The sequence below is a fragment of the Pleurodeles waltl genome, chromosome 9, assembly GCF_031143425.1.
Source record: "Pleurodeles waltl isolate 20211129_DDA chromosome 9, aPleWal1.hap1.20221129, whole genome shotgun sequence".
Lineage (NCBI taxonomy): Eukaryota > Metazoa > Chordata > Amphibia > Caudata > Salamandridae > Pleurodeles > Pleurodeles waltl.
In genome coordinates, this window is record NC_090448.1 from 1,124,626,904 (window position 1) to 1,124,698,992 (window position 72,089).

A 72,089-nucleotide genomic window follows, 5' to 3' on the forward strand; every position below is an offset into this window, starting at 1 on the left:
CATCTGAAAGGACTGTGCCTGCCTCTGACAATGCTGTCTCCAGCCCCCTGGTGTGTGTCTGAGGCCTTGCCTGGGCAAGGCAGGATTTCACAAGAAGGTGTGAGTCCCCTTTGAAGAAAGGTGACTTCAAAGACTAAAATGGGTATAAGAAGGGCACCCAAACTTACAAACTTTAGAAACACTTCTGGAATCAAGAGGAACCTCTGCCTGGAGAAGAGCTGATCGCTGAGGAACAAGTGCTGCCCTGCCTGTGACTGTGCTTTGTGGAGCTTTCCTGCAGTGCTGCTTCTGCCAGAGTAAGAGGGCAAAGACTGGACTTTGTGTGCCTTCCATCTTGAAGAAGAAATCTCCAAGGGCTTGATGTAGAGCTTGCCTCCTGTTGTTGAAGTCTCAGGGATAGCAAAGACTTCTTCCTGCCAGCACCTGGAGTCTCTGGAGAGACCCCTACTCTGCTCTGTGGTGCCCTTCCAGTTCCTGGGACCCTGAAAGGAGAGGCTGGCAGCCTAAGGACAAAAATACACGCACCGAGCGCCGTGCGGAGAAAAGATCGACGCGAATCCGATCGCGGCTGAGAAAACGACGCGACGCCGGTTCCGCAGCTGAGAAACGACGCGCAGGAAACGCGACCGAAAAACCGACGCCCGGAGCAGGAGAAACGACGCGCAGCATCGCTGACGGAGGCTGAGAGATCGCACCCTGCGCCGCGGGACTTTCGGATCGTCGTGTGGCTGGCTTTTTCAACGCGCACCGCCGTGCCGAGTTGTTTTCGACGCACACAGCCGTGCAGGGTTACTTTCGACGCCCACCGCCCGTGCGGGGTTATTTTTGACGCAAACCAGGTACATTTTCACGCTAGCAGCGCTAGTGTGGTGTTACAACTACCTAAAGACTCTTTTTATTTTAAACCTTTAAAAAAATCATAACTTGACTTGTGTATGTTGGATTTTTGTCGTTTTGGTCTTGTTTTGTCTAGATAAATATTTCCTATTTTTCTAAACTGGTGTTGTGTCATTTTGTAGTGTTTTCATTAAGTTACTGTGTGTGTTGGTACAAATACTTTACACCTAGCACTCTGAGGTTAAGCCTACTGCTCTGCCAAGCTACCAAGGGGGTAAGCAGGGGTTAGCTGAGGGTGATTCTCTTTTATCCTAACTAGAGTGAGGGTCCTTGCTTGAACAGGGGGTAACCAGACTGTCAACCAAAGACCCCATTTCTAACATTGGTGACCAGCGGTCGGGATTGGACTTGTATTTGTACTTGACATACAGTAATTAAGTGTACACTACTGTTTTGATCTCAGACCACTACGTGACCACATACTACTTGTTTGGTGATCTTTTGATTTTTCTCTTAAGGACTCTTTTTATTCTACTTCCATGATTTTGCTGATCCCTTGACTGATTCTTTTTACTTCATTGGGAAATTATTTTTTTCTGCCTTTTGGAACTTTGCACTTGTGACCATCATGTCTCAATCTGGAGATGCAACAGCTGGAGCTGTGTTTGAAATGGAGAAACTGAAGGAGTACTCAGTTGCTCAATTGAAACAGTTCCTTAAAGATCTTGACTGTCCCACTGAGAGCTCCACCAGGGAGGGGGAGCTGCAACAGGCACAGAGGGCTTGGGTGACAATCAAGAAGGCTGGAGGGCACACAGAGGAGGAGAATATGGGTGGGGAAGTGCAGAGGATACACAGTGGTGTAGTGGAGGAACCTGTTACGCCTGGGGGGAGGGTCCCCAGGAGGGATGGCAGGGTGTCACCCAAGGGTCTGACTCCTGAAGAGTTACAGGACAGACAGGCAGAGAGGGAGTACCAATGGGAGCTGAAAAAGCTCGATTGGGAGTTGGAAGAAAGGAGGAGGAACTTAGAGATTAAAAAAATGATTTATGCTTACGAGCTTAAATTGAAAGAGCTGGAAGTCATGAGGGCTGAGTCCAGCTGGAATGGTGGCAGCAACAATTGTATATCCAGTGATGCTGCAGAAGTGCACATGCCCAGAGAGGTGGTGCCCTACTTGAAGGAGGGAGTTAACACACGCCAGGAGGTTCAGGGGTATGAGGTAGCTCCAGTGATGCACAGGGTCCCTGAGGTGGATTGGGGAACTGGCATGGGGAGTCATATTCCTACTGGTGGGAGGGACACTCTACTGACTCTAGTTGAGAGTGACAGGGAGAGGGGTTCCCCCCAGGTAGAAGTCCTGGTTATGGAGTGTGAAGACATCCCAGAAGAGTGTGGGTTGAGTGTCAGGGACAGTCAGGTACTGTCTCACCAGTCTCAGGAGGGTGATGTGGGGTGCTTTGTCAAAGCAGAGTCACTGGATGATTGGGTGAAGGGTACTTTGGTTAATTCATGTGAGGGGCTGAGTGATGTAATTGCTGGAGAGCATATGTCTAGTCCTTATTTTCCAGAGCTATGCCAACACCAGGTGGAGTGTGAGTTCTCTGACCCCAGGGAGCTTACAATGGAGGCAGACTTCTGGGTGAGTACCAGAGAGTCTGAAGAGGCATTTGGGGGTGCTCCTGAGAGGAGTGGTCTAGGTAGTTCCCAACCAGGTGAGGTAGGGAAGGATTGTAGTGTCCCAGGTAGGTCCCAGTGTAGTGGGATGGGTGAGGGACCCCATGTCCAGTCTCAGAGGAGAGGGAATGGGGATGGGTTGAGGCCCAAGGTGCCCGAGATCCGGTCCCAGGTCCAGGAGGGTTCCCTGCGGGAACACCAGGAGGGGAGCCTAGCCTGTACCATAGGGCCATCTGTTGAGGGAGACCCCACAGTGTCAGGAGGACTTGGGGGGGCGGCTGTAGCCAGCATCCCACCAGTTCTGGTGTCTGGCAGTACCACTCCTAGTGAGGGGGTGCAGAAGTCCAGACAGAGGGTTGAGAGGGGGTTGCGGACCCCAGTGGAGAACCTGGAGGGTCAGGGGTCAGCTCTGAGAGCAGAGCCCCCCATGAATGACCTTGGTGAGACCATTTCTGGGCTGGGGGGAATCCAGACTCTGTCAGATGGGCAGAGGTCAGGAGACCTGCGCCAGCCAGACTCTTGTGTGGCCCTTCGGGACAGTGTGTCCCTTGAGGGGGGTAAGTGTGCCCCCCTGGAAGTCCTGGTGTGCCAGGCAATGGTTCAACCGCAGGGTGGTGACTCTGGGTTGAATGATCAGGTTCAGGGGGTAAACTCTGACCTGATGGGGGGTAAGTGTGCTCCCAAGGAAGTCCTGGTGTGCCAGGCAGTGGTTCAACCGCAGGGTGGTGACCCTGGGTTGGATGACCAGGTTCAGAGGGTAAACTCTGACCTGGTGGGGGGTAGGTATGCCCCCCAGGAAGCCCTGGTTTGCCAGGCAGTGATCCAGTCTGTGGGTACAGACCCTGGATTGGGAGGCCAGGTTAAGGGTGTCCCCCCTGACCTGGAGGAAGGGGCTACTGTTAACAGTGCCCCTACCATGTTGTCTTCTGGGGAGGCCACTCCTAGTTGGGTGGTTCAGGACCCCAGAAGAGAGGGCAGGGGGAGGGAAGCCTCACCCCTGGTCCAACCTGAAGGTACAGACCCCAGGTTGGAGGATCAGTTGCAGGTTAACATCCCTGCACTGATGGAAGAATTGTGCAGGACTGCTTCTACAAGCACCCTGACAGTTTTTGACTCTGGGGGTGCCGCTTCTGCAGGGAGGGTACAGAGCCCCAGAGGGGAGGACCAGGGTCAGGTTGTCATCCCTGACCTGGTGGAAGAGAGAGTGGTCAAAGGGTGCCAGGCACCTGGGGCTACCACCCCCCACTCTCCACAGTCACAGTGGTTAGAGAGGCCTGAGGTCGGGCTCTCATCCCTGACAGTTGTCTGGGGCCACTGTGGCTTGCTGTCCTGGTGGACAGAGTTGCCCCTGGGGGGGGGAGGACGAGAGTCACACCCCGGGGGTGGAGTGGGCAACACCACTGTGTTGGCCCTGGTGGTACTATCTGCCCATTGCAATACATCTGTGAGCAAAGTAAAGTTAGGTGTTGCACAGATGGTGTCTGTAGATGTGGAGAAGGGTTCCCCATGGGTTAGCTTAGTGGGCCCTGAGAGTATGGACAGAGGGATCCAACTGGAGTCAGGAAGGCGTAGAACTGGAACATGCCCCTGCTGTTGTGGGCCTGGGTCCCTGTTCTATCGCCCCAATCAGGGAAGTACATCAAGGTATTGATTGTTCTCCCCTGGCTTTAGGCTGGTAGGGGGTCGTGTTGGACTTTTGCTTATGCAGGGTCATCCCCAGTCTTTTTTCGCCTCCTGCCTCCTATTTTTTTCTGACATGTTGCTGTTGGCTTTTCAACTCTGAGCACTTTACCACTGCTAACCAGTGCTAAAGTGCATATGCTCTCCGGTTTAAATTGTATGTAAGTGGTTTATCCATGATTGGCATATTTGATTTACTAGTAAGTCCCTAGTAAGGTGCACTAGAGGTGCCAGGGCCTGTAAATCAAATGCTACTAGTGGGCCTGCAGCACTGGTTGTGCCACCCACATAAGTAGCTCTGTAATCATGTCTCAGACCTGCCACTGCAGTGTCTGTATGTGTATTTTTACACTGTAAATTCGACTTGGCAAGTGTACCCACTTGCCAGGCCTAAACCTTCCCTTTCCTTACATGTAAGGCACCCCTAAGGTAGGCCCTAGGTAGCCCCAAGGGCAGGGTGCAGTGTATGGATGAGGTAGGACATATAGTAATGTGGTTTATATGTCCTGACAGTGAAAATACTGCCAATTTCGTTTTCACTGTTGCAAGGTCTGTCTCTCTCTCATAGGATAATATGGGGGCTACCTTTAAATATGATTAAAGTGTAGATTCCCCTAGAGAGTAGATGGACATGTGGAGTTTGGGATCCCTGAACTCACAATTTAAAAATACATCTTTTAGTAAAGTTGATTTTAAGATTGTGCGTGTGGAAATGCCACTTTTAGAAAGTGAGCAGTTTCTTGCTTAAACCATTCTGTGACTCTGCCTTGTTTGTGGATTCCCTGTCTGGGTCAGTTTGACAGTTGGGTTGTTTTTCACCTCACACCAGACAGTGACACAAAGGGAGCTGGGGTGTGATCTGCATTTCCTGATTAGCTATCTCTGCTAGGAGGGAGGGGTGGAGTGGTCACTCTCATCTGAAAGGACTGTGCCTGCCTCTGACAATGCTGTCTCCAGCCCCCTGGTGTGTGTCTGAGGCCTTGCCTGGGCAAGGCAGGATTTCACAAGAAGGTGTGAGTCCCCTTTGAAGAAAGGTGACTTCAAAGACTAAAATGGGTATAAGAAGGGCACCCAAACTTACAAACTTTAGAAACACTTCTGGAATCAAGAGGAACCTCTGCCTGGAGAAGAGCTGATCGCTGAGGAACAAGTGCTGCCCTGCCTGTGACTGTGCTTTGTGGAGCTTTCCTGCAGTGCTGCTTCTGCCAGAGTAAGAGGGCAAAGACTGGACTTTGTGTGCCTTCCATCTTGAAGAAGAAATCTCCAAGGGCTTGATGTAGAGCTTGCCTCCTGTTGTTGAAGTCTCAGGGATAGCAAAGACTTCTTCCTGCCAGCACCTGGAGTCTCTGGAGAGACCCCTACTCTGCTCTGTGGTGCCCTTCCAGTTCCTGGGACCCTGAAAGGAGAGGCTGGCAGCCTAAGGACAAAAATACACGCACCGAGCGCCGTGCGGAGAAAAGATCGACGCGAATCCGATCGCGGCTGAGAAAACGACGCGACGCCGGTTCCGCAGCTGAGAAACGACGCCGCAGGAAACGCGACCGAAAAACCGACGCCCGGAGCAGGAGAAACGACGCGCAGCATCGCTGACGGAGGCTGAGAGATCGCACCCTGCGCCGCGGGACTTTCGGATCGTCGTGTGGCTGGCTTTTTCAACGCGCACCGCCGTGCCGAGTTGTTTTCGACGCACACAGCCGTGCAGGGTTACTTTCGACGCCCACCGCCCGTGCGGGGTTATTTTTGACGCAAACCAGGTACATTTTCACGCTAGCAGCGCTAGTGTGGTGTTACAACTACCTAAAGACTCTTTTTATTTTAAACCTTTAAAAAAATCATAACTTGACTTGTGTATGTTGGATTTTTGTCGTTTTGGTCTTGTTTTGTCTAGATAAATATTTCCTATTTTTCTAAACTGGTGTTGTGTCATTTTGTAGTGTTTTCATTAAGTTACTGTGTGTGTTGGTACAAATACTTTACACCTAGCACTCTGAGGTTAAGCCTACTGCTCTGCCAAGCTACCAAGGGGGTAAGCAGGGGTTAGCTGAGGGTGATTCTCTTTTATCCTAACTAGAGTGAGGGTCCTTGCTTGAACAGGGGGTAACCAGACTGTCAACCAAAGACCCCATTTCTAACAGAGGCCTTTGCTGTGGTTTGGTCCCTGAAGAAGCTGAGACCATATCTCTTTGGTACTCACTTTGTAGTTCAGACTGACCACAGACCTCTCAGAAGGCTAATGCAAATGAAAGGTGAAAATCCAAAACTGTTGAAGTGGTCCATCTCCCTACAGGGAATGGACTTTATAGTGGAACACAGACCTGGGACTGCCCATGCCAATGCAGATGGCCTTTCCAGGTTCTTCCACTTAGAAAATGAAGACTCTCTTGGGAAAGGTTAGTCTCATCCTCTTTCGTTTGGGGGGGGGGGGGGGGTTGTGTAAGGAAATGCCTCCTTGGCATGGTTACCCCCTGACTTTTTGCCTTTGCTGATGCTAAGTTATGATTTGAAATTGTGCTGAGGCCTGCTAACCAGGCCCCAGCGCCAGTGTTCTTTCCCTAACCTGTACCTTTGTTTCCACAATTGGCACACCCTGGCATCCAGGTAAGTCCCTTGTAACTGGTAGCCCTGGTACCAAGGGCCCTGATGCCAGGGAAGGTCTCTAAGGGCTGCAGCATGTCTTATGCCACCCTGGAGACCCCTCACTCAGCACAGACACACTACTTGGCAGCTTGTGTGTGCTGGTGGGGAGAAAATGACTAAGACGACATGGCACTCCCCTCAGGGTGCCATACCAACCTCACACTGCCTATGGCATAGGTAAGTCACCCCTCTAGCAGTCCTTACAGCCCTAAGGCAGGGTGCACTATACCATAGGTGAGGGCATAGTTGCATGAGCACTATGCCCCTACCGTGTCTAAACAAAACCTTAGACATTGTAAGTGCAGGGTAGCCATAAGAGTATATGGTCTGGGAGTCTGTCATACACGAACTCCACAGCACCATAATGGCTACACTGAAAACTGGGAGGTTTGGTATCAAACTTCTCAGTACAATAAATGCACACTGATGCCAGTGTACATTTTATTGTGAAATACACCCCAGAGGGCATCTTAGAGAGGCCCCCTGAAAACATACCCGACTTCCAGTGTGGGCTGACTAGTTTTGCCAGCCTGCCACACACCAGACATGTTGCTGGCCACATGGGGAGACTGCCTTTGTCACTCTGTGGCTAGCAACAAAGCCTGTACAGGGTGGAGGTGCTTCTCACCTCCCCCTGCAGGAACTGTAACACCTGGCGGTGAGCCTCAAAGGCTCACCCCCTTTGTTACAGCACCCCAGGGCACTCCAGCTAGTGGAGATGCCCACCCCCTACGGCCACGGCCCCACTTTTGGCGGCAAGGCCGGAGGAGATAATGAGAAAAACAAGGAGGAGTCAACTGGCCAGTCAGGACAGCCCCTAAGGTGTCCTGAGCTGAGGTGACTCTGACTTTTAGAAATCCTCCATCTTGCAGATGGAGGATTCCCCCAATAGGATTAGGGATGTGCCCCTCTCCCCTCAGGGAGGATGCACAAAGAGGGTGTAGCCACCCTCAGGGCTAGTAGCCATTGGCTACTAACCACTCCAGACCTAAACACACCCCTAAATTGAGTATTTAGGGGCTCCCAGAACCTAGCAAGATAGATTCCTGCAACCTAAGACGAAGAAGGACTGCTGACCTGAAAGCCCTGCAGAGAAGACGGAGACACCAACTGCTTTGGCCCCAGCTCTACCGGCCTGCCTCCCCACTTCAAGAAAACTGCAACAGCGACGCGTTCCACAGGGTCCAGCAACCTTCGAAGCCTCAGAGGACCACCCTGCATCTAAAAGGACCAAGAACTCCCGAGGAAAGAGCTCTGCTCCAAAGAAGAAACATCTTTGCAACAAAGAAGCAACTTTTAAAGACCACACGTTTCCCTCCGGAAGCGTGAGACTTTGCACTCTGCACCCGACGCCCCCGGCTCGACCTGCGGAGAAACAATACTACAGGGAGGACTCCCCGGTGACTGCGACCCTGTGAGTAGCCAGAGTTGACCCCCCTTAGCCCCCCCCAGCGACGCCTGCAGAGGAAATCCAGAGGCTCCCCCTGACCGCGACTGCCTGCTTCAAAGAACCCGACGCCTGGTAAAGACACTGCACCCGCAGCCCCCAGGACCTGAAGGATCCGACCTCCAGTGCAGAAGCGATCCCCAGGTGACCCTCTCCCTTGCCCAGGTGGTGGCTACCCCGAGGAGCTCCCCCCTTGCCTGCCTGCTTCGCTGAAGAGACCCCTGGGTCTCCCATTGAACTCCATTGTAAATCCGACGCCTGTTTGCACTCTGCACCCGGCCGCCCCTGTGCCGCTGAGGGTGTACTTTTTGTGCTGACTTGTAACCCCCCCCCCCGGTTCCCTACAAAACCCCCCTGGTCTGCCCTCCGAAGTCGCGGGTACCTACCTGCTGGCAGACTGGAACCGGGGCCCCCCCTTCTTTATTGAAGCCTATGTATTTTGGGCAACACTTTGACCTCTGCACCTGACCGGCCCTGAGCTGCTGGTGTGGTAACTTTGCGGTTGCCCTGAACCCACAACGAAGGGCTACCTTGGACCCAACTTTGAACCCTGTAGGTGGTTTACTTACCTGCAAAACTAACAAATACTTACCTCCCCCAGGAACTGTTGAAATTTGCAGTGTCTAGTATAGCTCATTGCCATTTTTGCCAAAACTGTACATGCTATTTTGCTGATTCAAAGTTCCTATGATACCTAAGTGAAGTACCTTTCATTTGAAGTATTGATTGTAAATCTTGAACCTGTGGTTCTTAAAATAAACTAAGAAAATATATTTTTCTATACAAAAACCTATTGGCCTGGAATTGTCTTTGAGTGTGTGTTCCTCATTTATTGCCTGTGTGTATGTACAACAAATGCTTAACACTACCCTCTGATAAGCCTACTGCTCGACCACACTACCACAAAATAGAGCATTAGAATTATCTCTTTTTGCCACTATCTTACCTCTAAGGGGAACCCTTGGACTCTGTGCATGCTATTTCTTACTTTGAAATAGTGCATACAGAGCCAACTTCCTACACAATATTTATCCCCATTATACATAAGTAAACAATTTTCAATATAACAATATGTTTTAACTAATATTACATAATAAAAACAATATTTGTAATTCAATATTCTAGTGCAGCATAGTTTGGTAGTCACAGTATTCATGTATTTCGGGTCCGATATTTGTCCGTCACCTATGGAGCCAGGTTTCTTTCAGTAGGCTAACAACTTGTTTTAGTTTGACTGAGTGCTGAGATGAGAGAGTAAGCAGTAGCATCTGTATAAGTATGGACATGCATGAATTACATAGTGCAAACCAAGCTTCAAAGAAAGAGTGCTTTACAAAAGTAAACCAAGTTGGAAGGGGTGAGAGAGAGAAGTGGAAGACCATGAGGGAGGGTTCAGAGAAGGCACATGAGACCAGGAGGAAAGAGCCACACAGAGGTGAGGTAGAGAAAGAAAGAAAGAAAGAAAAGAATAACACCGGGCACAAACTGAGGCTTTAGGTACAGAAAGGATAGCAAGGAAAGAAAAAATATAACAGCAAAAAAGGCAGGGGGAGATAAATGCTGACAGGATGTATAAGGAGAGAGATGGAGATACTGTATGATCAAATTCAGCCTTTGTATGTTGTCGTGACAAGGGGGCATCTCTTCCTGAGATATATAGAAATGGGCACTGGCCTGTGTGCCACCCTTCCCGTATGCCTTATAAGGTGGCCCTGGACATTCTACTTTCTGTTCTTTTTATTTCACACTAACTGATGTATTGCTGCATTCAAGGGCTTCCTATGTGGTACGTTGTATTAGTTCCCTGTTATGTTTGGAGTTATTATACTATTATCCCGCTAATCACATGGCTCCTGGCTGTGCTGCACCCTGCATGGATTTGTTTCTATTAGTGGCAGCCCATTGCTGGCCATTGGTTGGCTTGATTTTCACTCTCTTCTTACTGGTCAGCTGCTGTAGGGGTCCAACCTCTTCGTATGTTTATCCTTCCCCTATAGCATGGACACACTGTCTACCAGAGTGTGTTTTTTTCACTAATTACCCCTTTCACTAGCTCCCCTTGCAATGTCAGTCTTCTTTCCCCCATCCAACCTCCCTCCCTCCATTGCTGTCCTTGTTGCCTGCCCCCAGCGACTCCCCCTCCCATTGTTGCCTGTGTTGCTTGGCCCTAACCCACCCCTCCTCCTTCTGTTGTTGCCCATGATGCCTGACTCCACCCACCAATTCACCCTCCCTGCATTGTCCGTATTGCCCCTCCAACCCTCCATAACAAAACAGAGATAGCACTATGACAAGGACATCACTGACCACAGCTTACCTCTTTTTTTCCATCATCCGGACTCCATGGCTCCCCCTCCCCACCTCTGTGTTGCCTCCCATCTCACCCTCCCTTTCTCCAGCAATGAAAATGCCAGAGCTGGCTGTGTCATAGCACTTTGTTTTTGACTTTCTGCCATACTGCTTAGCATCTGTGCTGCTGTACAACCTGGCTAAAGGAATGAAGGACAAAGCCAATACCTCGCGTAGGCGAGACCTACTGACTTTGCTAATGCGTGTTTTCATATAGCAGCAGTCTTTCAAGACTTGTGATGAACAGGGTTACTTGCATCCACATGGCCCCAATATAAACAGGAAGTGCTTACATTTTCTGTGGCTGCAGGAAGCGCAATAGTGTTTTCAAGCCTGCTTGGGTTGTCAGTCTTATGCCCTTCAGTCCTAAAGTACAGAAAGCACTGCAGAAAAGCTCATCACAATGAAAGCACCCTTGTCTTTCCATTGCCAGCTGAGAGTGAGGCGGAGCACCCGCTCCGGATGGATGCCCTTCCATTGCACATTCACTGTGCACAACGTCTTCAGCGCTACTTCTATGGCGTTTACTGTTTCTGCATCTGTATATACAAATATATATGCATAAATATTTTGAATATATAACATTCAAAAGAAAGACTATTATTTGAATCCATCTTTTGTCGTTAGCGTAATGAGCTACTGCAATTAATCCTCCTGTTAATGAATTCGGTTCTATTCTTAGTAACTCACGCTTGAGCATTCTTTACATATATGACCTTTAACTTGTGTGCCCAGAATTATTTAACTCTATTACTTTAATAAATCTGTGGAAAGTTTATTTTCTCCTTTTTATCTCAAATACTCAAGTCTCTATTGGAAGTTAAGCTCGCCCTCTTTTTGAGAACCTCTTCATTCTAAAGCATGCAAGGATGTTGTAGAGTCTGACTTCACTTCAGGAGAACAGATTATTTCTCAAAATAATGAAATCCAACTTTACATCATCGCAGCATCGGCAGTTTATGGCCAGAGTTTTCCCTATAACCCTGTGACAGGTGACCTTTACTGATGGATGAAAAGTGAAGTTAGAGTTTCAGCTTTATGCTCTTCTAAAGGAATTCAAGACAACATTTCAGTATTGGTTGAGATTGCAGGTAGAGGTGGCTTCCTCTCTTTTGGAGGTTTCTTGGGCAGGTCTTCACGTGCAGCCTATGGTAAAGAATCGTTTGTACAATTGAGATTCTTTCCAAGGAACTATGTAGACATAGTTTCACTTTTCTCTAAGATTCATCAAACACTTCAGGTGTGGATAGTGCCAGAGATAGTAAACAGAGCAGTCTCTTTGGATCCTTTACAACCTCTAGCTTGACGATGGATGCAGTCGCGGCTGGTGACGGGACAAAGTGGCGGGGCGGGCTGGTGGTGACAAAAAGAAACAATAACAAATCATTTTTTAAAAACCTTACCTTGACCCCACCGCACCGCCGCTCTTCTGCTCTCCGCTGCACTGCAGGCAAGCACAGACCCCAGCCTGCCCTGCGGCCAATCCTCACACTGCTCTCATGCTGCTTGCATCACAAAACAACCGCATGACTGACCCAAGCATGAATACCAGCTCCCATAGGGTTTTTCCATAAGTTACATCAATGAATTTTGTGATTGCTACCCTGACATACAGAGACTTTGTACCTGATAGTAGCTTTGCAACAACAGCACTAATGTCATGTTCAGTACCAGTGAACTGCCTTGAAAAAGGCCCTGGCCTGCGTGGCGTTAAAGGGCGAAACACTTCTTGGCTGGCTGTATATTACAAGCCTCTACGTGAAAATGACAATCATAACAGTAAAATATTAGAAAAGAAATGTTACGCCACTCTTGAACTATTTCAACTAAAATATTCTGAGGCTTAACGTAAAGCATTTCATATAAACGTGAACCATTACCCATTGTTCTAATTGTTTTTGTGGGCTCTGAGGGGTGTGGACCGCCTACAGGTTTAGTCATCAGTGTGCATAATAACAGCCAAATCCAGGAGACAGAGACCCCTGGGATCATTACCCCTGTCCCTAACAGAGATGACAAGTAGCCCAGCCCTGCATCTTCATTAGGGAAGTGTGCTAATAGCACCGCCCCCTCCAGGACAGTCAGGGGTCAACAGAGCTGTGTCATACGCCCCACCCCCCGTGGCTACACTTCTGTGGCATGTCAAAGCATGTGCTGTGTTTAGGGGTATGTGAAACTATCCTAATTTGCTTCTGCGTAATTGAACAAAATTCCAGCGTAATTATGTGAAAGACAAATCTGTCATTTTGTGCTAAATTTAAGTGTCAAATGCGTCCTTTTGTCAATTTTTGACACGACGATGTATTTCAACCAAAAAAAAAAAGCGAAAAAACGAAAGTACAGCGAACAAAAGCTACTCTGTAGTTTCCGTGCATTGTGCTGTATTTTTTTTTACTGCAGGTGGCGTGTTCACAATACATTTTTACTGTGAATAGTGCGTAATCACTCGACAAGGCTCAATGTGGTAGTTTCAGGAATTTCACATAACAAGCATAACACGAAATTCCCCAAATGACCCCAAGTATGCAATCATAATTTCCATTTCACCCGGGCCAGGCTGGGCTGCGGCAGCAATGTTCGCCTATAGCAGAGGTGAGAAAGAGACCGCAGGATTGAAACGGGTTTCTGATGCTATTTCTTTGCCGGGATTATTACAACTCACTTTCTTACACCGTTTCCTTCCTGTCCTGATTCCAAGTGAGTTCTCTTTGGACATCCTGTCCCTTCCCTTCCTAGGATGTGGTCACTCCTGCGGGGCCGCATGGACTCCCGTCTCAGAGCACTTTCATAAACCATCCACTCCACATGCAGACCCACACTCCTGAACGAAGATGACCATAAATTAGGATTATTTCGTTCTTTTAACTTTGGCTTTTAAAAAACACATATTTTGTTTCTTCACAAAAAATAATGTCTCCCCTTTCACAGTTCGAGTGGCACAATTCCACTCTTTTTCTCCAGAACGTGATATATCTTCCTATCTAAGTGCAGAAATGAATGCACACACGGCACTGTATTTTTGTAGCAAAAGGGCACAATAAGGAGACAGTCCTCCAGTGATTGAATTGCACAATGTATGTCCATGTACCACAGCTTCCCAACTAGACCAAACTGTGTAATCTTACGCAAATCACTTGCCTCTTTTGGGTGAGTGTAAAATTTGAGGCTATCTTGAAGGAATGCAGTTCAGGTTAAGAGCTGCTTGAAAACCTCATTTATACATGGTTTAATAATCTAAAATGTTACTTCGCGGTACAATATTGTCCATATGTACAGTGCCAACGACCAACAAGTGCAGTGCCCAAGACAAACTGCATCTCTTGTTTCACTTATGGTAGTGTCGTCGCTGGGGGTTCAGAAAGGTTGTTGATTAGCAACTATTGCTTTTAACAGATGACAATGCATTGATATGCTCTACTGCTCTGCCGTTTAAGAAATATCTTATTTTTAATCTGAAATTCTATGTATCATATTTTCCACATGACGGTGGTTGAGTCATTTACATGATAACACATCTGAGGGCTCGTGCTTTGGCTCCTATAACCACGCAAGAAAATAACTAAAAAGTATTTTAATAAAAAATATTTCATGATTTCGCAAGCTCCACCCGGATCAGACAATCTGTGAAACACTGTGTTTTTTTTTAAATATGTTGCATGCGTCTTGAAGAAGAATAGGAAAGCGTAGTGCAGGTGACGTCAGCCTCTGGCGAGCCTATTAGCAGAGCGCGTGCCCTTCTCTCATGTAGTGGCCGCAGGTCAGGCCAATATTCATCCCTTTCAGCAGCGCATCGGTGATCTTCTTCAGGCCACAGCAACTCGTGAGTGGAGTAACTATGGTGTAGATAAAAGCCATGGCCACGCTCACAGGCCATGCCAGCAACACCAGAATGTAACACCAAAGAAACGTCCACAGGCAACGCTTAAGCTTGCGTCGGTTCTCACTGACCTCACTAGAAAGAATGAAAAAGACATACATCAACTAGACGTCAGTCACACATCCACACCACTTGTCAACAAAAGAAAACTTTTTTTGTAGAATCAGGCTAATATCGATATCGAACCTATATTAATATACGTTTTACAGTCCCCAATAGCAGAACTTGAATTATTTTTCGTCTTTTTTGAATATTTCAACCTTCACTGCAGGAAGACCTTTTGTTTGGCCTCTGCCAACAATTGGCTAGACAAAAATATCTTTGTCCACGCGCAGAGAACTGCAGGTCACAGGTGTGACCCTGGAAAAGCTAACTTAGGCTGTCATCTTTACAAGGGACTTTATCAGCTGGAAGAGCTGGGTAATTGGGACACTTAGGGACATATACAGTGCTTAATTAGTAAAAGAGAGAGTGCCAGTGCTGGGAGCTCTGCTCAGAAGTTCGCAGATTCCACAAGTGGATGCACAGGAAAGCCCATGACCCACTCATAAAACGCACAGTACAGCAAAATATAATGCAACGTAGTGATAGTCACTGCATTGCATTACATTTCTTTACAGAGTCATCCAATGCAGCGCAAATACCAAATGTTGAAAATGCTGGGAACATGCAATATTTATTTGTTTCACGGATTTTATATAATATAAACAGTGTCACCTTGCAGCCCCCTAAAAGCAATCAACGAGGGCCGTGGTCAAGATGGTGGAGCGCTAAGACGTTCCTTATTGCGCTCCGCCGCTTCGTCCCGAAGTAGCGACCTGTGACCAGCCTGGGGGAGGCCTGGAGGCTTCCCCCGTGTAGTGTGGCTTTCCCCGGGTGTCCCGGGTGCGGCGGTGCCGGTCGGAGCCGGGTTCTGCCGCGTCGGCGAGAAGAGCGGGGCTCGGCCTGACAGCCTGGGCGCGGCCGCGGCGCGGTGTGGGGCGCTGCCTGGGCAGCGAGACGGGCCTTCCCCCTCGGGTCCCCTGGAGCCAGGGCCCTGGGGTTTGAGAGTTTGGGAGCCCTCCTGGGGCCCTCTGATGACCGGAACGTGCTGAGGGGCCTGGCGCTGGATGCTGGTGGCGCCTGAGCGGCGAAAGGGGTTTCTGGAGCCCATCTAGACTAGCGGTGACCGGCGGAGACTTCATTATTGGGCGCCCTGGAGTGAGATTGGTGAGCCGCGAGATTTGGGGGACGGCGGGGACTTGGTTCCTGGACTTTTGGGTTGTAAACCCCAACACCTGAAATTTTGCCTGGGCTGTCCTGCAGATCTGCGCCCGGGGCGAACGGAGAGGCCCGTGGAGCCTGGTGGCGGCTGGAAGCTGTGCCCTTGTGTCGTTCCGAAGGGAGTGGTGCACAAAGACTGGCTTTGGTAAAGTGATTTTGGTGGTCCCACGGAGTTGAGCTGGTGAGTTGAGATCAGCCCGGCGCGCCATGGTGACATCGAAGCCCAAACGCGAGCGCTCAGTGCGGGACATGTTGGCAGGGGCGCGCTCCACACCGGGGCCTATGATGGAGGACTTACCTGAGACAAGAGCCTTGGAAAGTCGAATTGAGACGGAGCCAGAGGAGAACTCTTCAGTGACGAAGGGTTTTCTGACCTCCCTGTTTGAGTCGCTTCGAGGGGACATACAGGAGCTGCGAAGGGACATCTCACGGGAGGTAAAGGAGATACGAGGAGAAGTCGCCTCCCTGGGTGAATGGGTATCGCAGCTAGAAGATAGTGAGATCCCTCGTGGCGAAGAGGTTGCGGGCCTGCAACAGGAGGTAGTCCGCCTCCGAGAACAACAGGACCTCCTCCAGATGGCGGTTGAGGACTTGGAAAATCGCTTGAGGAGACAAAATATCCGTATCCGGGGGGCCCCGGTGGGCGCCGAAAAGGGGGACATTGGGGGCTACGTGATGGATTTGTTTCGCTCCCTGCTTGGCACGGAAGAGACACAGGAGGTAGTCTTGGACCGCGTGCATCGTGCTGGGCACGCGGGGGCCCCTGGAGACCGCCCCCCCAGACATTTTGGCCTGTCTCCACAATTTTGTCCTCAAAGAAAAGATTCTACAGCGGGCCCGTAACCTCCCGTCGGTCCTCTTTCGAGGGCATGAGCTCCAGCTCTTCCAGGATCTATCAGTGCGGACTCTGCAGAGGTGGAGAGAGTTCAGGCAGATCACGGATCACTTGAGGGCACATAATGTGTCCTATTCCTGGGGCTACCCATTTCGCCTGGTCTTTCGCTGGGAGGAGCAGCTTCGGCAGGTGAAATCAGTCGCGGAGGCTGGTCGTGTCCTGGGCCTTGAGGACCCAGGCCAGGAGGCGAGGGAGGGGGCAGCTCTATCGGTGGGGGGGCCCCCTCGGTGGCGGAGAAGAGAGAAGAAGAGGAAGTTGCAGTGCCCGACGGCACTGGAGTGGCGCTCGGAGAGAGAAGCCGCCTTGAGCAGCGTGGCGGCCGGCACGTCGGCCTAGTCTAGGTGCCCGGGGGCGCCTGGGAGTACTGTGAACCACAGTTGTCATAATATGTTGATGTTTGCAGAGGGTCGGGCAGCGGGGGCAATGATAGTATGGAACTTACTGTCCCGTGGAGATTTTGCCTCGCAAGGAGGGACGACTGAGGACTTTTGTGTCACATGTACTTGTGCTGTTTGTTTTTTTGCTGTTGGTTTCCCCCGCAATGCTGGTCTTCTGAGAAGGCATCTCTAGGCCTGCTTGCACTAGGCGGTCTAGATGTTCCTGTGAAAGGTAGTCCCAGGCTGTGCTCTTGTCTCCCTGGCATGCTTTTTTCAGTCTAGGTTATGACCATCAAATGTATAAGCTTAAATGTTAGGGGGTTAAATAACCCTACTAAGAGGCTAGCTATTCTCTCAGCCTTAGAGAGATCTGGAAGTCATGTATGCCTCCTGCAAGAGACGCACCTTGTCCTTAAGGATACCTTCCGTATGCGTTCCAAGTGGTTTTCCAGGCAGTTTTGGTCCTCCCTGCCGTCAAAGCATGCAGGGGTGGCAATACTTTTTTCACACACATTCCCCGGGGAAGTAATATCCAAAGCGCATGAGGTCCCAGGGAGGCTCTTGTTCTTGCGGATCTGATTGGGGGATTTCACTCTCATGATCGCTTCCCTATATGCACCCAATTCCCGTCAGGAGGCCTTCTTGAAACAGTCTTTGATACCGATTTTGCAGTCCCCGGACGGTGCCATATTGCTGGGAGGTGATTTTAATTTGGTAATGGATGGGGACCTGGATCGCTCAGGTCAACGGTATGGTCAGACTGGGTCCTTGTCGGATGCTGGGTGGCAGTGGCTTAAGGAGTATGGGCTGGTGGATGTGTGGAGGAGGGCGCACCCCACGTTGAGGGATTATTCCTTCTACTCACTGGCAACCAAAACATACGCTAGACTAGACCTCTTTCTGGCATCTCAGGAGCTTCTCCCCAGGGTTAGAGACCCGGTGATTGAGCCGCGGGCCTTGTCGGATCATGCTCCGATAACAGTCGAGATTCACACAAACATGGAAAGGGTTGGTCCATCAGGATGGCGATTTAGAGACTCGATGCTTCAGAAAGGAGAAACGGTTGAGGCAATCCGAAGGGCTATAATAGACTACCTTAGCTTTAATGACAACGGGACAACAAGCATTGCAACACTGTGGGAGGCGTTGAAGGCTGTCCTGAGGGGTGAGGTGATGTCGCTCTCTTCTAGGGATAACAAGGCGAGGACCTGACTCCGGGGGGACCTGAAGCAGCGGGTGAGGTTGTTGGAGTGCTCACATAAGCGTACTGGCGCTCCTAGAATATGGCAAGAGCTAGAGAGGGTCCGGAAGCAGCTGAGCCGGTTGGATTGGGACAGGGCAGAGTATGTGGTAGTCCGACTCAAGCAAAAGTATTATGTAGGAAGCAATAAGGCCGGCAAGCTACTGGCGCATCGGTTGAGAGCACAGCACGCAGCGTCTTTGATAAAAATGGTACGATCCCCTTCGGGGGCGGAGGCACGTACGAGCGACCAAATAGCGCATGCTTTTGCAGAATTCTATCTAAGTCTGTGTATGGCTGAGATGCCCGGCGACATAGCCCCAGAATCCTTCTTAGAGGGCATAGCAATCACACCTTTGTCGGCGACGGACTCTGCCTCGCTAGATCATCCTATCAGGGCTGAGGAGGTTATATCTGCGATTGCTCGCTTGCAGATTGGGAAGTCACCTGGCCCTGACGGCTTTTCCGCGCTTTTCTATAAATCCTTCTGCGCAGAACTTGTTCCTGTCCTTGTGTGACTTTTTAACTCTTTTCGGCAGACGGGTGTGCTTTCGCCTAGTATGTTAGATGCCACTATCGTAGTTATTCCGAAACCGGGGAAGGATCCCGAGAAATGCGCTTCGTATAGACCGATCTCCCTCCTGAATATGGATGCCAAACTGTTTACTGGTATTTTGGCACACCATCTCAATTATTACATGCCGGGGCTTGTGGACCCCGACCAATCGGGATTTATACTTCATAGGCAGTGCAGCGACAATACCAAGCGATTGCTCCATCTCTTGGATAAAACGGAGCGTTCCCGTAAGGCAGCGCTCTTCCTGTCAGTTGATGCTGAGAAAGCCTTTGATAGGGTCCATTGGCCATACCTGTTCAGGGTGCTCGAATGCTATGGATTGGGCTCAGGTTTTCTAACATGGATTCAATGTATTTATCAAGAACCTAGGGCAGCGGTCCAGCTCAATGGGACTCTTTCTATGCCTTTCACTGTCCAAAGAGGTACCAGGCAGGGGTGCCCTCTTTCGCCCCTTTTGTTTGCGCTTTACATGGAGCCACTGGCTCAGAGGCTTCGGGACAATCCTCTGATCAAGGGCATGAGGTTCGGGGGGATGAGCACCTCATCTCGCTGTATGCGGACGATGTTATTTTTACTTTGGCGGAGCCGTGAACTCACTGCCGACACTAATGGGTGTTATTGAGGAATTTGGGCGGGTTTCGGGGTTCCGTATAAACATGCTTAAATCGCAGGCCCTGGGCCGGTTTATCCCTGCGAAGCATGAAAGGGACTTGAGGGCCCGTTCCCATTTCACATGGTCCTCCTCGGGGCTCCCATACCTGGGGATTGAGCTGGGCACCACGGTTGCCAGTACGGTAAGGTTAAACTACTCGAAATTAACACGGGAGGTGCAGCACGACTTGGAATCATGGGGGAGGCTTAAACTTTCTTGGTTGTGTAGGCTTGCAGCGGTGAAGATGACCATTCTGCAGCGTATACTTTATCTGTTCCAGGTGCTCCAGCTGGAACCGCCCCCAAGGACGATAGCATCCCTACAAACAGCAGTCTTAAGATTTATTTGGGACGGGAAGGCGGCGCGGGTATCACGGCAGGCTCTGTACTGTCCTAAGAGGGAGGGGGGGCTGGCGGTCCCATGCCTCCTTCGATACTTTCAAGCAGCACAGCTGCGCTATCTGTTGGAATGGTGCCGGCCAGCCTCGGAGAAGCATCGGTGTTTCATGGATCAAGCAGTGGCGGGCTCTCACATATGGAAGGAACCTTGGCTTTGGCGCCGTCATAGGGCGCAGGGGCTATATATATCCCCGATCACGGAGGTTACGATGAGAGTGTGGGATCGGGTGGCCGGCAGAGCGGGCCTGACGACTTTCCCGTCTCCGCTGGCTCCACTGGGCGCGAACCCTGACTTTGCCCCGGGCTTACAGCCGGAGGCATTGCGTTGGTGGTATGAGGGGTGATGCAAAAGGGCAGGAAACTTATTCGACGAGCATGGGGTTATCCCCTTTGATCAGCTGAGGGAGCAATATGGCCTGACTGAAGCCGATAGGATGATGTAATATCAAGTAAGACACTGGGCATTGCTCCCGGCCAATAGGATATTAATCGACAGGACGTTAACCCCATTTGAAAAATGGATTCTAATGAAAAAGGACGATAAGCGCTTGGTCTCAGAACTTTATGCCCTCCTGCGAGGAGAGACCCGTCCAATCAAAACTAGGGGTCAATTGAGATGGGAGAAGGAGCTTGAGAGGGAACTATCGGAGGATGAGTGGGAGAGTGTTTTTTATAGGGTGCATCATACAGCATATAACGCAGCAGGTGCAGAGACAGCTTACAAGGTAGCCTCCTATTGGTATTACACCCCTAACAGGATCCATGCTTGGAATCATGATAAATCTAGTAGCTGTTGGAAGGGGTGTGGGGCACGCTTGTGCACCTACTATGGCATTGCCCCAAGTTGCACAGGTATTGGAAGGACATAATAGACACCGTGGACAGGGTATTTGATACCCAGATCCCCAGATTCCCTGCGTATGTTTTGCTTGGTCTACCCAATCCGCTCACTTTTCCCCTAAGATCTTTGAAGGGTCGGCAGATGGCCCTGGCCTTGAATGCGGCCGTACAACTTTTGCTATCAGTGTGGGGGACAGAGCAGATCCCGTCAACAGTCTCTTGGCTGCACAAACTATGGTTTATTCTCGCCATGGAAAAGCTATTGTTGGCTTCACAGTTGCGGGGCGGGGACTTTAGGGAACTTTGGCAACCGTTTCTACGTATTTTATCTGGGGAGTTTTCGGAGCTGACATGCCCAACCTATCTGAGGGTTCTTAACTTGAATTGATTGCCTGGGAGGTCACCTTCGAAGAGAGGGTAAATCTGGATTTGTAACACATGATATTAGAGCCTGAGATCGTTTGGTTAACGTAAATCCAACCAGCAGTGGGGAAACATAGTTGTGTTCACTGTATTATCTTTTTTCTTGTTTTTTCTTTCATTGTTTCGCATGTAATATGCTAACGATGCGCCTGTTCGCAATATAGTGATGTAGTATATGTATAAGGGCGATGTTCTAAAATTGAAAACTTAATAAACAGATTTGAGCTATAAAAGCAATCAACTATGCATAGTCCTAAATAAGAGTAAAAAATGTGTATGAAGAAAGTAAAATACAAATAGAAGACTTAACGCTCAAAACAACCACATGACGACGAGGAATAAAGGTAAATATGTACAACAATATCTCTAATCGGTATTCAGTTGCAAACTAAATAGTGGATGCAAAACAATTAAATTGTAATGTAAGAAACACATTTCCAGCCATAAATTAGAGTTGGAAATCATTAACAATTCAGTACTTTACAGACTGCAAGTAGCAAATCACAATTATTTTTGGTTTGCTTCATCCCAGTCGCAAATAGCCAACATTCGCAAAGACAATTTTGCACATACAATTTACTAACACCTTAACCCAGGTGGTAATCATGTGCAAACTATATAAACAGCCCCATAATGCATCAGATTTTTCCAATTTGGCTGTTTTGTTTGTAATGGCAAGGCAAATGAGGATTTTGACAGGTTTACGGAGAAGGCGGAGAAGATGGCAGAAAATCTTCAGACTGAGAGTCACACTTTTTCAAAACAGAGGAAAAGCTATACACCAGTATAGGCCAAGTAGAGCAGTAATCCCTGATCTAATTGCTGAATTAAAACCTCAGCTTGAGGGCTATGCCTTATGCAGCACATCCTTCACCCCCCCATGTGCAGGTTTTATGCAGTTTGCATCCATTAGAGTCTAGTAGCTATCAAGGTGTGATTGCAGCAACTGTTGGTGTGTCCCAGAGTGCACTGTTGTGGTTTTCTGTGTGTTCATTGATGTTTTGTTAATGAGCATTAGCAACTACATATACTTCCCTAGAAATACACAGGAATTACATACCACCAAGACAGATTTTTATGAGGTAGCTAACTTTCCCAATGTCATAGCATGTGTAGATGGTACACATGTGACACTCCGCCCACCCTGAATACATATTCTGCACCAGGAAAACACTCACTGCTTGAATATACAAGTGAGGTGTGATGCAAAACATGTGATTACAAACATAGTGGCATATTTCCAAGGGAGCACCTATGATTCATTCATATTCAGACACAGTGGCATTGAATGCAAGGCTACAAGAAGAAGAGTTTGGTGATGGATACAGGGGCGGCTCCTCCGCTAAGCCGCATCACCCCACTGTTTTTTCCAAAAAGGAATAATAAAATGATAGTAAAGTACATTATGTTATTATCATTTTATTTTCCTTGTAGGGCGGGTCCGGGCTGGAGGGTGGGGCCCCAGGAGGCCTGTGTACACACTTAGTGCGCATGTCTTTTTGGCCGTCCGTGTTCAGCTGGCCAAAAAGACATGCGCACTTTGCATGTGCTCTACCCAGTTGTATGGGACAGTCGGGTAGAGAACATGCACAGGCTCCCATTTCCAGTCTGAGCGGTGAAGCAGGCTGCTCAGACCAATCACGACGCTGCTGTCAGCAGCATCGTGATTGGCTGGGAGCCTGTGCATCCGGGAAGAGGAACAGGACGGAGGGGAGTCGACCGGATCCCCCCTCGAAGGCAAGTGTTTTTTGTTTTTTTTAAATGTATTTATTTTTTAAGTCCCCCCTCCCCTATCCCTTTGCGCCCTGTCCCACCCAGCCACCCCTGTTCAGTGGCAGCCGCCACTGGATGGATATAGTTTTGGTAATAAGCCTATTTTAATGCTTTAGTGCAACAGAAAAGCACAAATATTGTTACTGTGATGTGTAAAAATATACATTGTTATTTCAGGTGGTAGTGCATATGCCATACGACCATAGATAATGACTCCATATATGAATCTAACCCCACACAGCTTTGTTACAGCGTGGCACATAAGAAAACTAGAGGTGTCATGAACGCACATTTGTATGTACAAATAAAAAAGCAAACTTGAAAATGTGAAAACTTTTTGTATTTTTTGTGAATTAAACAAAATATTTCAATATTTGACAATTTTTTATGTATACTTGTTTTTGTATTTTTGTGTTTTGTTTTAAAATGTAAATCATACAAATTGCTTGAGCCAGTCCTCCCGAGCTTCCATTAATGCCCCAGTAATGATTAAGTGACGGTCTACAGAAGTCAAAAGGTTAAGGGCCGTTGCCCAACTACACTCTCTAGAATCCTGTTGCAAGACAATTGAAATATGTGCAACTCTACACAATGTAGCAGCTCACAGGTGCTTAGAAGTTACTGTATCTGAGGCTGCAACTGATGATGAGGAAGAACAGCTATTGCCACATATACATTACAACATGATGCATCCTGAGCAACAGAGGGTCGAAGGTACCAAGCTGCCATAACTGCGAATTAATTTTTTGAGTGAGTGAACTATTAATACAATATTCAAATCACAGGCATATTTGCAGGTAAACATAAACCAACCTTTATTCCTATGTTTTGCTATGAATGTAAGCAAAGAAATAAGACATTACATTATGTCACAAGTATTATTCAAAAATATTTTGAATTGTGTATAGAAACACAGGAAATCAAAAATAAACATGAAGATAACAGTCTAGGACTTGTGTTTGTTTCTAACAAAACTGCAGGCACTCTAATTTGCACATCCAGCACTGCAATGCCTGGTTACACTCACACTCTAATATTATTGACACATATGCTACTGGCACTAGACTGGTCTCTCTGGATGCACTACCTGACTGACACCTGCTATCTAAGTGGTATGTAATGTTTTTACAGCATTTGTTATCTGACCATGAGCTACGTCAGCACTGTAGTGCCCCATTCCCACTTGGAGGTTGAGAGTATGCCTATGCAACACAGATGTTGCATGTGCAAGCCTGTTAATTGATCTTTTTGAAGCATCAGTGCAGGCAGACTGTTGACATTCCCCATGTCTCTGATGTTCATTGTCAATATTAAGATCTGTGCATAGAGTCTTTGATGCATCTGTGAGATTGTCAATCTTAGCGTTCATTGTACTTCATCAGCTACGGTTGCTTTTCTCAACATTAGTAAGTTTTGTATTATCCAGCTTTATTTCCCTCTGTGCAGGTGCTGAACCTCGATCAGTGATGCCGCCAAGTTACTAAACACTTGCATATTCTAAGAGATGTCACCATTTTTTATGTTTGTTTGGGTTGGAATATTGGTAACACACCAAGAGCGACCTCTATATCTTCCATACAGTTCTCTTGGCCTGACTATAGGTTCTTGCCTCCCACTCTGTGTGCTTCACTTCACTCAACTTCACTTGTGTCTGTTGCAGGACCGTAGGACTCATTGGTTCTGCATGGGGTGTTGTGTTATACCCTCACCATCAAGTGGCTTTTTGAGTTGCATTGGCAATTCTCAAGCCCCTTGCCTTCTGAAACATCACTAAATGAGCATGGATATCTGTTTGAAAATTGAATCATAATTATTTTCTGCACTATGGCTGAGTGATCTGTATTTAACTTTGTTGTGATTAAAAATTAAATTTAGGCAAAGTCTCACCCGCCCATGGTGAATTTACTACCTCTCCTATGAAGCACTGCTAATATGCTAGGGTTATTTATTTTACTGACATATATTTGGGACATATATTTAATGTTATTGCCTTTTAATACACACACATTTAGATCATTCTAAACTGCATGTAATGTATATATGCAACACATAATATGTATTTAGTATATTTATGAGTGTGTTGTAGTACAGTGGTTCCCAACCTTCTGATTCCTGAGGACCCCCACTGAATCACTGTTGGAAGCCGGGGACCCCCAAGCAATTTGTAGGATTCAAATTTCAAACATTAAAACAGTAATTCACAAAAAATAAACAAACAAGTACACACCAAACAAATGCTCGAATTACTACAGATAGAATGATTTTATATTGAAAAATATGCAAAAATTGAAATATTTTATTGGAAAGGTTGACGCTGCATGTCCGCAGAAGGGATGCTGAATCCTCAGGTCAGATTCTACATTTCCCACATGATTTCTGTTTTTATTTGTTTAGGTACATAAGATCTGAGAAAAGCAAGTAAACCATAAGGGCCTCTCTGTCACATGTAATTAATTTGTTTTATAGCACCACTCATACCAGTGTAGGGTGTTGAAGCACTTTAAAAGGGGACTACAAGGTGTAGGATTTACATGTCATCCACACTGGGAGGCATTTTCTAACAGTGCTTTGTCTGGAGAAGCACAAACTTAGGGTTCAGAACATAACACAGTGGTTAGCATGGACTTTAATCATAAGAATGCATTTCTACACCAGCAAACCTTTTTTTAGCAGCATAAGTAAAATGAAAGACTGGGAAAAAAATAACTTTCTAATTTGTGCCATGCAGTTTGCATGCAGCTCTTTGATGGCATGGCTCACTGTGCTAGATTACGACTGTAGCTTATTAACTGCACAGTAACAAAATCTTTGTGACAAAAACAGTAACCCACTGTGCTAGGCACATAAAATACTGTTTTTTGCATGATATATGTTCTTTGCAACAGGCATATTAACCATCTGCTCTAACTTAAATTTGTCAAATCTGCCACTAGACAAAACTCCGATCTCTCTCCAACAGGTACATTAATCACCAGAGTTATCCTGAGCGAAAGCTGCTGGATGTACAAAGAACTGCTGCACAAAGGACGTAATAAATATTAATAAAATTGAATTTGTTTATGTGGAGAGGCCCCAGCTGGAGAAGTGCCTTCCTGCCAGCCCAGGCCTGCGGATCCCCTGGGAATGTGTCATGGACACCTAGGGGGCCGCAAACCACGGGTTAGGAACCACTGTTGTTGTACACATACCTTGAGAGGTTCTAGAAAACTCAGATGTATCATTTGTGCCGAATCATTCCACTGACTCTGGTTCCAAAGTTGTTTCGGCAGGTTTCTCTATTGCAGTGAAGGGGGTTGGGGGACAGTGGGGACCTCCTCCTGTTGCCCTGGCCTTACTTAGCCAGGTTACTACCTTCTCCTTTGTCCTGGATCTAAAGTCATCCCATATTTTACAGATTTACACAATGGATCTTGGTGTGACCAATGATGTCATAAATGATGTCACAGAACTTGTCATGAGTGATGTAATAAGTGAGATCATAAGCAATGCATGGCCGAAGTGCACGTTTTTGTTAGCTCCTATAAATTTAACAGGTGAGTTTTTTTTTTAGTTCAAAAATTGTTTTTGTTAGTTTAAAACGTTAACATTGTCACTGATAAATTTACCTAATTGGCCACCCTCCCCAAACCTATTTTGGCCCTGGGGATCCCCATCCCACAGAGCCATGTGTATTTTAAAGAGGAGGAAGGGCCACGTGGCCGCCTCCCTGAGCCTCATTAGGCCCTGGGGATCCCATCTCCCAGGGCCTTATTTATTTTAAATGGGAGGGAGCCGCTTGGGCACCCCATCCCCCAAAGCCATCACTAAAAGGCTGCCCTCCCGAGCCTTGTTAGGCCCTGGAAAACCTCATTCCCCAAAGCCACTCATTTCATTAAAGTGGAGGGGGGCCGTGAGGCCACACACGTCCAAGCCTTGTTAGGATCTGGGGACCCCATCCCCAAAGGCCATTACTAAAAATATAGGAGAGGAGGCCTCAAGGCCCCCTCCCCAAGCCTTGCTAGGCCATGGGCACCCCATCCCACAGGGCAACTCATTTAAATAGAGGGGAGGTGGGCTGCATTGCCTCGTCTCTGAGCTTTGTTAGGGCCTGGGGACCCCATCCCCCAGCGCCACTTATTTAAATAAAGGAGAGAAGGTTGTGTGGCCCCGCACTGAGCCTTATTAGGCTCTTTGGACCCCATCTCCCAGGGTCACTGATATCAATAAAAGGGATGGGGGCTGCCAAAGAGAGAGCAGAGAAAACAGCTATGTCCAGGGGGTGTGCTACCCGGACATAGCTTGTAAGTTGGCCCAGTCCTTGGGGCCATTATTGGCTCATGGGTGGGGGGATGTGGCCCAGATCTCCATTTTGTTAAATATTGGCACCTGAGTGTGGGCTCTCAGGGGACTTTTCAGGCTCAGGGAGGGGGCTGCATGCCCCCTCCCCATTTTGTTACTTCTTGGCCCTAGGGGGGTCCCTCTGGGTCCCCCTCTGAGGACTAGGAGCTCAGGCTACCCCTACCATGCCCTCTTGTATTATTATTTTCCTCCAACATGAGGGCAGGGGACTAAGGGCCTGATTTAGATATTGGCGGATTAGTTACTCTGTCCCATAGGATATAATGGGATTCATATTTTGGTTGATGGGATATCTGTCACCTTTGTGACGGAGTAACTCGTCCGCCAATATCTAAATCAGGCCCTTAGTCTCCAAGTCCTATAATGGCTACCAGGAACATTTTTCTCATGTTGCTAGCAGCCAATCAGAGTGCTCTCTCTTGCAGGAGACTGACTCCAGAGAGAGAGAGAGAGATGGCTGAAGGGAAAGAAACCTCCCTGGGCCAATCAGAATGCTCTATTTTTAAACTGTTGCTCCCACAAGAGTCAACCTATTCATTCACCTTTAATTTCGCGCAAACTACTGAACAGATTCGTAGCAAATAACAATAAGCCCAACCTGTAGACCAAGATCTAGCTTCCTGATGAATTTGGTGTAATTCCGCTCATCAGTTTTTGCTTTAGCCCGTCTTAAAAAAGTCTATGGAAAATGCACAGGGATTTGGCATTTTGGGACCCCCCCCCTTTTCTCTACCCCTGCTTGACGGATCACTCCGAAACTTTCCATGCATAAACTAGTCAAAACGTAGCAACTTATTGGAAAGATTTGTGGAGATTCGTCAAACGGTGCCAAAGTTCTTAAAATGTTTTCAAATGCAACAGCAGACCTAACTAGAACTACCTAGTGGCGACCACCATTAGGTTTTATATATATATTTGGGGTTGCCAGTAGGTAATTATAGTTAGGACCTAGTTTCCATAGAAAAAATGTTTTTTGACTTGGCTATATCTTTGGTGCGGTTTGACTATTCTTTTCGAAATTTTCCAAAAAAACTGTCCCCTAAGGTCTTGTTCTGCATAAAACGTTTTCTGGTGATCCATCAAGCGGGGGCCGAGAAAAAGGGTAGGTCAAAAAAAGTGTGTTTCCCATGTTAGTTCCCAGGGATAATTTAGACACGACTGCAGCCTGAACCACTGGACGGAATTACACCAAATTTGGCAGAAAGGTAGCTCTTGATCCAGAAAGCGTGCTTTTTGTTTTTTGGTGTAAATCCATTCAGTTAGTTTAAGAAGTTAAAGGAAAACCAAATTTGTATATCTAGAAGCGCAAACCATCTGCGATTAGTCCCAATCTTGTTCAGAGATCTGACTGGCTGCCAACACTTCAACCAGGAAGTGTTGGCAGCTGAGGCCCAAAAAAAGAAAAGGGGGCAGGGTACAAATACCCTAACCCTCTAGACTTGGCCCTGGCGAAATTTGCAAATAATCATGAATATCGCCTTGAATAATAAAAAAAAAGAGTGCAGTCTCCTGCGCTTGTTATAATTGTAGTCCACAGGTGAGCCAGGTCCCAGCATGCAGAGTTTAACTTTGGAGGGGGCTGAACCAGCCCCCCCCCCCCAAGGGCTTAATAATGCCCTGGGGACCACCACCTCCCTGGGGCTAATATTCGGCAGGGGGCTGCGAGGACCCTCCCATGTCCCGGGATCACTACCTCCCTGGGGCTATAATAAAAAATATATTTAGTGGGGCACACGGATACCCTCCCTCCCGGGCCCCTGGGACCACCACCTATCCAGGGCTAAAATAAACATTAAAAGAGGGGGTCTCCACAGACCCCTGACCCCGGGACCAACACCTCCCCGAGGCTATTTACTTTTTGAAAAAGAAGGAGGGGGGCCCCCTCCCGGCCATATATATGGCCCCAGGGACTACCACCTCCACAGGACCAGCCAGTGCAGAACAAGTGGAGCCATATATCACCACTGGACTTCCCACCCCCTGGACAACTCCCCCTCCAAGGCTGGCTCCTGCTATTTTCCAAGGTCCACACCCTCAGGAAATGGCTGTTTGCTTTTGTTTGGGAGGAGCTGTGAAAACTGCTCCTGGTTGCTCGGAGCAGAGTTTTCATCTCTTTCCCTGTCCGCTGTCATGCAGGCAGGGAAAGAGATGTGAGAATTGCTCCCACAGACAGGGAGCTGCATTTGTAGCAGCTCCCTTCGTGCAGGAGTAATCCCTGCTTCCTCTTTGTTTCCCGGGTCAGTAGGACCTGTAAGCAAAGTCTGGGCATTTTTTGTTGTTTTCGTCCGCAAAGAAATTGATTTGAGGCTGCCCCCGTTCCCGAAAGATGTCTTGAGCGACGTCTTCATTTAGAATCCAGTTGTGAGCCTCTGCTAAGTTGCCACTTAGAGACTCTGCTTGGGTGATTAGTGCCCTTGGCAGGTGAATGGAGATTGCTAGGCCCTGGCCAGTAGCCACTTCCAGGTGCCTTGTGTTTCCAGCGATACAGGACGGGAGCGAGTTTCTCCTTGTTTGTTCAAATAAAGATTTGTGGTTGTGTTGTTTGTATGAGGAGAGAATTTGTCTTTATGGATGGATAAAAAGACTTCAGGGTGAGATGGACTGCCCTGAGCTCCTGCATGTTTGTTTGATATGGCTGCTCTTTGTCCAACCACAAGCCATGAAATTGTAGAGAACCCATGTGAGCTCCCCAACTCTGGAGGGAAGCATCTTTTTCAAGTGTCTGTGTGGTAAGTTCCTAGTGAAAAGTCCCCCTACCAGAAGGTGCTGACTCTGCATCCACCACTGGAGCACCTGTCTGGCAGCTTGTGACAGGGCCACTTTGTCCTTCCAGAGGTTCCAATACAGAGACTACGGATCTTTCGGAGCTTGTTGTAGAGTCTCATGTGTAATCTGGCATTGGGGACAATGAAGATCCAGAGGTCATTAATCCCAGCAGCAGCGATACTTGTCTGGCCGATGGACGAGGAATGTGGAGGAGAGTGCGACATTGTTGATTGAGGATAATCTCTTCTCTGAAGGACACACTCTTGCGTGTTTTGTATCCAGAGGTGCTCCTAGATAGTGTTGTTTTTGAGTCGGGACTTGTGTAGACTTTTTGAAGTTGACTTGTAAGCCAAGATGCTGTAGGCTTTTACGGCAGATCTGGTATTGCATTTGTATAAGCAATGGGAATGAGCTATTGTTTAACTAGTCGTCTATGAGTAGACAAATATTTTCTTTCTCCACCAGGTATGCAGCAACTAATACCATGCATTTCGAGAATGTGCAAGGTGCTGATTTGCGCCCAAAGGGCAACACTTTGTACTGGTAGTGCGTGGATGCCACTCCGAAGTGCAGAAACGTCTGATGTTTCTTGGCAATCGAAAGTGGAAGTAGGCACCCTAAAGATCAACGGAGCACAACCAGACCATCTGAAGGAGCTGGTGGTGGATCTGGTGTAGGGCAAGCATCCTGAATTTCTCCTTGTGGATGAACTTGTTCAGAAGCCTTAAATCTAGAATTGGTCTATATTCTCGAGTCAGGCCTTTTTTCTGGACCAAAGAGTAGCGTGAGTATATGCCCCATCCCTTTTGAGAGAGTGGAACCTCCTCTATAGCTTCTTTTTGGAGCAGCACATGTACTTTGTTTTGCAATAAAGTTTGTAGATGACAGGATGTTATTCTCGGTGGGACAGCAGGAGGTGGGGACTTGAACCTGAGTAATTAATCATTTTGAACAATATTCAAATCAATTTGTTTCCTGTCCCTATCTGGGGGCACTGTCGATCATGACGGCACAGCATGTGTTTTTCTTGTGGCTGCTACGATCACTGAATCTGGAGGAGTATCAGATCGAAGGAAAAGAGGGTCCTAGTCAGGAGCTTTGAATGTTTTTTTTAAAAACGAAGGTGCAGCCGGTAGAGATGCTGGAGTTAAACAAAAATGCATAGCAGTCTCCAAAAGACTCGGAACCAGAGGTAGAAGTGGTCTGGAAGTCATTCTGTGGTGAAGCGCTCTATCTCAGCGAGTTGTGGAGCAGTGAGAGCGTCAAGAACTGTAAGGTGTACTTCTATGGGTTTCCTAGATCTTGTTCTCTACATTTGTGGAGTCCTGGATAGAGAACCTCATCTCTGCTGACTTTTAGATCTTCGCAGCTGTATTTTCTGCACCTGAGAAATTGAGGGTGGAGATTAAGGAGAAAATGTACAAGGTGGGGTGTTTTGGGGTAGGTGTATGTCCAGAGACCCTGGATGGTGAGTAGGTCTGAGAATAACCAGACCTGTGCTCTGATGAAGGTCACGCTCTTTTCCAACACTTTGTTGGTGAAGAGAGAGATTTGGTGAGTGAGCAGGAGATATTTCTGCCACTGGTGACCCAGTACCTCACTGTAGGCAAAATGCCGACCTCTGAAGAAAGAGATCAGCTTCTCGACATCAATATTTGTGACTGCTACATCGATCTAGACCTTTCTGTAGGACGTCGCACATCTCTTGATGTAGATGATTGTCTCGAAGGCAGATGACGTTGAATTTCTTTTGACGTCAGAATAGAAGTCACTGGGGCCGGTGGTGACGTCATCTGCCAGTGCATCTGCGCGAGCCTCAAAGTCAAACCAGCTGAACGTGAAACTTGCTGTGACGTCAACCTTCTGTGCGATGTCATCTGACTCAACAAATAATGCCTTGAAGTCAATGTATAGTGCATTGACGTTGACTGTCTCTGAGTGGGCGATGTTTTCGGCAAGCATCCCAACAGCGATCCCTCAACCCACAGTCTCTTTGCTGTCAAGGGAGATGCACAGGCACCATCAATGCTGATCCAGACTCAGACGGCAAACAGATAGGTGCTTTCCTTGCTGTCGATCTCCTACCTGTTGACGGCAATGGTGAATAGTGTTTTTCGCGAGCTTTTTCTGTTCTTCCTCTGGGTTCTTGAGGAGGGCTCTATCAAGGAGGCTCTTGAACCCCCAAGGCCACTTGAAGGTAATCCTCATCAAAGGCCTAAGCAACCCGCCCTCCTCCCCGGATGAATCTTGCATGCAGCACCCTATACCTGTCTGTAGTTTCTTCTTTATGTCACCGTAAAAAAGTACTGACCTAATTGCCACCCAACAGTCACCTCTGGGGCATGATGGGATAAAGGAGGCCCTGGAAATCTTAAAGGCATGATGCCAGTATGTTTTTATTATTCTTTTAATGCAGCCTATTGGCTAACAATGCCTTTGGTTTCCCTTGCAGCTCTCTCTTCAATAAAAGCTGTGGTTTTGCACCTTATGCTCTTTGTCTTCTGATTTATAGAAATGCCTGAGTCTGGCAACAGGTTTATCAAAGGAAAATTCAATGTAAATTGGGCATCTTAAGTCTTTAATATAGGCCACACAGATATATATAGATTTATGCTATACATTTATGTATGTTATGTATATTTAATATGTGCTTCGGGGTCCATGCACGTGGGTGGGAATATTCAGTGCTTATGACTATTGATGAGGATCCCCTGGGAGAGAACTACAGCGTCCCTGAAACTTTTGTTTTTTTTAAATCAAATTTCTATGTGTTTTTAATTTTATTTCCTAACCATAACGTCCCTGTAACCTTTGTTTTTTTCAGTGAACATATATTTATATAAATATATAACTAAATAAATATTTTTTATTTTTCAGAGAGGGGAAACACATCCCAGAGTAAGGTTTATTACAATAGTTCAAATGAGTTATTCCATGTTAGGCCTCTGCTACTGCATAAATAACTTGAAAACTCACACAGCCCATTGTGCTCAACACCTTGTCACAAAGCCATCAGTCAAGCTAACTTTTCCATAGCTGTCAACAGGTCTTAAATCTTCCTTGTCGACTGTGAAGAAAAGGATTAGCATGACAACAGGTTTCAAGGGATGGCAACCAGGTATGGCAATCCCTAACTTACTAGGCAATCTGTGGCTGCAAATAAACATTGATGGCTCTTCATGGGTGTATACTGTACATCTATAAAGGATGGATGGGTATATTCCCCCTCGAGCGTGCTGTTGCTGTCTCTGTCCGGATAAATATTCTGCTGCCTGCAAAAAAATATATGGCGCAATAGCTGTAGCAGCAGCGTACACGCAAAAATTAAGGATATACCTAATAGTACAATGAAACAAAGCATGATGCCACACTCAGAGGGCATATACCACCATGATCTGGAGTACCGCTTCTGCTGAATATTATCTGTGATGTGGGTGAAAATAAATTTTGATAAGAATCAATGTTGGTTACAACTACATTGATAACTACACTAAGCAAAGGCTGGATAGACTCTGTATCTAAAGCAAAAATTCAGAATGAGAGACGAGGGATGGACTCCAGCTTTATGAGGTTGCTATGGGCATAGGGTATTAGCCCTGCATATGAAAACTAACAAATACTGGGATTCTTGCTTGCAGTATATACAAAGGGATATTTATGAGGTACACAGGCAAGCTGAGCAGACACGGTTGTGATTCAGCTGTACTTGTATTATTATATAAATGTTTTTTACCTTCCATCCTCCTCTTCTTCTTCCTCATCTTCCTCCTCCTCCTCCGACTCCTCTTCATCCTCCATGGCAGAAGAGAAAAATGTAGAGTCTAATATAAAAAAAGAATTATACAGAATTCTAAAGTTATTTGTAATGATAAGGTCACCTGTTCAGCTAGGTGCTGATTCGTTCACGATTTTCACCCTAATTCTTCAGTGCTACCTTTGATGTTTATTACTAATATAGAGACCCAACATACACAATTGCAGGACTTGATGATGATGATGGCACGACCTGTATTGTGCACAGCTACTCTTAAGAGTGTCCTGGGGCGTTGCATGAGCTCTGACACAGAGGATGACTAGTCTTGCACAAATAGCCAAGTCTTACGCTTTTTTAAAAACATTGCAACGTTGCTTAGAGCGTGAAGTTCCAACAGAAGTTTATTCCATGCAACATCCCCAGAGACCTAAACTAAACCATGCCTTAAGATAAACCGCCCCTGTCCGGTACAAGGCCCCGTGTACCGTACTAGTATTTTAAACAGGATTCTGTTTTTTGATGGGGAACCAGTGAAGATCTCACAGCTGGTGGGGACGTACGTATTCTCCGCGGCAGTACAAAACTAATCGAGCTGCAGCGTTTTGGACCACTTGAAGCCTACTCAGTTGCTGTTCTGATAGTCCAAGATATAAGACATTGGCATGATCCAGTCTAGAGGATATCAAAGCCTGAATCAACAACATTTTTGCTGAGAAGGACAAGAAGTTTAAAAATGTTCTCCAGGGGCGTAGCATCCCAAAGTGCCAGTTACTGATCTAATTTGACATTTGAAAGACAACGTATCATCAAATTTGATCCCTAGGTTCTTTGCTGAACCATCTTGCAGGCCTTGGGGAGGGGCATCATCAGGCCAGGAGGTTTTCCAAGATTCAGACACGGTATTATCAAAAAAGAAAATTTCCAGGTTGCTCATAAGCTGGAGAATGGCCATCTACTGAAAACCGGTGGTCAAACAGATTGTAATATGAGCCACTGATAACTCTTCGCCCTTTCCCATGAGAACAACAGCTGTGTGTTGTCATCATGTGATATAATTTTTGCCCCAAGGGCTTCCGCAATCTGGGCCAAAGGAGTGAGATATAGATTAAATAAGGTAGGACTTGAAAGCAGAGCCATGGGAAACTCCAACTGACAGGTTACATGGTTTCAAAGAGAAAGGCATGATACAAATTTGTTGACTTCGACCTGCCAGAAAGGAAGGAAGCCACTGCAAGGCTAGTCCTGTTACACCAATGGCTTGGAGGTGCTCTGGGAGCCTTGAGTGGGGACCGTGTCAAAGGGGGAGCCGACAAATCTAACATTATTAGCACTGCCTTGCCCCACCTATCAAGAATGCTTTTACTGTCTTCCACAACCTCTGCTAGTGCAGTCTCTGTGCTAAAACAGGACCTGAAGCCTAACTGGCTGGGGCGGAGGAGATTATTAGCTTCCAAGTAGCCTGAAAGCTGTTGGTTCACGTGAGAGAAGGCTGGAAGTAGGGAAATAGGCCTATAGTTTGAGGGAGTGCAGGGACATGGCGTAGATTTCTTTATCAAAGGCAAAATGTTAGCTTGTTTCCAAAGGGAAGGTAATATTGTAGTTGCTAATGATGTGTTAAGCACCCTATTTACTAGAGGATTGACGATGGAAGCCTCCTCTGCTAAAAGTTTAGTCGGCCTAGATCAAAAGGTGAATCAGGTTTCAGAAAGCACAAAGCTTGCATCAAGCTGTCCAAAGCTACTGGCTCAAAGCTAGGCAGTTGCGTTAGCTGGGTGGATGCATTGCACTTGTGAGTGCAAAAAGGAGAGTGGCATTATACTAAAGGTATATTGGAAGTCATAAACGTCTTTGTGGCTTGCAGTATACACATTGTAACTCATTACGAATTCTTTAAAAAAGGGTGAGGGAAATGTGAGTCCCCTTCCTAGGACATCGCAGTGCAAACCACTGACTGGACAGTGATACCGGTAAACGGAGGGAGGAAGGTTGGGGGGAGATAAAGGAGGACCCCCATAGCTACTAAAGTTAATGATGGATCTATTGCACAACTTCATGCACACCAGCAGGTAGGTCAGATTAGGTTTGTGTGCTGGCCTGCATTGAGGTGGGGTAAAGTACGAAATGTGGCATGACTAAACCTGCGCATCCAGAGGCAGGGACTCCGTTTGGGTGACCAGGGCTGACTTTAGCGCTGGTGGTGCACAGCAGACAATCATTTTTGCCCTCCCACACACACACAATGACCTCCTTCTCAGATTCCCTCACTACCACCAAGCAAAAGTGCCCCTCATCTCTCCATAGCTCTTTTGTCACATACATTTCATTTGTTTTGAAGTGCTGATAAAGGCCGGCTTTATTAACAAGTGTGTATATCTTACCAAAACAAACCCTTTTTAGAAACATAAGAAATAAATAGTGAAAGACTGGGGAAAAAATATAATGTCCTAACCTATTTTATGCAGTTTGCATGCCGCTCTTTGATAGTTTGTAACAGTCACTGTTCTATATCAGGGTTGTATCTTATGATCTGCTGTAATAAAAGGATCTCTGTGGCCAAATCAGTGATCCACTCAGCTAGCCACATAATATACAGAGGTATGATCTGCACAGTATGCGTTCTTTGCTGCAGGCATAGTAACCCCCTGCGCTACTTTACGGTGAGTGAAAACTGCCACTAGGCAAAACTCTAAACTATTTCTTCTTTAGCAGGAACATTAATCACAAGAGTTATCCTGACATTTTTATTGCTGCCCGAAAGCTGGACTGCACAAGGAACTCTGCATCAGGTGTTTCTAAGTTGTATCTTATTGCTAAATACAGCGCCCACCCCCACTTAGGCCAGCACCCAGTGCAGCTGCACCAGTTGCACTAACCTAAAGTCGGCTGTGTGGATGATAAGTGGCACTGTGGCACAAGTTAATGGCAGCTATCATGGTAGTGCTCCTTCTTCCCGGTTTGACTTCTGCCAGAGTCCCATGACTCTGAAGTGATGGTCTCAGCTGACAGTCTCCATCTTGGCCTCACTAACTTTACTGAGGTCCTTTGTAAAACACTGCAAGCAACTCACACATGGAGGCTCTGATGCAGACTGGGAGCTCGGTCAATGCTTTAGGAGTAATGTAAGAGACTGCCCGTCCGTTTGATCTGGTTCTGTATATGAGTGGGTTGTGATCAGGTATAGGTGGTTGGTAGGAGATGCAACTGTTCAGGTAAGTGAAGCCTGAGTTGTGAAGTGCCTTGAAGGTTTGCGCTAGGATTCTGGATTGAGCAGGTTTGTGTGTCAGGAGCCAGTGTAGTTTCCTGAGGTGGGGTGTGATGTGAGTTCTGTGTGGGAATCTGGCTGCCGAGTTCTGGATGGTTGGTAGTCTTCTAGTGAGTTAGTTGGTGAATCTGGCATAGAGGGTGTTCCTATAATCCAACTTTCTGGTGACTAGGGCATGAGTGACAGTTTTCTAGTGTTACGTGAAAACCATTTGAAGATCTTCCCCAGCATCTTCAGCGCGTGAAAGCAGGCTGCAGTGACGGTCTGTGGTTGATGATTATTTTGAGGCTCCTGGTGTGAGCTTTGGGAGTGGGTTTGAGTTCAGCTGGCTCACTTGTTGAAGTCCCATAGTAACGTGTTCTTGGCAAAGATCACTACTTCTGCCTTGTGGGTGATGAGCCTGAGGCAGATAGCTTTCATCCTGTTGGAAACTTCAGTCATGAAGGTGTGCTGGGGGTCTTGTCCAGAAGGGAGAGTATGAGTTGTGTGTTGTCTATTTAGGAAAGGATGTTGATGCTGTGTGAGCAGGTGACATTGGCCAGAGGGCACATGTATGCGTTGAGGTGGGTGGGGTTAAGAGATGAGCCTGGAGGCACTCAACAGATTAGTTTGCAGGATTCCAAGGAATAAGGTGTCAGGCTGACTTGTGTTCTATCCGTTAATAAGTAGAAAATCCAGCGGAGAACAGGTCCTTGTATGCCAATCTTATGCAGACGCCTTGTGAGGATGGGGTGTAAGACTGTAAAATGCTGCAGAGATGTCTAGGATTATGAGGGTTGCAGTGTCTTCTCTATCAAGGATCATGCAAATGTCTGCAAGAGCTGTTTCTGTACTGTGGTTCTGCCTGAATCCAGACTGAATGGCATTGAGGTACTGGTAATTGCTTAGGTGGTCAGTGAGGTGTCAGTTGACTAGTTCCTCTAAGACCTTTGCTGGGTATGGTAGGAGGGAGATGAGTTTGTAGTTGTAAAACTTGCCTGGGTCAATGAATGGTTTCTTGAGCAGGGGCATGACTGTGTCATATTTCCAGGTGTCCGGGAATGTGACTGAGTTGATGGAGGCACTGAGGATGGGTGTTAGTGCTTTGGTAGGAGTCCTTTGGTGAAGGTGTGGCGAAGATAAGGATCGGAGGTAGGTTGCATCTCAGTAGCTGGGTTGTCAGCAAAAACCAAGTAACCTGAAGTAAATGAACATGTTAATGAAAGTTAAGACGGCACCTAACTGACTGGCCCACACATCAAACCCAGAGTTTGAGCAGCTGGGGCCAGCAAACTGGGATTTTGGGCAGGGTCTAACAATGACTAGATGCTAGAGATAGAATTCCAACAGCTCCCGAATGCAGAGGAATCTTTATGTACCTTTGGGATCATAATTAGGCAGCAACCAAGCCTAGAGTCGAGGATCAATTTCAAGATTGTGTCCATAACATACAAAACCATGGGGCAGATTTACAAATCCCTTGCGCCAACTTAACGCCGCTTTAGCATAATTTTTATGACACTAAGGTGGCGTGAAGGTGGCCATTCCCCCCTGCCATATTTAGAAAGTGGTGCAATGCATTGTGCCACTTTGCAACCACTTGCTTCAAGTAAGTTATGTCTGCGTCAGGCATAATGTATGTAAGGGAGGTGTTCACATGCAGATAGGCCCGACAACATGATGCAGTGAAATTTACAAGATTTGCACCATTACAAACACTGCTTTATGAACAAACTTCGTTCCTCCCGAATTCCAAGAGGAACACCCTATTTTTAGACAAACACCACATCTCTATAAACAAAGGATCCAACCTCATCAATTCCCTCACTGTCTCACTCATACTCTACTGTTCTAAGAAGCTAGTGGTAGACTTCAATTTCCTCTCATAGGAATTCAGGAAGTTTTGGGAAGGAGTAAACTAAAATATTATCAGTTTACCTTAAATAATGCGAGTCTTCCATCTTACAATGTTGGCTTGTATGTAGAGTATAGGAACAGAATTCAGAGTCCAGCTGTAGTGATGTGCAAGGACAACACACACACTCTTACATTTCTCTTGCTCCCTCGCCCTTCACCCTCTCCCCAGAATTTCCCTCGCCCCCCTGCAATCACTAAACCTTCTTTTGCATACAAGAGTCATCCATCATGCTTCACAAATGGAGCTGGGCCCATCTCTCTTGGCTCAGAGCAGGCAGCAGTAACACAAGGGCCCAGGCAGGAGGCACCTGTGTTCCTTGCCTACAGCGATTTCCAGGCAACAATAAATATTTCGATAACCCTGGTGTTTAATGTTCTTCCTGGTGAAAGGTCAGAGTTTTGTCTATTGGAATTTTTGACTCAACGTAAGGTAGCGCAGAGGGTTAACAAGCCTGCTGCAAAGAACGTGTACCATGCAGATCACAACTTGCATATAATGTAAAGAGGTCAGTGGGTTACTGCTCCTGTCAGAGATATTCTTTTGTTACATGCAGTTCATAATTTAAAATCTAACTATAGAACAGGGAGCTATCAACTGTCCTCAAGCATGCAAACAGCAAGGTATAGATTAGAACATATGATTTTCCACAGTCCTTCATTATCCGAATGATGACAAAAGGGTTCATTTGGGTAGAGATCAGTTCCTATTATTAAGGAGCACCCCCAACTATGGAGATACGTTTTAAATTCTGAGTTTGTGCTTCTCCATACCAAGCACTCATAAACTATACTACCTACCAGTATGGATGAAAATTGACTCCTACACCTTGAAGTTTTCTCGCTTATGTAACATTTCCTGTACACTTATTCACACATGTATGATGGATTGTATCTTTGTAATGTGTGTTTGATGTAAAGTGCTCAGACACCCTAAACTGGTTTGAGTGGCGCTATAAAACTAATTCCATTCATCTGAGAGAGAGTGATTATGGAGACTTGAGGGGCACTGTTAAAGGGTGGCAGTGAGGATATCCGTAGTGGAGGTGGTCATTGGGGGGCACCAACAAACACTGCTGCACCGCGCACCACCAATGCTAAGGTGAGCCCTTGAAAGTGTGGACACAGGTTACACACCCTGGGTGGCCGCAACTCCTTGTGAAGCTACTAGGGGAATGGGCCAGATGCATGAAGTGATTATGTGGTTGCAAACCCTGCAGTAAAACTGTAAAAACACAAGCCTCAGTGCGCTAAAGGTACATTGCAAATCAAAGAATCTTTCCAACAAGATATGTGCATTTTGCTACTCTTTCCAAATCACAAAAAGCAGGGACGTGAACGTGGTCTCCCCGCCTCAACATTATAGATCAACGTTTTGCGACCACAATGCTCACCAGGAGGTGGTAACCCATTCAAAAAGTTCTTTGAGGTGATAGGCAGTAGAACCGTGGGCTGTTCAAAAGGCTGTTCTAGAGGTTCCTTAGGCACCCACCACTGCCCTCTCAAACCCAGGGTAGCAGAGTATTATGCACAGGGATACGATGGGACTTATACGTTTGTTGCAAGTGGGAAGGAAGAATGCCAACAATCTTGACTTTGCTTTTGTTTTGAGCATGCAAGATAATAGGGAGGGCACGGCTTCAACATATACATTTTCATATTTACTTTTGCAAATGTAACGATTTTAGTACTTGTTTAAATCCTAAATTAATATACCAGTGATGGTTTTCGTGCTGATAGTTATTATCAAGGCTCTATGTGCAACTCTTGTAAGTTCTGGAGGAAGTTGCCCTAATACTTGTAGGTATTACCAGTCACTTGTATGTAGAAACGACTCCTATTCTATATCCAAGACAAGTGTTTAGCTATTTCAAAAATACATTATGCAGTATCCAGCATGTACGCACTCAAAAGAAGAAAGGGATTCAGAAATGAAGGAACTTGAAGACAATTCATAGGCAGCAGAGAAAGTGCGGATGCACATGCAGAGCGGCTTGATGGGGAGTGAGGGACAAGTGTGCAAGTGATAACAGCAGGATGGGAAAGCAAGCACATGGCAGAGCAAGGATGAGCCCAAGGTAGCTGGGGATCACTGGCACAGGTAGTGAGAGAGGCGGACAGGAAGCACCAAGGAGTGAGAGCAGGTGAGCAGGAAAGCAAGAGAAGATGTGGACCCAGGGAGTGAGGGAGACGGGAGGGTGTGGATGAGGAGCCAGTGTGTATCACATGGGGGATGAGCGAAGGAATGCCAGAAGGCCTCGATAAGGAGCGATTGAGGTGAGCAGGACTTCTCCTAGCCCTATCACCACAATCAAATGGGACCATTCATGAGGCAGTGTAACCTTCTAAGAATTGACATGAGTTTGAAGAACAATCCAACCAAGAAATGCCTAACTACATGAGAGCCAATGGCTCAAGTGTGGTGACCCTAAGCCTACTCTTTCTATATATACTTTTTATTGCAAGGTTTCATGTGAATCTTCTCACTGTGTGGTCTGAACGTAGATCATCCAACTAGAGGCCAAGGCCAGACTAACTACGGGGCTGTAGAGGTGTCCTTAACTCATAACGCTCCACTGTTCTTTTCTGTGTGAACCACCTGTTAGCCAGCACTCGTTGGCTAGTCCCTTTTCAGATGTTCAGATTTGAACGAAGGCATTTGAGAAGAACCCTGCTGGCATCAATGTTAGTCACTTTTTCTGAGATTTCACAAAACTGTGAAATACATTATCCAGACACACAAACCATAAAGGATATACATAATGACAAACCAGTCTGTAAAATCACCAGCCTGCTCGGCATACACTAGACATTGGTATTAGAAGGCAACTGTGTACAGGGCAGGTGAAAGCGAGAGGAAGTAAAGAGTTACACTTGCTTAGGTGAAATGATTCTCCGATAGGGCAGAAGGGAAACACGTACTGGTTGAAGAGCCAACTGTACACTGTTTCGAAAATGATAGTCTAGTATATCAAGTATGGTAAATAGTTTAAAATGTGCCATGCTTAGCATTCCGTAATAAGAAAGGCGGGATAAGCATCATTATCCCTACATCTTCAGCACAGTCATTTACTTGTAAGGTGATCCCACCTCAATCACGGGACCAAAATGAGGACGTAGGAGTGGACATGACATAATCTCACTCCCTCACCGCGTGGCGGGTATATTAACTGTAGGCAAGTTTTTGTTAGCTGCAGGTGAGGAAACTGGATATAAAACTTACAAGCATTTGGGGGACTCGTACATTGGCATTGCTGATGCTTATTGAATTACAATGCAACAGACACTGCCTAAGTCAGAATACAATACAAACATGCCTGCTGGTATTGCTGGGGTTGGGGGCGAGGTGGGATTGTGAGCAGTACCTGCACATTCATCGCTGGGTAGGGTGGGAGAAATTTGGGGAGGTGTGGATAATGCAAAAAGACCTTGGAGGAGTCAACACAGTGGAGAGGTTATCTCAGAAGACTACCTAAAGCTCCATTTTATCTTCCATGCAATGGCATGGGTAAAGACATCCCACCGACCAAGGACAACCTTTAACATGCCAAAAGTCAATGACTGAGGGGAGATGACCTAACGTCTACCATTCTGTCATATATGAGGTAAAGGAGAGCGACCTAAAGCCCACTCGTCTATACTGTATGTATGTTTATAAGGATTATGCGTAGTGGTAACAAGAGGTAGGTAAAAGACCTACAAAATTCAACCATTGCATGGATGACTGTCGGCTGTCCTACACAGGTTTCCACTGCCTGAATTCACAGTCGCAAGAAGCCTCCTGACTGTTAATGCTAATGAAGTAGGACTTTTTGTGACCTGGACACTTTCTGTTGACACTGATTACTACAACAGTGACATCACATAGCAAATGGAATTCCAGGTGACAAACCAGTCAGTGTGCAAAAACTGACTGCCTTCCGATCTGCAATTTGTAGATTTGGCTTTGTGCTCTTTGTGAGATCAGGGTTTCATTCTAAACTGCGGCTTCTAACGTTATCTTTTTTTTGTGATCAATCCTTTAGCCTGGCCGCTGGAGGGAAAACCTAGAAGGAAGTTAAGTAGTAAAGAGAGAGCTTGTGGGCCGAGCCACATGCTCTGTGCCTGATAAACCGAAGATCTCTGTTTAGGAATAGAAAGACGGAAGACAGCCTAATTCCACTGTTAAAGAGAGGGTATAACCAGGAGGCAATGGTGTCTGAAGTAAGGACTGAATATCAATAGGGCACAATTAGCAGCTAGTTGGATTTTGTACTTTCGAGTTGATAATGACACTGTTGCTGGTTTGTGCTATGTAGTAAAACACTGTACTGGGGAATATTTTTATTGAGTGCCGACAATCAACTTAAAGTGAAAACAGTTGAATTCAACAATGTCTTACTTGAGGCTATATGGTCCAGAGTCATATAAACATATATTTCACGAGGGTGAAAAGTAACATGGTTCCATCATCATAGATACTTGACAGTAATATCTCCAACAAAATGAGCTAACAATTAAATACAAGGGGATGCAGCGAGGCTGCGGAGACAAGTAACATGATGGTACAGGTTGTGCGGAGGCGATCAACGAAATTGCTCATGCCAGTGACAAACCTGTATATGCAAAAGCACTGTGAATTCAGGAAGAGCTATTTCTTCTTATGGTCTACAAAATAAACAGGTGTTTTTTTTTGTTTTTTTTTAAGAATCTGTTTCAGCCAAAAGGGAATCTTCCCCATTAGTCCTAGTAAGGAAAAATAATTTCTCAAATACACCAAGGGGCATATTTATACTCTGTTTGCGCCGGAATTGCGTCGCTTTTTTTTACGCAATTCCGACGCAAAACTAACTCCATATTTATACTTTGGCGTTAGACGCGTCTAGCGCCAAAGTCCATGGAGTTTGCGTCATTTTTTAGCGTGGACACCTACTTTGCGTTAATGATATGCAAGGTAGGCGTTCCCGTCTAAAAAATTGACTCCGAGGCATGTGCGCCGTATTTACACTCCCGGGCAAAATTCACGCCCGGGAGTGGGCGGGTCAAAAAAAATGACGTCCGGCCGCTTTTGCGCCGTTTTTTAGCGCCTGGTCAGGGCAGGCGTTAAGGGACCTGTGGGCTCAGAAGGAGCCCAGAGGTGCCCTCCCAAGCCCCCAGGGACACCCCCTGCCACCCTTGCCCACCCCAGGAGGACACCCAAGGCTGGAGGGACCCATCCCAGGAACATTAAGGTAAGTTCAGGTAAGTTTTTATTTTTTATTTTTTTGTGGCATAGGGGGGCCTGATTTGTGCCCCCCTACATGCCACTATGCCCAATGACCATGCCCAGGGGACATAAGTCCCCTGGGCATGGCCATTGGGCAAGGGGGCATGACTCCTGTCTTTGCTAAGACAGGAGTCATTTCAATGGGGGTTGGGAGTCGAAAAAAATGGCGCAAATCGGGTTGAGGCGAAAAATTTGCCTCAGCCTGACTTGCCCCATTTTTTGGCGCCCAAGCTCCATATCCCTCTACGCCGGCGCTGCCTGGTGTACGTCGTTTTTTTTCACGCACACCAGGCAGCGCCAGCGGCTAACGTCATTGAATAAATACGGCGCCCGCATGCCGCTTCAGAATGGCGTTAGCCGGCGCTAATTTTTTTGACGCAAAACTGCGTTAGCGCAGTTTTGCGTCAAAAAGTATAAATATGGCCCCAAGTGTTAAGGAGTATCTACTCAACTTGTTACTGCATTTCACTTGGAACCTGCATTTGCTAAATAAATGCTTCTTGTATAAAGTACTGCAAAAATGGAAGAAAACGAACCTGATTATTACATAGGTATTTTATTTTTGCTTCAGAATAGTAGAATTGTTTTCTTCATCCTAGAGTCACCTCTGATAAGACTGTTAAGAATAACAGGATATCATGCAAAGAATGAATTCATTTCCATAAAGTACTTTCATAGGGCCATCAGGTGATTACACACATTAGGTGTCAAACTCCAAGGAGACATCTTCGAACAAAGGAGCATTCTAAAATGCTTAGTGCCGGTGATTGGTAGAGACGCAGGACTGGGCAAATAAAACAGTTTTTTCTTTACACTGTATGGCGCTTTTACATTAAATGCATTAGTATGTAGCATCGGGTGCTTAGCAGATGAAAACGAGGTAGCTTGCTTCCTTCAGCAGAGAATCACACCAGACAAAAGTGGTGAGCCCCACCTGCAACCACCAGATCAAATTAAGTACTGAGTCGTCCCCCTTCCTCAGCTTTCTTGATCTTTTTCCCACACTTTTCCACACACTCGCAGCATCCACATAAGAACAACCCATTGGGTGGGTAATATGACCCTACATGTATTCATTATTGGGGCGTCCATAGCTGTTTACACTAAAGAGCATTACAAAAATCAATGAAATGGTTACAAACAAATATTACAAGCATTGGTACAGCCAATATATCCTGCCAGACCTACAAGCTTCCAATATTTTTCCCGCCCAGCTAGCCACACATGAACATAGAGGGTGGCATCTTGAAGGGTTTTTCTTTTGTATTAATAAAAATGAATTAAAGATGACTGATGTATATGCATGCGCATGTGCGATGGCCACCATTAAATGATTTTTCTTAAAAAAAGAAAAAAAAACTTTAACTGCTGTGCATGAGCAAAAGAGTGGCCATCTTGGAATGGATTAAAATCCACTTAAACATGGCCACCATAGTGGATCCTTAGACGGGAAACAGAGGTGCCCCCATTCTATTTATATGAAATGCAGTGGGTCATTTACAAACTCAGCAGCAGGGAATTTGTCAGTCTTGTTGGACAACTTTAGGTTGGTGTACAAAGCTGGCCCACCGGACACTGTGTGAAGGACAGATAGGTTTTGGCCAGAGTAGGACTCAGGGATTGGAGGAGGGGTCTAGCTCTGGAAGAAGTAGGTGCAGAGATGAATTCTAGCAAGCCTTCTCTTCTGCTCTCAAAGAAAAACTGTTGGAGGTCTATAGAGAGGCGGAAGAGAGACGTCTTTCACCACCTGCTATGCATGAAGGGATAGTGTGTCTGATGTTAAAGCTTGGTAGGGACTCTGATGACCCTTCTGCTTACGTGTCCCTAACTATGTTAAATACAGATCTTAAGGTACTGTACAAAATACTAGGAGTTAGTCCAGGAGGACCAATGTGGCTTTATGCACCATACATAACCTCTGTAGATTGGCCCATGTACTACATGACGCCAAGGACAGAGAGAGGGAGATGACATTGGTCTCCCTTGACCTTGAAAAGGTGTTTGATACAGTGGAGTGGGCATATCTGATGGCAGTCTTGCGGGGCATTTGATTTGGCCATAATTTCTGCACCTGGATACAACTCCTATACCTCGATCCTCCAATACACATTAAGGTGGGTGGAAAACTTTCTGAAGCCTGGCTGGTGGGGAGGGCTGTGCACCAGGGGTGCCTCCTCTCACTCCTCTTATTGGCCTTAGTGAGAGTCCCTTGCGCTGTTACTATGCTTGGAATTAGAACCCTGGGGAATTAGGGTGGGCAACATCTCCCACGTTGTTTCATTATATGCGGATGACACACTGGTGTATGTGCAAGCACCAGGGAAGTTGGTTCCAATCCTGCTACAGTTACTAGATTCTTTTGGTGAGGTCTCGGGTCTCAGGATTAATGTCAGCAATTCGCTCCTGTTCCCCTTAGGTGGTCTAATTGGAAGGCAGCTGGACCAACTGCCGGATGTTGGTCTCTGGTAGGAGTTGGAAGGATTTCGATATCTGGGGTCATTGGATACCCACAGTGAGGCACAGTATCAATGCAAAAACATAGACAAGGTGTTGATGGGTCTAGAGAATTCTGGAATAAGCTTTCCCTCTCAGCGATGGGGTGTGTGACTGTGGCTAAGATGGTTTTTGTGCTGCATGGCCTATACCTCGTCCAGAATTCCCTGTTTCCGCTGCAGGATCATTTTTTTCCAAGCTGGATAGCCTGTTGGTGACTCTCATATGGGCAGATAAACATAGCAGGGTCGTGATGGCAACTCTCAAGAAGAACTTGAAGGATGGGGGATTAGCAGTCCCAGTCAGTTATATAGCTCTACTATTATGCTGCACAGTTGCAGGATGCCACTAGATGGCTCAGAGTCTGAGAATTGGGAGAAATGACTCCTGGGAACTAAGTTAGGTGGTAACACTTTGCCTCAGTTGCTGATGTGAGGGGGAAGATCGGATTGTCCAGTACTTTATTTAACCTGAAACATGGCAGGACTTTGGGATGAGGTAATCCAAAAGATTATTCATAGGGCCCCCTTCAGTAGAGAGCTAAGGATGTGGGATCTGGCTGCATTCAGGAATATTGTTGTAGACATGTCTATGGAGCAATGGGGGGGGGCTGATAGCAGGGATGTATACCCCACAGACACCTTCATCACATTCCCGGAAGCCCAGGAGTCTTTTGGGGTTGGACCGGCCCACTTCTTGTATTACGCTTAGTTGAAGAGTGTCATGAAGGAGCTCTGGACAGACTTCACTGTGACACCTCAATCCTCGGGGTATTAGATGGCCTTAGTGGGTGGGGAGGAAGGACGTCACCTGATTACCCTTTTCTACATAGCTCTTAGTGGTGTCATGTAACCATGACAATTCCCAGCACATGTGGCCTGGGAGAAAGATATGGGAATGTCGATCTCAAACTCAGATTGGGAGACTGTGATGGGCCTCGTGCGTATCATATCTTGCAACAACAGATTTAAGTTACTGCACTTTCATTTCTTACATCATACCTATGTCACTCCCTATAGTCTGAACAAAATAGAACCTGCTAAATGAGACAAGTGTGGCCGATGTGGTGCAATTGGGGCTACTTTCATCCATCTAGAGTGGGAATGCAACCAAGTTCTGAATTTGTGGGGACAAGTACTGCCATGCATAGAAATGGCCACTGGGATTAGAATACCACTGACACCATTAGCCTGCTTGTTGGGAGGGGTGACATGCCCTAAAGGTCTTAAAATCCCTTACAGACTCACCCAGGTGGCTTTATTATTAGTCAAGAGATGGGTGGCCATTGGGCGGATGGGTAGAAGGGTCCCTCTGTTGGACCATTGGTTGCAAGATCTATTAGAGTGGGGAGTGGCTGCGGAACACTACATGATGGTTTCTCGCACTGATGACAGAGCAGCAGTTGCCATAATGTTGTGGGTGCAATTGCTGGATATGTTCCTGTAGGACAATGATTTGAGTGGAGTGCCAAGGGCGAATCTGATATAGAGGGTTAATTGTGTGCAAGGCTAATATTCACATACATTTTCTGATGACCTAGGCGCTTCATTACGAACATGGCCGTTCTGACCACCATGCCTGCAGTGGCGGAAAATACTGCCACCGGCATATCGGTCTGAACTGCCATATTTTGAACAAGGGAGTGGCGGCCCTCCGCCACCACCAGGCTACCGCCGACAGGCAATCTGACGATGGTGGATTACTTTATCTGACAGGGCAGCGCTGCAAGCAGCACTGCCCTTGTATAAAGAACCCTTGTTCCTCCAGCCTTTCCCTGGCATGGGCAGTGCAGGAGCCCCTGTGCAGTGCCCCGTCGCGCAATCGGGCAGTGATCTGCGCGACAGGTGCTGCTGCACCCTCCACACAGTGGCATTGACGACAGCTCCATGTGGAGCCGTCGGCAATGTCCCGGCCCTGCATTCTGCTGGGCTGGCGTGTGGAGACACTGTTTCCGCCCGCCAGCCCAGCAGAATGCATATTATTCGGCCGGCAGGTTCTCAAGGGGGCTGCCGGTCTGTGATAAGACTGCCGGCAGGAACACGGGGGGTTTCCCACTGTGTTCATAATGACCCCCCAAGTGTGTAATGGTGCTTCCTTGCATAATAGCCTTGGTCCATACATGACGCACCTTGATTCTAGCTGGGCTGGTAGGTTTGTCTGCTCTAAAATAATGTATACCACTTGTCTGTCGCTGCTTCCAAAAGGAGCTTGCAGCAGGAATATATATGACACTGTCAACCCACACTGTATGTTTTGTTTCTGTATGTATTTTTATTTTGTATAAACAAAACATGGCCACTCTCTGACACAACAGCAAAGGACAATGGGAGCAGGCAGTGGGTTAGGGGTGCAAGGGGCATAAAAATCATTAAGAGAGCAGTGGGGCAGAGTTGGGGGGAGGAGCAGGAGAGAAGCACAAGGTGAGAGAAATGAGTCCCTCACGTACTGCAAATTCAGGCTGTGACAGCAAGAGAAGGATATAACTTATTCAATCAAAACACAGTGAGACCAAATTCTCCTGGGGAATGACAAACACAAGAATTTGGAGGAAAGCCAACAAACTAGGAGTAAGAAAATTAGATCACAGACTATCAGATCATAAGCAAGGACTGGTAACAAAGTCCACTCTAAGACTTTCTTGCTTAAAGTTAGTCTTATGCCAACTCACTGTAGGTGAAACTAAAAAAAAACACAAAAAATTATGCATTAGAGTTCATGCTAGTAAGAAAGCAGGAACTCAAAGAAAAACGAATGTAAGATTGTAAACTGTAAATTGTAAATGTATTTATATGGCGCTTAGTACCCCTGACGAGGTGTCTAAGTGCTTGCGGCGAGTAGCACGCTAAGCGTACATGAAGGTAGTACACATTCTAAGAATGATTGGATCTTAAATTAATTTACTAAGAGGCCTATAATCCAGGGTCCAGCTGATAGACAGACAGAGAAATTTCACAGAATTATCAACCTCCATTACAGACTGATGTTAAGATGACTTTTTTCCTTACCTTTCCTTCAAAACCATCACCCGGAAGCCCAAAAATATTACATAACTAATGAAATAGAGGTGGTTACGTGGAAATCCTTCATGGATAGAGAGTGCTAGGGAATGGGCGGCAGAGGAAAAGCTGGCATTCTACTCCAAAGCACTGAGGAAGCATTGAAAAAACAGACGAGTAAGCCCCTTGGACCTACAGCAAATATATGGCACTATTTTTCATCAATAGATTAATGGGTTAAACTGAGTGCAGTTGCTGGGACCTGTGACATCTCTTAAGTACCTCACCACAACTGGTGTTTACTTGTTCTGGTTCATGGACTTTATCAGGAATGCCTGCCAGTCATTCCACTCCTAGGCTGATGATACCCCAATCTGCTGGATGTATGTGCCCCTCACTATCAAGATGATTTCCACTGAGTAACCATATTGTAGGTGGGCAAAAGTGACCTCAACCTTCGTGACCCAAAAGCTGAGGTCAACCTGCTGGTCCATGATGCATTTTAATATGACCTTCTAACCCTTTGATTAACAGTGATCTCCAATTATAGTTGCAAATAGGCGTCTGACCTAGGTAGGAAGCATTGTTCAAGCCACAACATTACAAAATACATTTTCCTTTTTAAGATTTCACCATAGCTCCACACTCCAATAGTTGGCATTAGACCAAATGCAAAATTGGACCATTCTGCTTGTGACACAATGTCAAACATATAATTAAAAAAAAAAATAGAACCCATGTTCGACCGGAAAATATAAGGTATTGCAGCTCGAGTGATACGGATTCTCCAGATATGTGTCTGAACTAAGTCCAATGATCACAGATTCTATCCAGGCATCGACCCCTTGCAAAACAACCATGCTTTAATTAACTGAAATGTCTAGATCGATAGCCGCCCTCTGAAACACTCCGTTTTGCCACAATTACTTAGAGGAGGCGTACGGTTTTCTGCACTTACTGCTAAAATTCTGGAAGACGCTTGCACCCCCTCAGGTCCCGCTTTTGTTTCACTTACTTCAGAACTTCTTCCAAAGCGGCCTTCTTGTGCCTTAAACTGTGTAAACCTCCCGACGATTAGCAAACGCTGTTTCCCTAAAACACGGGCATGGAAAAATAATGAAAAATATGTACACATGCACGTTTGGAGAGATAGAGTTAGAAATTCCACAATAAAATAGTTAAAATAGTTTCTAAATAAAGTGACTGACCTTTTCACCATAATCTGATAAAGCCCAAAGGGAAATGCATCCTTTTTACTAAAGTGTCTCTAGCATCCGTCTCCATGCCCACTCACACATCACACAAAGGGACCCATTGTTTCAGTTCAGGGCCCTAGCAACTGTTTTGTCCAATGGCTTGTTAATATGAAATTTCTGTAAGGCAGTTTTTTTACTTGCTGAGATTTGTAACATCTGTTCAAAATGTATATGAAAACAGTATTCACATACATGTTAACTCACCTGCATTTGGCGGATGTTTCCCTCTTTTTTTTTTACTTCTATCCAATCACCTGACTGATAAGGTGCCTACACAGACTTCATGGAGTCATCCACTTTTGAAACCTATATCACTCTCCAAAAAAAAGCTCCTTCCCTATTGACCTTAAAGGGTTCACCCCTCTTAAATCCCTGACTTCACCCGCAGTTTTGAAGCAAGAGGTTAACACGCATTAATCATTCTTGTGTAATAACAGTTCTACATCAGTGGTTCCCAACCTTTTGACTCTTGAGGACCCCCGACAAATCATTCCTGGGAGCCGGGCCCCCCAGCAATTTGTACGATTTACATTCCAAACATTAAAACAGTAATTCGCAAAAAATATAACGAGTACACACCAAACAAATACTCAAATTACTAAAGATATAAATCTTTTATTTTGAAAAAAAATGCAAAAATCAAAACATTTTATAGGGAAGGTTGGAGAAGCATCTCTGAAACTAACTTTTCAATGTTTGGGTTTATTTAGGGAAGGTGAGTCCTCTGGTCAGATTCTACATCTCCAGAGCGATTTCTGTTTTTATTTTTTTAGGTATGTAAGATCTGAGAAAGGTTATTTTTACATAAATAAGTGGTGGGGAAAGGAAGTAAACCATAAGGGTCTCTCATCTCTCCCTAGCCTCTCTGTCACACATACTTCATTTGTTTTATAGCACCTCTCATACCACTGTAGGGTGTCAGGGCACTTTACAGGGGACTACAAGGTGTAGGATTCACGTGTCATCCACACTGGTAGGCATTTTCTAAGAGTGCTTGGTCTGGAGAAGCACAAACTTAGGATTCAGAACATAGCACAGTGGTTAGCGATGATGTTAGTAATAAGAATGTAGTTCTAAACAAACAAACTTTTTTGAGCAGCATAAGGAAAATGAAAGACTGGGGAAAAAAACAACTTTCTAATTTGTGCCTTACAGTTTGCATGCAGCTCTTTAATGGCAGTTCATAGCTCACTTTGCTAGATTATAATTATGAACTGCACAGTAACAAAATAATCTATGTGACAAAAGCAGTAACCCAAAGTACCATGCACATAAAATACTGTTCTTTGCATGATACACGTTCTTTACAGCAGGCATATTAACCATCTGCACTACCTTTGAATCAAAACTGCCATTGCCCAAAACTGTCATTCCTCTCCAGCAGGTACATTAATCAATAGAGTTGTCTTGAGCTTTTATTTTTGCTGTACAGGAGCTTTGCAGTGCTTTTAAAACTGCTGAACAAAGGAAGTAATAAATATAAAAACATGCACATACTTGTCAGAGGCCCCAGCTGGAGAACTGCCTTCCTCTCAGCCGTGGCCTGCGGACCCCCTGGGAATGTGTCACAGGCCCGTGGGGGTCTGCGGACCACAAGTTGGGAACCACTGATATGATTAATTTATGATCCAGACCTCTAACTCCAGAAAAGGAACAAGTGTTAAAATGTGGTCTTTCTGTTTGTCCAACAAATGGGTTTGATTATACACTGACCAGGATAGATCTATTCAAATTTATATGAAAACCTCAATTGAAGAAACATTTCCTGTGAATAAATGTGAATTAAGAAATTCTCAAGGTGGATAAAAGGAGATGTTGGCTACTGAGAATTTTACCACTGGAGATGAGGACTTACTTGTGGCTTTGCATGAACTTGAAAGTGGCAACAGTATAGGACAGGAGGACTCCCAATCCGTTTAGGCCGAAATCTACTTTTATATATCAATCTTCTTACGATATGGTGGATGCTTTCCAGGATGTTACTATAAAAGATCTTAAGAGCCTTAGGCGTAGGAAGCTTAGGTCAAATAGAAATTTAACCTGGCCCCTGTATAAAGCTATAAGATTACTGGCAGAGGATAGAAGCATTGTTATTCAACCCGCTGATAAGGGGGGCAATGTGGTTATCTTACCTATTGATTTGTATGTGAATGAGGCTGAGAGGCAATTACGAATGCAGGAATGGTATGAGGTAATTATCAGAGATGAATATCGTGAGACTATAAAAATGTTTTGAGAAAAGTTAAATGATTGGAAGGAAGGAGGACCTATTGGAGCAAGAGGAATATGATTTCTTGAAATGCAAACATCCTAAGACTCCAGTATTGTATCTGTTACCCAAGATACACAAAGACAGTAACAATCCTCCTGGTAAGCCTATAGTGTCCTCTTTAGGGAGCTTGTTAGAGAACTGGTCAAAATTTGTGGGACATTTTATCAAACCTTTTGTGACTGCACTCCCTTCTTTTGTTCAAGATACAAAGGATTTATTGAAGACTATCCATGATGTTTCTGGGAGGATGATTATTGGCTAATTACAATGGATGTAGCTTCTTTATAAACCAGCATAAAATATGCACATGGTTTAGAAGCTCTGAAGTACTTTCGAAGAGCTAGACCGGTTGACCTCATGTCACATACTGACATATTGATACAGATGGTGAAATTTTTCCTAGAGAATAATATTTTTCTATTTAAGGGTACCTTATATAGACAAAAACAGGGAACTTCAATTGGCACCTGTTTTGCTCCCAGTTATGTCTGTTTGATTATGGGCTGGTGGGAGGGACAGGTGTCTATTGCTGAAAAGGCTCAGGATGGTTTTGAGGCAAGTTGTTATTTGGTTACGGTACATTGACAATTTTTTTGATTTGGCAAGGCACTAAGGAGAGGGCAGAAACCTTCATTGCATGTCTTAATAACTGTGATCTCAATCTTAGACTATCTGTGGAAATAACTAAAGAGGAGGTAACTTTTCTGGATGTGAAAATCCAGGTAATTAGTAAGAAAATTTGTGCCAAATTATACAGGAAACCTACAGCAGGCAACACTCTTTTACATGCTAATAGTGATAATTCAGCCCCTCTTAATTGGAGCATTCATTTTGTGGAATTGCTAAGAGCCTGTAGAAATTGTAGCACAGAGGAACTTTTCTTGAAAGAACAGAGCAATATAATAGAGAGATTTAAGGAACAAGGTTATCCAAAGTGAGTCTTAGATAAAGCCAAGGATAGAGTTAAAGAGAAGACAAGAGACTCTCCGTTATTTGTAAATAATGGTGGGAATGGAAAAGAGGAAGAAAGTATTATGTTTATTACCACTTATAACGAAGCTCAAAAGAAGTGAAAAGAATAATCTCAAACAATTGGCAGATGTTGAAGTGCGATCCTATTCTCCAGAATGTAAGTAAGGTTCTCCCAAGTATAACATATAGGAAGGGAAAGCACTGAGAGACCTTTTGGTACACAATGAATTGAGAGTCTGCCCGATGTTGGAGGTCATGGAACTACAGGCTTTTATCCCTGTAGGAAGTGCAAAACCTGTAGAAACAGTAATGTCATGAAGGAATTTTCCACCTCCTTTGGGAAAAGAATGAAAACGATCAATCAGTTTTTGAATTGTAATTTTGATTTTGTAGCATGTGTATTGGAGTGTCCCTGTGGGAAATGGTATGTTGACAGTACCATACATCTGGTAAAAAAAACTAATTCTGGAACATATGAGGGCAACAGACAACAAGGACAAACATCATCTGGTAGCCCACCATTTTGCTGAGTATCATTATTGTAACAGGAATCTATTGAAATATTTTGCTACTGATCGTATCAGATGTGAGTCTAGAGGAGGGAAAAGAGCTTTAAAGCTACGAAGGTTAGAATCAAGGTACTTTGTGGAATTGGAAACAAAGGATCGGACATGTTTGAATATTGAAGACGAGTTAAGGGTACCTATAGGGGATTCATTTGCTTGATGCTCTCCTAGAATATTTAGTGTATCAGTTTGCTATGTCGTGTTCATGAATGGATTGTAATCATTATTTTACTTTTTTCACTTTTTCTCACTTTTAGGAATCAGAGAAAAGGGTTGGAGCATGTCGGATTTGGCTTCCAGCTCCCCCTAATCTTCTCTTCTGGATGGGACTGACGATAGCAGAAGTTAAGTCAGTATTTCTTTTGTTTGTTTGATTCAGTTTATGAGATTTTCTTATTGAGTATTTAGATTATTTGTTGCCATATAATTAATGATGAATGAAACAGAAAATAAGAGATGAGTTGTATAAAGCATAAGCAAATCCCGGGTTTGAAGGTCCATGGGTCCAGTAATGTGCCCCCATGGGGAGCGACCCTTATCCAAGGGGATGCCCCCCTAAAGAAAACACACGCATACACACACACCAATCCCTGGTGCCTAAGTAGTTTCTGCCACCCTTGGGGCCAGATTGGCCTAACAAAAATCGCCTGATCTGCCCCCAAGGGGGGCAGAAATGGTCTAAATACAATTTGCCCCCCAGGGGAGCGACCCTTGCCTAAGGGGTCGCTCCCCACCTCTAAAAAACAAAAGAAACAACAAAAAAACTAAAAAGATATTTCCCTGGCGCCGAGACGTTTCTGCCCCCCCGGGGGCAGATCGCGGCCTAAAATAAATTTGCCCCCCCACCCGGGGAGCGAACCTTGCCTAAGGGGTCGCTCCCCTTGCGTGAAATTGGTGCAAAAAAAGATCCCCGTGCCTAGTGGTTTCTGCCCCCCTTGGGGGCAGAATGACCTAACAAACATCGGCCAATCTGCCCCCAAGGGGGGCAGAAATATTCTAAATACAATTTGTCCCGCAGGGGAGCGACCCTTGCCTAAGGGGTCCCTCCCCATCACTAAAAAAACAAAAAAAAATATCCCTGGCGCCTAGAGGTTTCTGCTCCCCCGGGGGCAGAAATTGCCTAAAATAAATTTGCACCCCCGGGAGGGACCCTTGCCTAAGGGGTCGCTCCCCTTGCGTGAAATTGACGTTAAAAAAAGAACTCCCTGGTGTCTAGTGGTTTCTGCCCCCCTTGGGGGCAGATTGGCCTCCTAAAAATAGGCCAATCTGCCCCCAAGGGGGCAGAAATGGTCTAAATACAATTTGCCCCCCAGGGGAGCGACCCTTGCCTAAGGAATTAACCCTTAAAAAGGTGGTAACACTGCGCGCAATTAAAGAACATTTGTTGCTAAAACTTGATACTTGCTGACTTGATAAGCAAATGTTCCAGGATGCGATGCATCTTTGGTTTATAAGGGGATTGGGATGTTCTCCGCTTGTCATGCTATAACATTTATTGTAGTTGCTTGCATTATACCACAGAAAGGTTTCTATTGAACAATTATTATGAAAACGATATCCTGTTAATACGTTTATTATCGCTGAGTTTAATGCGGCATTACTATTGTTGTCAGCGATACGATGTACTGTGAATACGTTTATTATCACTGAGTTCAAAGTGGCATTTGCATTATTTCAAGTTGTTGCTGGAGATGTGGAACATTCTGTGTTTGGCGCTTAAAAGAAGTTGAAGCTTATCTGTGCCATGCTCAATATTATGATGTGATGTAACAGTGTTAAGCGAGTTGTTCATGAAGTTGAACACTATTGATTAACCCTATGTTTTCATAGTAATACAATGTGAACCGTAATCTTTGATATTATCCCTATGTTTTCAGTGTGATGTAAACACTGATTTGAATTCCTTGCAATACAAGCACAGTACAATGATTAACTCATGAATATCTGGAGAATCTATTTCACTGAGAGATTGTTATTATTCTTGTTGCCTATGTAAATGTCTATGAGTCAAGTAAGTCGGCATCTTGGGAAATCTCATCAAGGTGAAACACGCAAAATACCCACTGAACATCAAGGAACATCTAGGTAAGCTTAATTGAGATGATGAGGGACTAATTTGGGATCACAGTGGGAGTAGTTATACACAGTGTAGGAGGTTCAAGGCTCTTATTTAATTACAGGAAATCCACATTGATTCCGAAAACTTCCTAAAGTGAGGGAGAGCCATCAAAAACAGGGAAGGGGACCCCAACAGTTACATCTAGCTTGCACATCATAGTTTAACAGTAGAGTATACATGGTTTATGCAATACTAGTTATTTGACTGATGTGCAATTTATCATAGGAAAGACTGGCTCTTCAAGAACCATCACTAGGTGTCCTGATCCAGCCCTGCAACTCCAGTATCTCTCTCCTTCTTTCATCCATCCCCTTTCCCCTGGGACGTTGTGATCATGTGTATTTAAGTGGGAGGTATGCATCGTTTAGGTGGAATTGGGAACAAGCAGCTTGGTCAACATTGTGTCTCCGTGGAATGAACAGGTTAGTGCTTGACAATTTTGCAGCCTCGATGGAACAGATTTGTCTGAGGCTGGTGTGAGGAATAGGTCCACTGCTGTCTCTAATAGGCCTGAAACCAATGGCAGGAAAGGCCTAGACCATGTGTACTTGCAAAAATTTTCCCAGGGGCTAAAAAGTTTGGTCTGTGATGTGCCGCATTGATGCCAGGGCAGTGGCGGTTGGCTGGGGTGCCTGGGGGCATTGGTGGCAAGGTAGGTGTAGGAGAAGCAATATATATATATATATATTGCACACTTTCTTCCGTACTTTGGAAGGACAGCACTCCACGAACAAGCCGAGTTTTAGATGTTTATTCGCCTACATGGACGCGTTTTGGCGTTACCGCCTTCATCAACCTGAGGATCGCCATTTTGGCTACATTTAAATACCATCCAATCACAATAATCACTATCGACATGCACTGTGAAAGACTACATTTATAGCAATTTGCAATTGTCTTATCAATAATGTCCATGTTAACTATTTTATCACGTTATTTTTACCATTGTTAACTTTTGATTTACCTTATTTGTTTCTTAAATTCATCTCCCTAACGATGTTAATACGTTATACAATACTTCTACACTCGTCTCTGTGATCATTGTTTTTTTGACATTTGTAATCCCCCAAAAGGTTAATAAATACATGTAGGAAGTTGGCTCTGTATGTGCTATTTCAAAGTAAGGAATAGCATGCACAGAGTCCAAGGGTTCCCCTTAGAGGTAAAATAGTGGTAAAAATAGATAATACTAATGCTCTATTTTTGTGGTAGTGTGGTCGAGCAGTAGGCTTATCCAAGGAGTAGTGTTAAGCATTTGTTGTACATACACATAGACAATAAATGAGGTACACACACTCAGAGACAAATCCAGCCAATAGGTTTTTATATAGAAAAATATCTTTTCTTAGTTTATTTTAAGAACCACAGGTTCAAATTCTACATGTAATATCTCATTCGAAAGGTATTGCAGGTAAGTACTTTAGGAACTTCAAATCATCAAAATTGCATGTATACTTTTCAAGTTATTGACAAATAGCTGTTTTAAAAGTGGACACTTAGTGCAATTTTCACAGTTCCTAGGGGAGGTAAGTTTTTGTTAGTTTTACCAGGTAAGTAAGACACTTACAGGGCTTAGTTCTTGGTCCAAGGTAGCCCACCGTTGGGGGTTCAGAGCAACCCCAAAGTCACCACACCAGCAGCTCAGGGCCGGTCAGGTGCAGAGTTCCAAGTGGTGCCCAAAACGCATAGGCTAGAATGGAGAGAAGGGGGGTGCCCCGGTTCCGGTCTGCTTGCAGGTAAGTACCCGCGTCTTCGGAGGGCAGACCAGGGGGGTTTTGTAGGGTACCGGGGGGGACACAAGTCCACACAGAAATTTCACCCTCAGCGGCGCGGGGGCGGCCGGGTGCAGTGTAGAAACAAGCGTCGGGTTCGCAATGTTAGTCTATGAGAGATCTCGGGATCTCTTCAGCGCTGCAGGCAGGCAAGGGGGGGATTCCTCGGGGAAACCTCCACTTGGGCAAGGGAGAGGGACTCCTGGGGGTCACTTCTCCAGTGAAAGTCCGGTCCTTCAGGTCCTGGGGGCTGCGGGTGCAGGGTCTCTCCCAGGCGTCGGGACTTTAGGTTCAAAGAGTCGCGGTCAGGGGAAGCCTCGGGATTCCCTCTGCAGGCGGCGCTGTGGGGGCTCAGGGGGGACAGGTTTTGGTACTCACAGTATCAGAGTAGTCCTGGGGTCCCTCCTGAGGTGTTGGATCGCCACCAGCCGAGTCGGGGTCGCCGGGTGCAGTGTTGCAAGTCTCACGCTTCTTGCGGGGAGCTTGCAGGGTTCTTTAAAGCTGCTGGAAACAAAGTTGCAGCTTTTCTTGGAGCAGGTCCGCTGTCCTCGGGAGTTTCTTGGCTTTTCGAAGCAGGGGCAGTCCTCAGAGGATGTCGAGGTCGCTGGTCCCTTTGGAAGGCGTCGCTGGAGCAGGATCTTTGGAAGGCAGGAGACAGGCCGGTGAGTTTCTGGAGCCAAGGCAGTTGTCGTCTTCTGGTCTTCCGCTGCAGGGGTTTTCAGCTAGGCAGTCCTTCTTCTTGTAGTTGCAGGAATCTAATTTTCTAGGGTTCAGGGTAGCCCTTAAATACTAAATTTAAGGGCGTGTTTTAGGTCTGGGGGGTTAGTAGCCAATGGCTACTAGCCCTGAGGGTGGGTACACCCTCTTTGTGCCTCCTCCCAAGGGGAGGGGGTCACAATCCTAACCCTATTGGGGGAATCCTCCATCTGCAAGATGGAGGATTTCTAAAAGTTAGAGTCACTTCAGCTCAGGACACCTTAGGGGCTGTCCTGACTGGCCAGTGACTCCTCCTTGTTTTTCTCATTATTTTCTCCGGCCTTGCCGCCAAAAGTGGGGCCTGGCCGGAGGGGGCGGGCAACTCCACTAGCTGGAGTGTCCTGCTGGGTTGGCACAAAGGAGGTGAGCCTTTGAGGCTCACCGCCAGGTGTGACAATTCCTGCCTGGGGGAGGTGTTAGCATCTCCACCCAGTGCAGGCTTTGTTACTGGCCTCAGAGTGACAAAGGCACTCTCCCCATGGGGCCAGCAACATGTCTCGGTTTGTGGCAGGCTGCTAAAACTAGTCAGCCTACACGGATAGTCGGTTAAGTTTCAGGGGGCACCTCTAAGGTGCCCTCTGGGGTGTATTTGACAATAAAATGTACACTGGCATCAGTGTGCATTTATTGTGCTGAGAAGTTTGATACCAAACTTCCCAGTTTTCAGTGTAGCCATTATGGTGCTGTGGAGTTCGGGTTTGACAGACTCCCAGACCATATACTCTTATGGCTACCCTGCACTTACAATGTCTAAGGTTTTGTTTAGACACTGTAGGGGTACCATGCTCATGCACTGGTACCCTCACCTATGGTATAGTGCACCCTGCCTTAGGGCTGTAAGGCCTGCTAGAGGGGTGTCTTACCTATACTGCATAGGCAGTGAGAGGCTGGCATGGCACCCTGAGGGGAGTGCCATGTCGACTTACTCGTTTTGTCCTCACTAGCACACACAAGCTGGCAAGCAGTGTGTCTGTGCTGAGTGAGAGGTCTCCAGGGGGGCATAAGACATGCTGCAGCCCTTAGAGACCTTCCTTGGCATCAGGGCCCTTGGTACTAGAAGTACCAGTTACAAGGGACTTATCTGAATGCCAGGGTGTGCCAATTGTGGATACAATGGTACTTTTTAGGTGAAGGAACACTGGTGCTGGGGCCTGGTTAGCAGGGTCCCAGCACACTTCTCAGTCAAGTCAGCATCAGTATCAGGCAAAAAGTGGGGGGTAACTGCAACAGGGAGCCATTTCTTTACACAAGCCCCCCCCCAGCCCACAGGCCAGGAGACTCAGCCCAAGCTGGGAGAGTCTTCCTAGTCTGTCAGGCGAGGAAGAGTAGGAGAAATAGGCTGGTTAGTTGCAGGGCCTACTCTGCCTTACATCCTTCTGTTCAGGTCATTCCCTTTGGGGAACTGACCTACTTCCACAGTGATAGGACCTAGTCTGAATTGCCTCTTGTCTGCCTCTTCAATGTCTCCACCCATTCTTTCTATTTTGGTCTTAGAGGTATCCACCTCTGCTGACCTTATCTTGGCCAGGGTTACCCCTAGCTTACCCAGAGAGGTTACCCAGAGCTGGAGTAACCCCACCATGACCAATAGGGTCAGGGGGCCTAACTTGCTATTTGGCATGGGGTCAGACCACCATGCTAAGGATAGTGCAGCCATAAAGGCTAACACCCAGCAGAGGCCACTGACAGCTGTCAGTGCCCAGAACCACACCTTTAGCTCTTCACCTAAAAGGGAAGGGGCTAAGTTACAGGCCTCTTTGGGTTCAGGTTGCCTGTCTGCTGTATTAGAGTGGGGGGTTACCACATCTTGTAGTAAACACCCTTCTTCCACTCTTTCTTCTGTTAGCTGAGGAGCCACCCACTCAGGTTTAACAGTTGCCTGTCTAGCCAGGACTTCTTGTGGGTCAGGTTGGACTTTATCAGGGCCATTTTTGGAGTTCTCCCCTACTGGAGCAGAATCTCCTTGGCTTGCTGTAACCTTGGCTAAAGGTTGTCCACCCTTCCTACTCTGTTTTCTTTTCTTCTTCTTCTGGGGCCTGCTTGCATTTACTGCAGAGGCAGGACTTCCAGAATCCTTGGGAGAGGACTGGCACTGGACCAGTTCCTCTCTTGGGCTCTGACTAACCTCTGGGTAGTCATTTCCAAGGAGACAATCAAGGGGGAGGTCTGTACTGACTACTACCCTTCTCCAGCTAAGAGTGCCACCCACTTCTATGGGCACTAAAGCCACAGGCCTCTTAGTGACCCTGTCTAGGCTAACTCTTACCCTGGCAGTCTCACCTGGGATGTACTGGTTTGAGAGCACCAGCCTGTCATGCACAATAGTGTGACTGGCACAAGTGTCTCTCAGGGCAGTGGTTGGGATTCCATTCACCAGTAGGTGGTGGAAGTGTCTACTTCCCTCTGGAATCTCCAACTCACCTGTTGGGCCCTGTTTCCAGTTGAAGGCTAGGAAGACCTCCTCATCTGAGGAGTCATCTCCCATGGCTACACTGGTTACCCCAGGAATTTTGTTCTGGGGTTTGTTTTTGGGACAAGAAGTGTCCTTGGTGTGGTGCCCAGACTGTTTACAGTTGTGGCACCAGGCCTTAGTGGCATCCCAGTTCTTACCCTGGTACCCACCTTTGTTTTGGGTTGTGTCTTGGGGCCCACCCACCTGTTCTGGTTTTTGGGGGCCTACAGAGGACTCTTTTTCTTTGTTTCTAGTGTTACCCACTTTCTCCTGGGGAGTTTTTGTAACCCCTTTCTTTTGGTCACCCCCAGTGGAAGTTTTGGTTACTCTAGTCTTGACCCAGTGGTCTGCCTTCTTTCCCAATTCTTGGGGAGAAATTGGACCTAGGTCTACCAGATACTGATGCAACTTTTCATTGAAGCAGTTACTTAAAATGTGTTCTTTCATAAACAAATTATAAAGCCCAACATAGTCGCACACTTCATTTCCAGTTAACCAACCATCTAGTGTTTTTACTGAGTAGTCTACAAAATCAACCCAGGTCTGGCTCGAGGATTTTTGAGCCCCCCTGAATCTAATTCTATACTCCTCAGTGGAGAATCCAAAGCCCTCAATCAGGGTACCCTTCATGAGGTCATAAGATTCTGCATCTTTTCCAGAGAGTGTGAGGAGTCTATCCCTACACTTTCCAGTGAACATTTCCCAAAGGAGAGCACCCCAGTGAGATCTGTTCACTTTTCTGGTTACACAAGCCCTCTCAAAAGCTGTGAACCATTTGGTGATGTCATCACCATCTTCATATTTTGTTACAATCCCTTTGGGGATTTTTAGGATGTCAGGAGAATCTCTGACCCTATTTAAGTTGCTGCCACCATTGATGGGACCTAGGCCCATCTCTTTTCTTTCCCTTTCTATGGCTAGGAGCTGCTTTTCCAAAGCCAATCTTTTGACCATCCTGGCTAACAGGGGGTCATCTTCACTGAGAGCATCCTCAGTGATTTCAGAAATGCTGGACCCTCCTGTGAGGGAAGCAACATTTCTGACTATCATTTTTGGAGACAGGGCTTGAGAGGCCCTGGTCTCCCTATTTAGGACTGGAAGGGGGGAATTGCCCTCCAAGTCACTAATTTCTTCCTCTGTGAAGTCATCCTCAGAGGGGTTGGCTTTTTCAAACTCTGCCAACAGCTCCTGGAGCTGAATTTTGGTAGGTCTGGAGCCAATGGTTATTTTCTTTATATTACAGAGAGACCTTAGCTCCCTCATCTTAAGATGGAGGTAAGGTGTGGTGTCGAGTTCCACCACCTGCATCTCTGTATCAGACATTATTCTGCTAAGAGTTGGAATACTTTTTTAAGAATCTAAAACTGTTTCTAGAATCTAATTCAAACTTTTAACAAACTTTTAAACTCTAAAAGACAATGCTAAACAGGCACTTAACACACAAGGCCCTAGCAGGACTTTTAAGAATTTAGAAAAATTTCAAATTGCAAAAATGAATTTCTAATGACAATTTTGGAATTTGTCGTGTGATCAGGTATTGGCTGAGTAGTCCAGCAAATGCAAAGTCTTGTACCCCACCGCTGATCCACCAATGTAGGAAGTTGGCTCTGTATGTGCTATTTCAAAGTAAGGAATAGCATGCACAGAGTCCAAGGGTTCCCCTTAGAGGTAAAATAGTGGTAAAAATAGATAATACTAATGCTCTATTTTTGTGGTAGTGTGGTCGAGCAGTAGGCTTATCCAAGGAGTAGTGTTAAGCATTTGTTGTACATACACATAGACAATAAATGAGGTACACACACTCAGAGACAAATCCAGCCAATAGGTTTTTATATAGAAAAATATCTTTTCTTAGTTTATTTTAAGAACCACAGGTTCAAATTCTACATGTAATATCTCATTCGAAAGGTATTGCAGGTAAGTACTTTAGGAACTTCAAATCATCAAAATTGCATGTATACTTTTCAAGTTATTGACAAATAGCTGTTTTAAAAGTGGACACTTAGTGCAATTTTCACAGTTCCTAGGGGAGGTAAGTTTTTGTTAGTTTTACCAGGTAAGTAAGACACTTACAGGGCTTAGTTCTTGGTCCAAGGTAGCCCACCGTTGGGGGTTCAGAGCAACCCCAAAGTCACCACACCAGCAGCTCAGGGCCGGTCAGGTGCAGAGTTCCAAGTGGTGCCCAAAACGCATAGGCTAGAATGGAGAGAAGGGGGGTGCCCCGGTTCCGGTCTGCTTGCAGGTAAGTACCCGCGTCTTCGGAGGGCAGACCAGGGGGGTTTTGTAGGGCACCGGGGGGGACACAAGTCCACACAGAAATTTCACCCTCAGCGGCGCGGGGGCGGCCGGGTGCAGTGTAGAAACAAGCGTCGGGTTCGCAATGTTAGTCTATGAGAGATCTCGGGATCTCTTCAGCGCTGCAGGCAGGCAAGGGGGGGATTCCTCGGGGAAACCTCCACTTGGGCAAGGGAGAGGGACTCCTGGGGGTCACTTCTCCAGTGAAAGTCCGGTCCTTCAGGTCCTGGGGGCTGCGGGTGCAGGGTCTCTCCCAGGCGTCGGGACTTTAGGTTCAAAGAGTCGCGGTCAGGGGAAGCCTCGGGATTCCCTCTGCAGGCGGCGCTGTGGGGGCTCAGGGGGGACAGGTTTTGGTACTCACAGTATCAGAGTAGTCCTGGGGTCCCTCCTGAGGTGTTGGATCGCCACCAGCCGAGTCGGGGTCGCCGGGTGCAGTGTTGCAAGTCTCACGCTTCTTGCGGGGAGCTTGCAGGGTTCTTTAAAGCTGCTGGAAACAAAGTTGCAGCTTTTCTTGGAGCAGGTCCGCTGTCCTCGGGAGTTTCTTGGCTTTTCGAAGCAGGGGCAGTCCTCAGAGGATGTCGAGGTCGCTGGTCCCTTTGGAAGGCGTCGCTGGAGCAGGATCTTTGGAAGGCAGGAGACAGGCCGGTGAGTTTCTGGAGCCAAGGCAGTTGTCGTCTTCTGGTCTTCCGCTGCAGGGGTTTTCAGCTAGGCAGTCCTTCTTCTTGTAGTTGCAGGAATCTAATTTTCTAGGGTTCAGGGTAGCCCTTAAATACTAAATTTAAGGGCGTGTTTTAGGTCTGGGGGGTTAGTAGCCAATGGCTACTAGCCCTGAGGGTGGGTACACCCTCTTTGTGCCTCCTCCCAAGGGGAGGGGGTCACAATCCTAACCCTATTGGGGGAATCCTCCATCTGCAAGATGGAGGATTTCTAAAAGTTAGAGTCACTTCAGCTCAGGACACCTTAGGGGCTGTCCTGACTGGCCAGTGACTCCTCCTTGTTTTTCTCATTATTTTCTCCGGCCTTGCCGCCAAAAGTGGGGCCTGGCCGGAGGGGGCGGGCAACTCCACTAGCTGGAGTGTCCTGCTGGGTTGGCACAAAGGAGGTGAGCCTTTGAGGCTCACCGCCAGGTGTGACAATTCCTGCCTGGGGGAGGTGTTAGCATCTCCACCCAGTGCAGGCTTTGTTACTGGCCTCAGAGTGACAAAGGCACTCTCCCCATGGGGCCAGCAACATGTCTCGGTTTGTGGCAGGCTGCTAAAACTAGTCAGCCTACACGGATAGTCGGTTAAGTTTCAGGGGGCACCTCTAAGGTGCCCTCTGGGGTGTATTTGACAATAAAATGTACACTGGCATCAGTGTGCATTTATTGTGCTGAGAAGTTTGATACCAAACTTCCCAGTTTTCAGTGTAGCCATTATGGTGCTGTGGAGTTCGGGTTTGACAGACTCCCAGACCATATACTCTTATGGCTACCCTGCACTTACAATGTCTAAGGTTTTGTTTAGACACTGTAGGGGTACCATGCTCATGCACTGGTACCCTCACCTATGGTATAGTGCACCCTGCCTTAGGGCTGTAAGGCCTGCTAGAGGGGTGTCTTACCTATACTGCATAGGCAGTGAGAGGCTGGCATGGCACCCTGAGGGGAGTGCCATGTCGACTTACTCGTTTTGTCCTCACTAGCACACACAAGCTGGCAAGCAGTGTGTCTGTGCTGAGTGAGAGGTCTCCAGGGGGGCATAAGACATGCTGCAGCCCTTAGAGACCTTCCTTGGCATCAGGGCCCTTGGTACTAGAAGTACCAGTTACAAGGGACTTATCTGAATGCCAGGGTGTGCCAATTGTGGATACAATGGTACTTTTTAGGTGAAGGAACCTGGTGCTGGGGCCTGGTTAGCAGGGTCCCAGCACACTTCTCAGTCAAGTCAGCATCAGTATCAGGCAAAAAGTGGGGGGTAACTGCAACAGGGAGCCATTTCTTTACAATACATATTTCCAACTTCTCAATATAATTAACTAATGATGTTAAAATTTCACATGTTCTTTACTTGTGTCTACAATGAAATGAAAACAATCGATGGGCTTGCAAAATTAGAGCCCCCCCAATACATGATATTGATTATATACGACATTTCAATTATAATTCTCTCTGGCTACCTTAAATCTAATTTCATGATTACATTAGATTTAAATACTTTTCCACTTACGATAGTTGTAAAATGAATCACAGTGACTAGAAAAGAAACATCAAAATTTGAATATTACCTACTAATATGAATCATATTTCCTTATGTCATACACTGTCTCAAATAATTCATTGTTGATAGGTCCTGGATCACTTTATTCAACTTTCTACCTCAAATAATTTTCCCTAATCTATATTAAGAACACAATTTGTTTTTCTGTTGTTATTATGTCATTTACAAATTAACCAATATTTATACCCTAAAAATGTTCGACAACTAGTTCAATAAAGATGGATGTACAGCTCTTCACTGCTATTCAACCCATGTGGTTCTTTGGTATCTAATGGTAATATATACTTTGATTCCAATTTTCTTAGATTCTTGCAAGTCAAGCTCAACAGCCCACCAGCATAGCTGTGAATATCCCCATCCAAATTCCATTGGCAGCATAAGAAAGATTTTCAGGTGATCCTAACAAGGTATAAGTTTTTCTTATGCAAGTGGAATTACATTTTACATGTTGTCCGAGTGCCTTCCTGGATCCTCAATCTTGAATTGATTTTCTCATATTGTATCTGTCTGGTGACGCTACAACCTGCTCATTTCCCCTTGTTCAACAAGACCGCCCTCTTCTCCAATAATTGACGTAGGTTTGTAGAGGAATTTGAAAAAGTCTTTGATAGCTGTGCAGTGAACTTATCAGCTGATCGAGAACTCTTAGAGTGAAAGCAAGCGAACAAAAATGTAATTACATACTTATCACACTTCAATCATCTCATTGTGGAAACATTTTGGCCAGAAGAGAAAAGAGCGGCACTCTTTTATCAAGAGTTAAAAGATGAGCTTAAGGATGTCTGAGCACAAATAGAACCACAACCAACCTCATGTCCAGAACTAATTAACCTTAGTCTACGATTAGATCATTGATTAGCAGAATGCAAGGGAAAACGATCAGACAAAATGGGGTGGCGTACTGAAAGGTCTAAGCCTCAGCCTACTCAAACAAAATCACCAGCAGAACCAATGGAAATAGGAACAATTAGACAACCATTGATTAAAGAGGAAATAGACTTGTGTTGATGTAACGGCCAGAGTTTATATTGTGGCCATAAAGGACATTTTAGTCAAAGAATGTACTGTGAAGCCAAAGACCAAATCTCCTCCTACAAAAAAAATTGTAGCCGCTTCAGAAACAATAGAGGAAAACTAGATAGCCCAAGATTTGGAGAAGGGAATCTGTTTGGGTATTCTGACTTTCCCTTCAGTGAATTCATGTGCCACCAATTATAAGTCTCACTTTCATCTTCCAATACCGTTACTGTTGAAAGAACACAAACATAAAGCCCAAGCAATGGTGTATTCTGGGGCCACCGGCAATTTCGTAGATTTTGAGATGGCACAAGGACTTCAAATTCTGTGCATTCAGAAAACAACTCTAGAAATAGTGCAAGCAGTAGATGGCAAGATACTGTCAGGAGGACCAATAACAATGCAAACTGCTGCTATTAATATGAGTTGCATAGATCAATATGAAAAAGAACATAGACAAACCATCCGGTTTGATTTTATTCGAGACCCCTAGTATGGTTTTATTATTGGAATGCCTTGGCTAGTGTTGCACAACCCAACTGTTAACTGGCAAACACAAGAGTTGCTGTTTATGTCTCCAGGCTGTGGTAAGTGTTTAGAACTCAAAATTGACACAAAAAAGGAATCTTTATCTAATGTACATACAGCTACAGCAGCGGATAAATCACTACATTACCATCACAGTATAGTCAATTTTCAGATGTATTCAGTGAATCTCAATCGGCTGTCTTACCACCACACAGATCATATGATTCCCAAATTGATATGGTACCAGGATCATAAGACAATATTTAGACCAATATTTAGCTAATGGTTTCATTCGTCCTTCTAAATCACCAGCAGCGTCTCCTCTTTTTTTTGTCTCAAAGCAAATGAGGGATTAGGAATCTGTATAGATTATAGAGCTTTAAACAAAATCACAATCAAAAACAAATTTCCACTGCCTCCTATTCCCCTATTACTGGACCAGGTCATATAGGCTGTAATCTATACTAAGTTAGATCTAAGAGGCGCATACCACTTGGTAATAATAAAGGAAGAAGATGAATGGAAGACTGCGTTTAAAACACGCTATGGGCTTTTTGCATATTTTGTGATGATTTTTGGTCTTTGCCACACCCCAGAAGCCTTCCAATTTTTCCTAAATTATGTGCTAAGAGAATATTTAGATTTATTTCTCATGGTCTATATAGATGGCATTTTGATATATTTGGAGACAACAGACATTCATGATACCCATGTCTAAAAGGTACTAAGTAAGTTTAAGTTTAAAGAATTTATAAAGCGCAGCGCTACCCTGAGGCCTCCCAGTGCAAATGCAGATGCAAAGCAGACAGCGTAGTAACGAATTAAGAGTTGTCCCACAAGGTTTTCAGGTTCCTACAGGAAGAGAGTTCATGGTTGTTTTGACGAAGCTACAAGGGGAGGGAGTTCCAGAGAATGGATGCTTTGAAGGTCATGGTCCTGCCACCCCACCTCGCTCTCTTAACTGGGGGGATCTTCATCAGGAAGGCAGTTGAGGATCTGAGGGACCTATGAGGGGTATAGTGAGAGGCAATAAGCCTAAGGAGGGCAGGACCCCTGTTGTGCAAAGCTCTATGCATGATGCAGAGGGCTGTGAATAGTGTGCGTTATTCAACTGGGAGCCAGTGGAGGGAAGCTATGGAAGATTTGGTACCTAGGAAGGTTCATATGGAGATGCGCAGCCGCATTCTGCACCACCTGAAGTCTTTTGACCACATATTGGGGTGAACTAAAGTAAAGAACATTACCATAGTCTCGGTGTGAAATTATGTGGGCTTGAACAATACGTCTTTTGGCTAGGAAGGGGAGTACCTTAAAGACTTTCCTCAGGAACCTAGGTAGACTGAAAAAGGTTGCAGCAAGCTTTTTTTGATTGAAGGTCCATGGTGAGACAGGAATCCAGCCAGACTCCTAGGCTTTTTATAATTTGTTTTGGTGGATGCAGGCTCTCCAGCCCTTTGAGGACTGGCGACGGACACCTATGAAGAAGATTGTTCCCCAATGTCATCACCTCAGTTTTGCCATCATTTAGTTTAAGTTTGCAGTCAGCCACCCATCTGGCTACTGCTTGGAGACAAGGGGTAAGTTGGGGTTGATTCTGATTTGAATTTGTGGAAAACGAGAAAACCAACTGAGTGTTGTTAGAGTAGGAAACCAATGACAAATCGTAGGGTTCTACAATCTTGGCTAAAGTTAACATATAGAGATTAAATAGTGTAGGGTTCAGGGAAGAACCCTGAGGCACACCACAGCTGAGGGAAAGAGTGTTGGAGAGGCAGGAGTGATCAAGGACTTGAAAGGTTCGATCCTCCAAAAAAGTGGAAAGCCATTTCAGGGCAAGGCCATTGATATCTGCCTCAGATATTCTTTGTACCAAAATGGTATGTCTATGGTATCAAATGCTGCGCTAAGGTCCAGTAGAATGATAGCCGAGAAACCTCCTTGGTCAAGACAACGTCTTACAGAAACATCATTTATATTGTAAACTGATTAAACCTGAATTTCATGTCACTCAAGTGGAATTCTTAGGAGTAATACTAACACCTTTAGGAATGCAAAAGGCAGAACGAAAAAAACAAGCAGTAGCAGAATGGCTAACACCTGTATAAGTGAGAGATGTGCAATGTTTTTTGGGTTTTGCTAATTTTTATCATCCCTTTATTGAACAATTTTCAAAATCTAGACCCATTACTAGACTACTTCAGAAAAAGGTAAAATTTGAATGGTCCCAAGAAGGCGATGTCGCATTCCAACAATTAAAAAAGGCCTTTACTTCTGCATCTATTTTGGCACATCCTGACAATGAGAAACCATTCATAGTGAAAGCAGATGCTTCAGATGTAGCAATAGGGGCAATCCTATCCCAAAGAAATTCAGACTCTGGACAACTCCGTCCTGTTGCATATATGTCCTTAAAATTGACTAGTGCAGAGCAATATTATTCCATGGCTGAAAAAGAGCTATTAACTGGCTGTGATGCTTTTAAAGAATGGCAAAATTATCTTTTAGATGCAAAATATACGGTAAATGTCTACACTGACCATAGAAATGTACAGTTTATGAGTTCAGCACGTGTACTAACACCAAGACAGCTGCGATGGATGATGTTTTTTGCTGAATACAATTTTATCAGAAATCGGAAAGCGGACGTCCTATCCATGCGAAATTCCTTACTTATACACACTACATTATTGTAGCTCCAGAAAAACTGCTCTGTGTCATTTTAGTAGACAACTTTTTAGATGATATCAGAGATAATTTTCCCATTACTAAGTGACCTCATTGGAACACAAACTCAAAACAATCAATACAAGAGAGATTGCTATTACATGAGTCACAAGTTTTTATAGAAATCCAACAAACAATCTTCTAATGGTTACACTGTAATCCAATCGCATCAGGGGCCACAAAAAACAATGGAATTAGCACAAAGATATTTCTGGTGGCCAACAGTGAAGAAAGATATCACTCATGATTGTGAAATGAGTGCAAGAAATATATCAGACCATAGTAAACAAAAAGGGTTGTTACAACCCTTACCTACTCCATTTGCTCCTTCGGAACACATCACATTGGATTTCATCATTAGTCTACCCACGGTTAAGCAACATACAGTGATTTTACACGTTGTAGACAATTTGACAAAATATGCCCATTTTATAGCTTGCAAAAACTTGCCAACTTCCAGTCAATTAGCTTTGCTTCTTCTTCCCCAGGTTGTACGACTTCATGGACTTCCAAAAATCATTCTCTCAGACTGTGGCTCACAGTTTTCCACTAAATTTTGGAATATGTGGTGTAAATGTTCACAAATAACTGTTTACCGACTAGTTATCATCTACAAACGGATGTTCAAATTGAGAGATTAATCCAATGCTTGAAACAATTTTTGCAATGTTATGTCGATGATGCAAAGCACCTCCTGGGTTGACTTGTTGTGGTTAACAGAATTAACTTACACAACTCATATCATTCGTCAATTGGCCTCACCCCGTTTTCTGGATCATATGGTCATCACCCTATCACTCTACCAGTCAATTTACCAACATCACCGATCAACATACCCATGGTAACAGATATTGTGAATCACATACAACGAGTCCATCAACAAATACAAAATCATCTGAACAAAACAAAGCAACAATACAAACAACAATATGATAAAAATCACAGACCGGGTCCTACACACTATCTAAAAGACAAAGGCCCTCGTTATGACTTTGGCGGTCTTCCTTGAAGAACGCCAAAGCCATGGTCGCCAGGAGACCGCCAGTCCTGGCGGTCTCCCGTCAGCCATATCACAGGTACTTCCGGATTTCCGCTACACTTTGGGTGGAAATCCAGCAGTAGTTGTGCTGGCAGATGGAGGCGCTCTGGCGGTTCCACAACCGACTCTGCCCCGCCATTAGGACACCACCTGCCATATTATGGACCATCATATGGCCTGGCGGTGTACTGCTGGTGGTGCGCTGCCGGCGGTGGATGCGCCCCATCCCGTTACCTGCCAGACGACCTTCTCCCTGGACCAGGTAAGGTGATCATGAGACAGGGAAGGGGGGTGGGATGGTGAGGGGTGTTGTGTGTGCTTGTATGATTGTGTGGTGCCTGCATGTGTGCATGAATGTGTGTGTTTGTGTGTGG